General features: G+C 42.5%; 3 protein-coding genes across 13 annotated transcripts in view; all 3 read left to right on the top strand.

Moving 5' to 3' along the window:
• Positions 1 to 4,637: 4,637 nt before the first annotated feature.
• Positions 4,638 to 25,730, top strand: mier2 (mesoderm induction early response 1, family member 2). Of its 5 annotated transcripts, none has more exons than XM_052074851.1 (13): positions 14,663 to 14,865; positions 16,568 to 16,723; positions 16,827 to 16,940; positions 17,033 to 17,144; positions 19,164 to 19,231; positions 19,314 to 19,383; positions 19,453 to 19,604; positions 20,897 to 20,978; positions 21,126 to 21,217; positions 21,554 to 21,684; positions 21,827 to 21,972; positions 22,812 to 22,911; positions 23,751 to 25,730. In XM_052074851.1, the coding sequence occupies exons 2-12, from the start codon at positions 16,703 to 16,705 to the stop codon at positions 22,865 to 22,867; spliced, it is 1,044 nt and encodes a 347-aa protein (XP_051930811.1). In that variant the 5' UTR covers positions 14,663 to 14,865; positions 16,568 to 16,702; the 3' UTR covers positions 22,868 to 22,911; positions 23,751 to 25,730. The 5 variants fall into 5 exon arrangements, with proteins under 5 accessions (XP_051930808.1, XP_051930811.1, XP_051930809.1 ...); XM_052074849.1 differs by having other exon boundaries at positions 21,123 to 21,217; XM_052074848.1 differs by lacking the exon at positions 14,663 to 14,865 and adding an exon at positions 4,638 to 4,721 and having other exon boundaries at positions 19,314 to 19,604; positions 21,123 to 21,217.
• A 1,363-nt stretch (positions 25,731 to 27,093) lies between these two features.
• Positions 27,094 to 46,850, top strand: LOC127606461 (phospholipid phosphatase 2-like). The gene is made up of 6 exons (XM_052074876.1): positions 27,094 to 27,561; positions 40,376 to 40,527; positions 40,604 to 40,866; positions 41,368 to 41,425; positions 42,930 to 43,106; positions 45,865 to 46,850. Exons 1-6 carry the CDS (start codon positions 27,504 to 27,506, stop codon positions 46,009 to 46,011), a joined length of 855 nt encoding a protein of 284 aa, XP_051930836.1. The 5' UTR covers positions 27,094 to 27,503; the 3' UTR covers positions 46,012 to 46,850.
• A 12,023-nt stretch (positions 46,851 to 58,873) lies between these two features.
• The window catches only part of tle2a (TLE family member 2, transcriptional corepressor a), a 38,736-nt gene continuing 32,290 nt past the window's right edge, over positions 58,874 to 65,319 (top strand). For 4 of the 7 annotated variants that reach the window (XM_052074766.1, XM_052074764.1, XM_052074763.1 and 1 more), the window contains exon 1: positions 58,874 to 59,473. In XM_052074766.1, the coding sequence (XP_051930726.1) occupies positions 59,450 to 59,473 (24 nt within the window). In that variant the 5' untranslated portion in view covers positions 58,874 to 59,449. The remainder of the gene's footprint in view (positions 59,474 to 65,319) is intronic. The other 3 variants (XM_052074768.1, XM_052074767.1, XM_052074762.1) reach the window with 2 other exon arrangements.

The raw sequence follows: 65,319 nt of genomic DNA, 5'->3' as shown, positions 1-65,319 counted from the left end.
AAGAAAGCAAACATGCAGTATATCAAAAGCGGACGTGGGAAGTAACCCAGTACTTTGTTGCTTCAGATTTTTCACATATCCGTACTTGAGCATTTATCTTCTTGATGACTTATTTTTTTTTACTCCCTACTTCCGGTTGAATTCATTCGTTGACTTTACCTCTCCGCATCAACATTTATGGCTTGAAGTTGATGTCATTTGGTATCACTTCTTCCAGTTGGCCAATTTGCAGAGGACTTTGGAGTTGACATAGCGCTATGTGGAGCTGTGAAATGCACTGCCATCTAACATCGACTGGGTCTCAGACTACAAAAATAAGATGGTTGACAAGCAGCAGGGCGGTTAGCCTCGCTAGCTTTGGCTAATCCAATCGTCGCACGTCCCAAAATATTAATATCAGTGGGACTGACAGCGAGTTGTCGCTCAAATGTTATGTCCAATAATGCACAGACAACAACTCTGCGCTAATCTTTTTTTTAGTTTCATCATTGAAGTTGTACGACACAACACCCACATCTCGTGATTTGTGTTGCTTTACATAACTGACGTCAGCGTATACACTCGCTATATGCTACATGTGTATGGAAATATTTTACTAAAAATGAGAGCATGTAAAATATGCAAGTCTATCCTCAAATACAACACAGTAAAACCATAAGTGAAATGGAGAGAGACAGACAGTGGAACTTAGATATGCTTATTTTTAGAGCCTGCCGACAATGGCCATTTTGCTATGCTACAGAACACAAGATGATTTTAGCCCATTTGTTTTGGTTAAGAAAATCATGCGCAGGATTCCCAGTAAGTAAAGTGCAATTCTCAAAATGACGAATTGTATTTTTAATGCCTGCCGTCGAAATGTCTTTCCGTGGATAGTACATCAGCGAGTCATCAGTTTTCATAAGTTGACTACACAGTCATTCATCGTTTAACTGCTGTTGGCTACGGGAATGATTCATGGGGCGCACATTGTCTTGTCAGCCTAAAAACCGATCTGTTAAAAATAAATAAATCTAAAAACATTCAAGTAAGTTGTATTTGCCCAATTGTTATCATTTACTAATAAACCATTTTTTTTGTTCATAAGATTATTAAACAATTTTTTACTTTTGTATTTAAATCTTAACTTTACAGGGTTTGACTCAGTACTTTTACCAGTCATTTTTTTCTGCTTTCACCAAAATGTAAGTACTTTTGCCACCTCTGGATCCCATCCCTGCTTTGCAGAGTGATCAGACATCGTCTCTAAACTCGCTAAAGCTTTTGAAAAGATCTTGTGCTGACGTACGCAGGATCCGAGGCCAACGTGTAACCCCAGCAACTGAGTCTGTGGTAAAGAGTAATGTGTGCTTATGAATGAAAATGACTGCTGAATGTGCACTCGTGAGCCAACAGCGTCGAACTAACCACCCCGTATGATGCGATGGTGCACATAAAGAAGTGGCTCGATAGAGATCTGCTGCACTGTGGTGAGCATTGAACCAGTAACAACGGTAAGACAGGGAGACTATCCTAAAAGCCGTTGGGCTCCAAACACACGCGGGCCCAAATAAAAGCTAAAAACACATACTTCACATCACATTAGACGGCAACACTTTGACAACTGGGCAAAACACATTTACTCCACCAGAGTGAGTGGATGCATTTGAAATTAATGTGAGCAATGTGCACCTGCGAACACGTTCTTCTGTTCCCAAACTTAAAATTCTGTGATTAATAAGCAGGTTCTACATTTTTACTCTCGAGATATCCATTGCAAAAGAAAGTGTATCTCAAATCATCTTTCCCTATTGAAATAAATGAATATGCAATTAATCCGTTCCAGCCCGTGAAAAACGTTCATCTTTTTATGAATAAAATAGTGCTAAATGGGATAAAAACACTCAATACTAACAACCAAAAAACTTGAATTTACCTCATGTGTTGTCCGTCCTTGTTATAAAAGCATCTTTTGGCACTTGGAAAGCCATCAGCTGATATTGTGTCCACTGCAAGGAAACCATTGTGAATTGGTGGTGACCATGAAGTTTAAAATCTTTACTCACTTACAGCCAGTCATAAATGCTCTATAAATACAGTAAGTAAGTCATTAATAACATGTTGTGAAAGCGCTATATAAATCAGCATGTATTGTATTGTATTAATTAGCATTAAAATACATACTACATAAGGAAAAGTCGATTTCAGCGCAGCTGAGGGTTTGGGGCACCAATGCTGGCATAACTTGATTTTTGTTTGAACGCAAACCTTGCTGTGTGTTATCCCAATTTCGCAGACCGATCTCCACCATGATGGGCAGGCCACTGCCGGAGAAGGAATATTTTGGGGATGCGTCTGGCCACGTGAAAATATGTCGGCAGAAAGTCAATTTAAACCTTACCCATGCTTACACTGTGTCGACATAGACTAACGCAAAGTATTTAATTCACAGATGTAGTATGTGAACAGCGCAAAGTATTTAATTCACAGATGTAGTATGTGAACAGTGGGCAACTAGCTATGTGGCGGGCACACAAATGATCGTGGTTGGTCTCCGGCCTCCAAGTGCCCACTTGACAGTACTAATGTGCACTGCCATGTTGAGACTCTAATGAAGAACCAGCCCACCGCATTTAAAGAGAATGAAAGGAGCCGCTTTGATCGGCCATGATTGGCATCAGCTGGGAACTCTCCCACAGCGGCGCCGCCCTCCTTGTCACATATCTGCCGGCCTGTGAGCATCTGTGAAATTACAAAATAAATCGGCTTTAATTGCGCCAAAGCTAAGGTCGGTAGGAAAAGTTGGTTCATTATTAGCCAGTTTCTTTATGAAGGCACTTTTGAAATGACATCATTTATTCATTCATTCATTCATTCATCTTCCGAGCCACTTGATTTCTGACATCATTTATTATCAATGAATTTTACACTGGTCTAGTGTGTCTGAACAGAGTCAATGAAACACTTTAAAATCTTTTGAGGGCCATCTGTGTGACAGATGCTGCGATGAACTCCTCACATCCTTTGACACAAAGGAGTGAGTGAGGTGTGCACCACCGTTTATGAGACCACCACATGATCGTGCGGTCCACAGTCAATTATTAAGATCACTGTGGCCCTTCTTCACCTCCCAACTAGCCGCATGCGTCTTCCTGGCAGCGGGCAGAGGCGAAGGCCCTTGGATGCCACACGTTGCCCGTGACGGTCGTGAGTGTTTACCGAGAAGGAAGTGAACAAGGGCGAGGGGAAAGGTCATAGCGCACGGGGTGAGAATGTGGCAGGAAAATAAACGGAGCCAACAACGCCGCGTCAGATTCCAGGTCTCGCCAAGGTTTACGTGCCTTCTGTATAAACACTGAGCTATTGTCGTCACCTTGATGTCGCTCTTTTCCAACAAGAATATTTTAAGCAGACCCAGAAGTGGATATATGTGCATCTTGAAGGGCTATCCGTTTGTGATTGAGTGGGCATAATAATCTGAAAATGCTCTGTGCGCACCTCACTCCCCGGAAGTACTCACTATACTTCAGTAGGACAGATACTTGTGTAAAAAAAGACTGTGGTGAAAGTACAAAAACTGATTTAATGCTTCACTAAAGTCAAAGTGCGGCCCGGTAGTCCAGTGGTTAGCACGTCGGCTTCACAGTGCAGAGGTACCGGGTTCGATTCCAGCTCCGGCCTCCCTGTGTGGAGTTTGCATGTTCTCCCCGGGCCTGCGTGGGTTTTCTCCGGGTGCTCCGGTTTCCTCCCACATTCCAAAAATATGCACGGCAGGCTGATTGAACACTCTAAATTATCCCTAGGTGTGAGTGTGAGCGTGGATGGTTGTTCGTCTATGTGTGCCCTGCGATTGGCTGGCAACCGATTCAGGGTGTCCCCCGCGTACTGCCCGGAGACGGCTGGAATGGGCTCCAGCACCCCCCGCGACCCTAGTGAGGATCAAGCGGTACGGAAGATGAATGAATAAAGTCAAAGTGTAAAAGTACAGAATGATATGTACTTGAGTATAAAAGTAAAAACGAATTTCTCCTGTCAGTTATATTGTAAACAATACCAGAGGAAGCAGCAGTATTCACACTATGTACTTAAACAGTAAAAAAAAAAAAAAAGTTTGGTCAACATTACTCATTCAACCAATCAAGAACTGCGGTTGACTTCACCTCTCTATTTATTATTTTTCTGTCTCTTCCTCATCCACAAAGGTTGAAAAAAAATGTAGAAAGTCTATTGTGGCTTGTCCAAAAATTAATTGCAGCCACAAAGTACCGTACAAGTATTTCGTGACTTCCCCGCCAGTGAGCAGACAGACCTAACACCTTCACTGCTACAACCTTGCCCTCGCCTTGGCCCACGAGCGCTTTTCCCTGGTGTCTAAGGCAAAACCGTCTAACAGGAAACTGAGCACATGTCTAAAATGCATTACTTTTAACAGCCGCTGCCAGCGCCGAGACACATGGTTCTAAAACAGAGTTACTGCCTCCATATAACCCGAGCAAAAACTGGCAAATGAGTTGGGCATTGTGCAGTTTTTGTGTGTGTTTTGGCTTGGGTATCCTTCAATGTCAGCCCAAAACCATTGAGAATAAAAATGCTGTAGATTAGAAATTTCCATAAAGGCTTACGGGGCTTTAGTGACTTTGTTTTCTCTGCAGAGCTCGCCCAAATGGAATTGTTTGAAATGGAAGAAGTCCAAAAGATTAAGACATGCCCTCTCGGTGGACTGAAGACAATCTACCGCAAAGGTACATTCTATGTTCATGTTCTGTGCTTAGCTTTTGGCTTTGAAACTATAGGGTGGGGGGCGGGGGGGGCAAATGCCAGATATTAGCCCTGGTAGCTGCTAAGCCATGGGTGGAGAAACTCGATGTTTGGGTGGTATTACAGTGTATAATAAAGGTTTATACACCCCTGTGGAAAACCCACAAAACCTCCCAAACACATCTGGGAAGAAAATGTGTTGTGGTCCGACTCAACCAAGGTTGACATTTTTGGGTCATTATTCCACAAGGTATGTTTGGTGCACGGACCACCAAAAGAACAGAGTGAATGAAGCATGCTTTGGGGCTGTTTTTCTCCACCTGGCCATGAGGCCGTTTTTCACCATCTGGACCTGAGGCCTTAGTCAAGGTGGAGAAAATGATGAGAAGTTCAAAATGGCAGTCAATGTTGGCACAAATCTTCTGCTCAAAAGCTAGAAAAAAAAGAATGAAGAGCCTACTAGAACACCTGAACTTTATCTGGGGTTGAGCAAAAGAAATTGAAATGGTGTTAAGTGTTTGTTGACTCTCATTTAAAATGAGTTTCAATGTGATTGGTTAGTTATTAATCCAGCCATATCATCACACTTATAAGAGCAATTATGCTCCCTCATTATTCCAGTTGTATATTTGTTTGCTTCCCCTTTGGAAAAGATGAGCAGAAATTCATTTGACTTGTACAGGTTCTAGGTTTCATTAATGCTGGAAAAAGTTTAGAAGTTATTTATCTTGATGTTGTGTCCGATATCACAGAAATCTGCATTTCAACAGGGGTGTGTAGACTTTTTTTTATATGTACATATACAGTAGGACATTTATTTTTTAAATTAATAGCCAAAAGGCACACCAAAATTCCCAAATACTATTTTTTCCCCCTTCCCTCAACCACCAATCTAGATTTGGTGCATGCAGTGTATATACAAAGACGGTACAGAAAGGCATATATTTTTGAAAGGTAAATCAACACGGCAAAAACAACCACAATCAGAACCAAAATTGTTATAAATGTACTGCAAAAGACTTGTTTTATTTTTCTTTTTGAGGGAGGGTAAACTACCTACACCAGGGGTGTCAAACTCATTTTTGTCGCGGGCCACATTATAATTACCGTTTCCCTCGGAGGGCCGTGATGACTGAAACTGTAAAAAGAAGTCAGATACAGATTTGAGCAGGCATCGTGGAAGTTGTCATCTTTGATTTGCTTTTGCGAGCCACTTACAATGATATGGCGGACCACATCTGGCCCCCGGGCCTTGAGTTTAACACCTGTAGCCAACACTGAATATAAAAAGTTTCCACAGGGTTGTGTTGACTTTTTATATCCACTGTAGGCACCTCACAAAAACAAAAAGATATGTATGCATTAATTGAAACCGACTATTCAGCGGATGGGCAGGCAAACATGTTTATACGCTTCAAGCAATTCAATAGTCACTTTTCCATAATAATGCTATTGCTAAACAAAACAGAAGCACAAGCAGTTTCTCCAAATTCAAGTATTGCAACAGTTTCCCCCAGTGGTGGTCTTCAAAATTGATGGAAATTTGAGCCTTTCCTATCAAATGCCCCAGTCATAGAAAAGCCTGCCAAGATGTTCACTAGGTGTTAAAATGACGAACGACAGTTTTGGAGGACGAGCGAGCGACCGTCGCAAGTAATGATGTAATGCCACCCGGCTGACCTCCGTTGGGGTCATGTGATAGCGAAGATGGCGGGGGGTAACCGGGGGTGCTCGTGACGGTGGATTCAAACAGACGTGAGCTTGTGCGTAGTATCTATGGCGCATGTGTGCGCGCGTGGCTGCTGAAAGGCCCGAGTGTCTGGGGCGTGACCAACTTAATGACACGACTTACTGGTCTGATTCATGCACAGGTTTCTTGCACCTTTTTGAAAAAAATAACAACACGGCAGGAAATCCGAGCAAACAGAGAATCTGTTGTGTCGCCAAAATCCGCAGCCAACGCTTTTGGCATTGATGTTTTGGTCCGCTTTGATTCAAAATAGAATTCGGCTATACAGAATCAACCCCCCCCGGCCCCCCCCCCCCAAAAAACGGTATACTTTTAAGCCAACACAGCTGCGTTTGAAGGGATCTAAGGCCAAAAATGGCAAACGTAGACTAGGAAAGAAGCGGTTGGCCAAGAGAACCACAGGGAAGAGGGCGATACAAGGGTTGGAGGGAGGAGAGTGCCTGAAAGTGGAGAGGGCACTGCTGCATATAACTTTCCACCAGTGTACTTTTATGCAAGTGTCTCACAGGACGTGCCCTCTGCTGTTTCCATAAAGTCTGCTTGTTCTTCGAGGGTCAAAGCCAAACTGACTATTAATAAATTAGGAGAATGTTGCAGAATGTCGCCGGGCATGAAGAAAAGTGACGTGAGACACTTGTGACCTGATTTTATTTTATTTATTTATTTTTTATAAACAAGAAAATCAATTTTATATATAGTATGTATGTACAACTTGATATAAGTGATACACATACTTTTATTGAAATGTTATTTATTTCACTGGGACAGTGCACATTAATCAACACAAGAATAAACAGAGGAAATGCGCTGGACTTAGCATAAATGCTAACTTTTAGCCGTAGTCCCAAGGCAGGTTTCAAAAATAGCCCAGTGAGACATAAAACTTTAAATAATAAACAAATAGGTAAGGCATCATGAAAGAAACAATGCAAACAGTTGCAGTACTCAATTAATAGACAAAATACATTTTGGAATGTGGGAGGAAACCAAAGAAAACCCACATAGGCACAGGGGAAAACATGCAAACTCCACACAGGAAGGCCGGTGCCAGAATCGAACCCTGCACCTCTGCACTGTGAGGCGGACGTGGTAAACAGTCAACTCCGTGCCGCCCGTCATATTATCCATCCATCTATTTTCCCATCCGCTTGATCCTCACAAGGGTCACGGGGCCTGCCGGAGCCTATCCCAGCTGTCTTCGGGCCCTAGGCGGAGGACACACTGAACCGGTTGCCAGCCAATCACAAGGCACACGCAGACAAACAACCATCCGCGCTCACACTCACACCTACGGACAATTTAGAGCGTTCAATCAGCCTGCCATGCATGTTTTTGGAATGTGGGAGGAAACCGGAGTACCCGGAGAAAACCCACGTAGGTCCGGGGAGAACATGCAAACTCCACACAGGGAGGCTGGAGCTGGACGAAACTAAACATCCAAAACACAAATTCATCGCTCACCCTTGACAAATAAATGGCTCTGATGATCTCAAAAAACTGCGCCAAAAATGTACTTGTACATGCACATCCAGTAAAGACTCTCCGCAGGTTCTACAAACAATACAGACTAAACATAGCTCCCCCTTGACATAAAAAGATACTTTCCATAACACCAGTACAACTTTCCTATCTGGGTAGGACTTTACCGCCATCTTGAAGCAGGATATCATACGCTACACTGTGTGTATGTGGCATATGGACTTGTTTTCTCCATCCTCCCGCGTTGATTTAGCAGCCAGATCCGAGTGGAAGCCCCCCCCCCCCCCCTTGCTTAAATCCCTGTTAATCTGTCACAGTGGCCGGAGCCTCGCTATCTCATCAGCTTTGTATTGGTGCACTGCCCCGCCGAGACACAAACATCCTGTTTGCAGAGGGAGTGGGCAACAGAGAGAGCGAGAGAGAGAGAGCAGTGGAAATGCTCACTTAATGGAGCAGACTGGGAAGAGTGGCTGGAATGTCCCAGCAAATAGGCAGTGAAAGTTTCAAAAGGGGGCAAGAGAAGTCACTCTCTGGAAGCGATATACCGTAGGTTAACATTATTCAACCGTGTAAGCGACCTCGGCACGCATGCAGAATAATACAAGCATATTGTAGCTGTCTGGAGATTGAAAGTCATCTTGAAATGGGCCACCACGGCAGTGTTTGTAATCCTGTTCCCCATCTGGGGGGTTTGGAACAAGTCATCAAATAGAGGAAATCACGAGTCATTCCTTCAGAAGATATTTTGCACATTTGCTGGAAAATATTTGATGATGGAGACCATAGAGAAATGTCTTGTGCTGACTCACGTTAACTCATTGACAAAGCAGCATCGCCACCTTGTGGAAGAGAAACGAGCATTACACCTAAAAAAAACATTCAAGTAACCGTATTAAAATACTTTTATTTACCTTTGTACAAGAATACATTTGTAATCCCCGATAATAAAGGTTGTAGTTGGTTTTTGGATGAAGATTATTTCTTTTTTAAGAAGAGTGTAATCTTCATTCATCTTCCGAGCCGCTTGATCCTCACTAGGGTCGCTGGAGCCTATCCCAGCTGTCTTCAGGCAGTAGGCGGGGGACACCCTGAATCGGTTGCCAGCCAATCGCAGGGCACACAGAAACGAACAACCATTCGCACTCACACTCACACCCGGGGACAATTTAGAGTTTTCCATTAACCTGCCATGCATGTTTTTGGAATGTGGGAGGAAACCGGAGCACCCGGAGAAAACCCACGCAGGCTCGGGGAGAACATGCAAACTCCACACAGGGAGGCCGGAGCTGGAATCGAACCCGGTACCTCTGCACTGTGAAGCCGACGTGCTAACCACTGGACTACCGGGCCGCCCTAGAGTGTAATCTGACAAGAATAATATTGTGTAAAATATTTTTACCTTATTAAATCTCAACATGATTCTCATATCATTGTGACTTTCTTCTAGGGGAAAACACCCCCTCATTCTTGGATTATGTATATTTGTTTCGAAAAAAAATAGTCTTGAAATATATTTGTTGAATCTTGTAAAATTATTCATTTGCTCAAATATACATAACTTTTTTGCCTTCAAAATACATATCTTTCATTACATTGTGATTTTATTTCTAGACTATTTCTACGACTTTATTCTTTCAGTATCCTTTTTTTTTATTTTCCAATGTGGCCTTCATACTGCATTTGTTCAGTTAGGAACAATTCAGGATCAGTCGCTTTCATCTGTTTAAACAATCTCATTCCAGACAATCACATTTGTATCATTTCTTAATTTCAAACCCATTGCGGTGTTGTGTATACTACGGTGTCATGATGTCACAAGTTGCTCTCTCGTCCTCGGTGTGACTCAGCTGACGGCGCTCATGTGAAGTGGTCAATGTTGACCGATCACAAAACACAAAATCAGGAAGTCAACAGAGAATGAGGAAATATGATACACTACGTACATACCTACAGTATATATATGTCAATATAAAACTTATTAACTTTTTACTTTCCCAGTTTGTGTCAGCATTTGAATTCCTCAACGGAATGTGATTGACATGAGTTGTCGCACATGAAAATTGTGACATAGGAGGTTCTGGCCCAACGCCGGCAATATACTGTATGTAATCACAATTTTGTCTCTTTGTGGTCGACTGCTGTAACTGATGAATGGTTGCAATGCCACTCAGTCGAGAAAAACATATCTCACAAGTATCGACGGAAGGATCGATCCAAACATGGATAATATCGAAACAAACGTTGATAGCGTAAACCCATTATACTTGCTCAAACTGCCTTCAATAATGTGATTAAAATATGTTTTTGATTAATCATCTTCTATATATATATTGCGCGTCGTCCCTCACGCGGTCTGTCCTTCCGTCTGTCCCTTTTCAAAACGTACCTACTTCACCGCGCCGCTGCGCGACGCCACTGCGCCGCTCAGGCAGTGGCTCACTACGATCGTGCGGGCATCTTAGCGTAAAAAATGTTGTCTACCCACAAGCATTGCAATGAAATTGTTAGTTATTTAGAAGAGCTAAACATCTCTTTATTTTCACGATAAGCAATGAAGATGAACAAAAAGTTGAACCAAGCAACAACACTTTTGTGGGCCGAAGGCCCACCTTACCAGCCTTCCGCAGGAACTAGCTGATGAGCCGCCCAGAGGGCGGCGAACCAGCTAGTTAAGTATATTCGCTCTTGTGCTTTCCCGCAATAATTAGCATACGGATAAATATCAATTGGCACTTATTTTTCTATCAATCTCTGAGAATGTTCACGTTTTCAAATAATCATTTCGTCAACATTCCTAGGAAATCACAATGTCCCATCACTGGGGAAAACAGGCGCAGGAGACACCTGGTGGCCATGGACACCACGGTGGCGATGCCTGATTTAGTTTCCCAACTGTATGCGCTGCATCACATTTTCCCATCGGTCAATATTTCTTTGAAAACTCAGTCTTTGGGCTTGTCTATTCAGTTTAGTGATGCACCATTACCATTTTTTTCAGTACGTACTCATCGTTCGCAATACCGACGCTTGATCATCTTGCAATTGACACACAATGTTTATTTAAATCAAATTCCCCAATTCCCATAAGGCATACGTCAGGTTGGTAAAATAGTAATGGTGTCATAGTATCGGCGCATGTTTACCCAAGTGTAAGTGCAGTACAAATATACTGTATCAGTACCCTGACAAAGAAGTATCGGTACAGTTCATTTTTGGTGACAAACTTAATTGGAGTTAAGTATGAACCATCACTCTTTCATCCGATATTCTCAAAAAGGATGAAAGTAAGTAAATAAACGAGCTATTTGCATGATAAACCCATGGGAAAGCGTGATGGTATGTGCTTTTATTTACTCCAGATAAAATGTGTGAAATGAGAAGTCAATCCTTTTCTCATGTGTGGCAATGTGATTTGTTTTGCAAGTGGTGCAGTCTCCACCTACTGGCTATTTGAAATAATGTAGTTGTTTTATTTTTCCACCAACTGGAAGCAACATCCACTTTTTCCAACCCTTTAAATTGATCGGGAGAAATTTAACAATCTTGATGCCTTAATCTAAGATGGGCCTGTGTTTTTTTTTACGTGGTGACCTCGTTTGAGGCTTTGGGCATAACGGAGAGGGAACAGTGAAGACGAGCGTGATGGTATGTGCTTTTTAATTGTAGTTACATGCTGCTTTACAATGCTCGTAGACGGCAATTTAAAGTTTAAATTAGTGCACTGTGATACTGCTTGATTTGATGTCGCACAGATACCTTAAACTTGCTTCTTTTAATGCTTGACCAGGTTATGATTTTGTGTGCACTTTTCCATGATGCGCAGCAAAGTCTTGGCAAGCCTTAAAAAAAAGATTGCAATTAAAAAAAAAAGATTGCAGCTACTTTCGAAACTGGATTTTTTTTTTCCTAATACAATTGATGAACCGGTGCCGCTCGGCGGCCTAGTTGTTATAATGTCTGCCTAACAGTTCAGATGTTTGAGGTCCGTATCCCTCCTCGCATACTGCATGAATCGGCAGTAGAAAATATCAATGTAATAAATACATTTTAAAAACTTTTATTCTCCTAATGGAGTTGAATCAATACTTCTGTTGTTACCAGAGTATTTCTTCTACTTTACTACTCGGTATTTACTCTATAAGTACAGAGCGTGAGAACTTTTAGCATCTCTGTCAAACATACATGTGTGAAGAGAGCAGCTTCTATCTTTATCTGCTTTGGCCATACTGTGCCCTGCCCCCTCCCTTCGACATATATAACCACACTATACCTATATGTTCAGGCGGACTCATTTAAAGTCATTGGGTCATTCAAATGGGAGGACAATTTAGGCACCAACATTTCTGAAAAATTAACAGTGGTTCAGCCTCCATTGAAGAAATGGAAGATGCTGGCAGTAAGGCAGTTTAAGGAACACATGCAAAATGAATATGACTATAATGACTTATTTTATCAACAAAAAACAATATTTGCTCAATAAAGCAATTTCAAAGATTTTATTTGATTTAACCTCATCACTAAAGCTGTTACGATATGTTTTTAGGAAATCACGATCCGTCCTTCCAAGTCCAACACATTTTGCCTCCGATCAGTGACGGACGTTTGAGCACACAAACTAGCAAAAAAATTTACTCTAATATTAATTATTGTTTTAGGTTAATTTTAAAAAGTGTAAAACCTAGAAAGAAGATAAATTCTTAAGAAAACCTCCTCCTGCTACTTGTACGTTTTTCAGTGACCGAAGTGAGCAAAACTGTGGTTCTGGCTAATGCTAATGCAGCTCGGAGGAAAAAACACGACTATTGTTACAATAAACCCTGACATTGTGGACACTCCAACTCGGTCAGCGCTTTGGGAGGACTTTGGCTAACTCATTGAGAACAGCGATGGAAATTGTGTGGTCAACAAGACTCAAACTAGTCGCTATTAGCGTTTGACCTTGAAAGACACTATGCCAAAATTATTTTGCTAATGCATGTACTGAGGTTGACTGATACGGCCTTTTCAGAAACAATGCCAATTATGAGTACCGGTAGTCACAAAAGCCGATAACCGATATTCATTTTCAGTAAAAGGGGAACTATTGTAAAATAGAAATATCAACTCCAACTCAAGGTTGTTGAAATGTTTTGTCAGTATATGTTGTTTTTTTAAAACAACTTTTAAGATTTGCAAAATGTTTCCGTTTTTTTCTGTTTGTATTTTTTTTTAAATCTTAGACAACAGACATCCGAACTTCTTATCTTCACGAGGGTCACAGGCGTGCTGGACCCTATCCCAGCTGTCTTCGAGCAGTAAGGCAGGTACAGCCTAAACCGGTTGCTTGCCAATCACAACAGATATCTTTGTTTTAAAATTATAACAAAAGGTTCCGGGAGTCTTAAAGAGTTTAATGATAACTTAAACAAGTAAATAGCTCCCTATAGTGTTCTGCAGTCAATAAAGTTTTATTTTCCAAAATTTCAAGTTCACTGAAATGTAAAACTTTCACTTATCATTGTTTAAATTTTAGACAAAAACAAAATGTGCAGGGTTTCCAGGGACAGCGGCACGTGTAAATAAATAGTTCCTTGAAGTTAAAACGGTATTAAATTGATCTCTTATCACCGGTCCGATTTTTTTTGAAAGGCTGATGCCCGTATTTGTCAAAATGCCATATATCTGTGCCAATGGCCGATATGGCCTGGTCGATAATCACTGGTCAACATATCTCTCAAAAATGTTTAAATCAGAGATGCAAGTTCATTTTTCTAGATTTTTTGGCACTGATTTTGAATCTGCCATCGTTTTGTCTTTCCCCTGGCACATCTGGTTTTCATAATAACATACCGGTAATAACGATAACATAATGCATAAGAAAGTAATATTAAAGCTATCTCTGATTAAAATTTACTGTTGACCAGTGTAATTGGTTTATCCCTAAAATGAACGACTGTCAGGTTTATACTGAGAAGTCAACTGGGCGGCCAGTTTGTCACTTGTCAACTGAAAATGACATCACTGTGGCTTAGGCCTCAGTTCACACCCAATCACGGCTCACCAGCTTTCTGATTGTGGTCAAGCAACATTTGCAAGATGAGGCGTCGGTCATTGCCCATCAAGCCCTGACCAACTGGGCTGTCATTTTCAGTTAGCAGCAAGTGGCAAAATGGCCGACCTCTGAGATAGATAAAAACGTGGATTTTACCACTAAATTCATTTTCCAAAAATGCAAGATTAATCACAATACCATGTTTAGACTAGTGGGGCTGCATAGGACATATTGTAAAGAACATTTTTGACTTCACGTCCCCTTTAACAAATGACAAAAAGTGATTTGGGGTGGACAACTACATAGTCCCCCCCACTGAAGTAAACACAGGCAAGGTCTGCTCTGGGAAATGTGTTTAATATATTAAAACAATTCAAATCTTTGTTGTGTCGATAAAGCCGTACTTTAGGCACGTGTTAGCAGAGCAGTATGTGATGTAACTCCAATGTAACAAAATTTAATTAAAAAAAATAACAATTTAAGAAAAGTTTCATTATGTTGTTTGTGCAAATGTTTGGCCTTCAATTATCATTGTTTTTATAATATTGCTAATATTTTGGTAACGTTTTATACGTTCCAGTACTACAATGTATAGTGGCAAATAACTACTGTATACTACTGTATGGGCGGAAAAGATTGCAGATGTAAACTGTTGGTGTGGGAGGGAGGAAATCGTAATTTTAACAATAACTGAAACGACGTCTAAGGCTCGTCGGACATGTAAAATATTACAAAGTCGACGATAAAAAGTTACGTGACCACAAGTAGACAACAACTTGAGTAACACACGTCGCGTTGCACAGTGCTACACAGCAGACCTACAACATCCGGGCTAGTCGGCTCACGCAGGAACGGAATGGCGGCGGAGGTAAGTGGACGAAAACGAGGCTCTGGGTCGCCCAGACGACGGGCTAAACCGGGACCAAAGACGGCCGCGAGTCACGCTCCACGGTACGGCGTATGTGTCGGCTGTGTGACCGGCGAACTAACGCGGAAGGGCTGGAAGCGGGGAAACGTAGCAACGCGGGGGTTAAACATCAGGGAAGTAGAGATAGAGGGGGGAGGAATGGAGAAGCTCCCCGGCGTTTGGAGCCTTTCGCTCGGCGTTAAAGAGCCATTCCTCCCCCTCCTCCTCCCTTAGAGCCGTCGAAAGGAACCGAACCGACAACAAAGGAAGGAAAGCTAAAAACACGGCGATGGTCCGAGTGGTTTGGGGAAGTTTTTACACGCGGAAAAAGTTGTCCGCGTTAGTCTTTGTCGTCCCCTTTTTTTAGTGGGACATTTCGACTTTTTATTTCCTTCTCGCGCGATCCGCCGAGAAGGAAGAGGCGTTCAGCACCAAGTGGCAGGAAAGCGCCCCTGGTCACACAATCGCAAGTTCGCAACACTGGCAGCACAACTTTGTCAGGACAACGGGCCACGTTTAACAAATAACAAGAAGCAGTGAATGGAACTTCTTAACCCTTGTGTGCTTCTGTGTAAAAAAATACTTTGTTTCCCTTCCCCTGTTGCTCCAGTTTCCTCTAACTTTCACGCCTGTGCCACAAACATGCTAAAAGGGATGCCGGCCCCAAACGAAACTATGGTACATGTCTAATATTGCAAAATGAAAAAAGATAAGACATGGAATGTTATCAGGTTGTTTCAATGGCACATATACTGTGTGTCTTAATGTTCTGTGCAGTGGCAGTATGTAAAAGACTAAATGTTCCTAGATACCAAATATCAATAGTTACAACCTGAAGTATACATACCCCAGAGTAGACTATGATGCCCAAACACTGAGGCTACTATAATTTCAAAATAATCGTATATCACCCTAAAAAGTTGGTTTCTACCTTATTCCATTTTTTTGTATTTTGCAGTAGATCATACTGTAGTTGGTTTCACACGTTTTGATCCACCGCACCCCCCAAAAAATAAGAACACAGAAAACAAGCTCTTCTGAAAAGATATGTTTTATGCACAGCAGTGTTTTTTATGCTTTAGTGATGCCTCAAACATCTGAATGGTCGGTCCTGTTCTTCTGTAAAGTAGCAACAAGAATGAAAATGTCCTTTTGATGACAAAATGTATTCACAAGTAGTCACCAATGTAACAATTTTGCAAACTTTTACACACTATCTGTATGCTACATAGTAGTAGTGTGAGGGGGAGGGTAACCTTACATCGGTCGCTTCTACTTCTAAATTCAACTATTTGTCATCTTGTCTCCCTTTTGCGATCCCCTTTGTAGTAGATTCAACATGCAAGACACTTTGATGAATCACAAGCTGCTTGTAACGTGGCATTTCAAAATCGTACACATTGTTGTGACATACAGTGGGCTAATCCAAAAGGGGTCTGGCGTTGCTATAGTTCGTGGGTTTTTTTTTCATCGTTAACATCTTAATGATCACACAAGAGCTGTTGAAACACAATCAATAGGATAATCATTATAGTAATTGATTTTAAAATTAATCAATATCTGCAGCCCTAGTCTATTGTGAGATCCCATGACTGACAACCACACATGTAATGCTAGCCAAATACTTTTTTTTTTTCTAGCATTGTGTTGTGTCTATCCGTAGGCGGACCATGGGCCTATGGACCTGGCCACCGAGATTTCATCCCATTTGAGATCGTGAGATACGGCCATGAAGACGCTGGGCAGGAGAAGTCGTCTTTTTTGGAGTTGAAGGAGAGACTCTCCTCTTCCCCAGAAGATGGCAACCCAGTCCCAGACTGTACGCTCAAGTCTTGTTACGTAGCTCCCATTCAGCTTAACAAATCATATTCAGTATGCCCCCCCCTTCCCCCACTATTCTGGTTTATTGTCGGACTTTGTAGGCCAGCGAGCTACCCTTGGAGGAGCTGCTGGCTCTGTATGGCTACACAGTGACTGACCCGGCCAAGCAGAGCTGTCATGCCTCTGCCGCTCTGCCAGACATGACTCTGGCCAAGGTGACAGCCCTCCTCAGGCCAACACAACTAAAACACACACGCGTGCACATCACTGTTGATATCGCAGCTCTAATGTTTCTTGTGTTCTCCAGAGTCAGATCACCGAGGACATATTTGCTGCAGCGGGGAGAGTGGAGTCATCAGCGAATGATCTCACGCCCTCGGTCACTTCCAGCACTTCAGATTTGCTCCAACAGCTGCCTCGTAAGTTAAACAGCAAAGTGCCCTTCGCCTAATGTTGTGGCCGAAGAATGTAAAACAGGATTACACGCACAGCCGTGTTTCCTTGACTCAAATGAAGTTAAGAATGGGACCGTTCTGATGCCACGCCATCCACTGGCTCAAACAAGCAGGTTTTTTTTTTATGTGAAGTGTGTGTATGTATTTCATTGTTCTAAAATGTTTTTGTTAGTTTAAATCATACAGCAACGTTAAACATCACGTTACTGCTTACCTGTTTACCGTGACTTTTGGATTGCGAGCCTACGGTCACTTTGGTGTCCATTGCAGTTGACAGCGAGGGGGCTGCGCTGCATAAAATGTCCCTTCCTGACAAAACTGAAAACAGGTGGATTCATTTGTATCAGTCTTACTTCACAAACGCAGCATTCACCAGAATGCTAAGTTAAGACTGTTTCGGGCCAATACCACAGAATATTGCCCCCACCCCCCCCCCAAAAAAAAGTAATTATAAAGTCTTAATCATATGTTTGCCCAGCTGGTGGTTTGCTGACTACTCGTTGAAAAAGTACTAAAATAGATATGCAACAAAGCTTGCATGAAAATCACAGACGATCAGGTTCATTGAATCGTGGCAGCACAAATCGTGTTCACGATTAAAGTTCAATATATTATGCAGCCTTTGTTTTATGAATCAGGCGTTGTGCAAGTAATAATGCATCTGGCATGCAGCCCAAAGAATGCTGTCTGTTTTTTTTTTTTTTGGATGGGTTGACGGAAACTTTTTTGTCATTCCATTTGAAATCATTCCAGTTAAAGATCTCCGATCAACTGTAAAATGCGGCTTGATCTATTCTGATCTGTATACAACATTCATCAGAACAGCTGATTTACAGCCATGTAACAGGCGCAGATTGTTGTCAACATCAATTTATCAAGACGGAGTTCATTTGTCGATTGAACATAGTTGTTGTCAATGTTTTAGGCTGGATTGTTCAGTGGGTAGCACCCCCCTGACTTTGGTTGCCTGGCACTGGGGATCAAATCCCGATCAGGGTGAACGGTAGCTTCCATTTGGATCAATTGGCAGGACCCTTTATGCGAGTCGCCATTTCTCAGCTACTGTCGTCAGGAAGGGCATCCGGTGTAAAATCTCTGCCAAAACCCATCATGCAAGTAACTCGCTGTGGTGACCCCTGACTAAAAGGTACTAAACCAAAAGTCAAGCTACAAGTCGCCATTATTTTAACACTTTTCTGAAAGCATCGGCTTGATAAGGATGAGTAACAAGTGGTTTAAATCTCTGCGAGGAAGGCCGCCATTTTCCAATGTGTCAACAACTGCATCACTACGCATTAACGTCAAGATAGCACGCGCAGACCGGCCTGATGATGGCCTGGCTATGTGATCGAACTGTTTGCATTTGTCGGATTGGTAAAAGGAATATACCACCCCGTGAGTCGGAATAAAATTCAATTTGGATTCTGCGTTTTTATTATGATTGAAGATTTTTCAAACCGTTCATTTGGTTTTAGCCTAATCGGAATACAAGGCTCTATTTAAATGTGGCTACTGAGTCATGAGAGTTTTTTCAGCCACTGCGGATCAAAATCATTGTTGCTACATTGACCATGCACAGAAGGATTCGCTATTGGAAAAAAATTGAACAGGTTTATTAAGGTCATACAAAGGTAGTGAATGTTTTTTTAATTTAATTTTTTTCATATCAGGGTTGCTAAAAGGTCGCAGAAAGTTGCAAACTGTTTTTCTTGCCGCAAAATAATTTTGAAGAGCTTTCTTTTGTTTTTGCCACAAGTCAAATTTGTTTGGGACCTTTTGGAACCTTTAACGAACCCTGACGAAAAACCAACATTCCCTACGCGTGCAAGCACTCGTAAGCCTGAGAAACAGACTTTAACATACAACAACAAACCTTTCTGAGCAGATTGTGAGAGAAAAATCACTGTTAACACACCCCGCGCCAAAATAATCGCTCAAGATAATGTTGCGGCTTCTTCTTTTTTTTTTTTTTTTTAATCTCAGCTGGAAAGAAAGACACATCCGTCTGCTCATCCGACGATATCTCCCTTCCCGCCAATGAAGAACACAAGGTCAGTCACCGGAAGATGACGTTCATGCAATTTTTTGCATAATTCGAGCGGCCTGATAGATTTCCATGTCGTGCTTCACCAGGAGATCATGGTTGGTTCCACGTACCAGGCAAAAATCCCACCCCTCAGTCCTTATAGCTACCAGGAACTAGGTAGGAACCACTTACATATGCCGTGCTCGCAAATCTTTCTTTCTACATCTCCGGCGTCCCTGTGTCCAGCGTACAACGGTGAAGACCAGTTGTTGTGGAGACCAGGTACTCTGCCGCTGCTGGAAGTGGAGCATTTCTTGTTGAATGTACAGGGCCCAAGTGGCCAAGAAGGGGCGGTCTGCAAGCAAACATGTGCCGACAACGTACGAGACAACGAGCAGGTACTTTTTAGTCCATCCCATGTCCGCTTCCGGCTGTTCATTCATAAACACGCATCATGTAAACATTTGTTTGGATGTTCACATTAGGGCTGGGTGATGAAAATGAGGCAGGGCTCCAGACTAGCTTTTTTTTTCTAGAAGACTATAAAATGTTACGAGCACAAGAAGAAACCGGAGGCGTAATCTCTATAAATCGACTTGCATAATTTTCACGTTTCTGTTCATTTTCACTGATTGACTGCTAATGCACAGCCATTCATCCCAAAAGCAGAATTTTCCTTTCTTCTTCTGTTGGAATTAACGTCTGCTGGCAAACCAGCTCATTTATGTGCATTGTGGCCAACAACTGGGCTCAAGTGTGGAGCAGAAGTTTGTCAGCCAACAGCAAACATTTTATAATAATACAATATTGGTAAATTTACTGGTGGCTTATTTGCGTGGAGATGCACATTGTTAATTTACTGCCTCAAATTCACGCCACCACTGTGGGGCAGTCTAGAGCCCTGCAAAAACAAATTTTAATTGATAGTTTTTTTTTTCATTCTTCACTGTAAGAAAAACATGTTTTTATTTATTATATTTGTTTATTTATGTATTTATTTACATTGCCCTTTCTTCAGGAAAAGGTTAACCCGCTTGTTGCTTTTGGAAAATTGTGTAAATATAATGATGACTGTAGTTTAAATTGGTAATAATTGCTTTTGAAAAATAGCTCCTCTCTATTAGCAGCCATGTTGTCACTATAAGCCGTGCACATCAGCGGTTACACATTTTGTACTACAGGAGCTGTTAAAAAAAAAAAAAAAAGATGTAAGAAACCCTCCAGACAAGTCAACATGAATTAATCGATTAGATCGATTAATCGCCCTAGCGTAATTCACACACGCACAAAATTTCAACATCTGTCTCAACATCTATCTGTCCAGAATCGCCAGTATGTTGATTCGCATGATACACAAACCATCCTTTGAATGAGAAAAACCACAAAGAGATTCCAGAGACTTGGCTTTCCCAAACACTCATTTAAATTTGTTGATTATCTATGGTAAAAGTTTTAATTCCTTTATTTATTTATTTTTCCTAAAATAAGGAAAGCTTACTGAAAGAATGACGCACAGCTCTAGGGCCTTTCCAGCAGCTCCTATCTATTTTTTTCTTCTACTTCTTCCTCTGCTGCTGTGAAGTGGGAATTTCTCCATTGTGAGACTATTAAAGGTTTTCTTCTCTTCTCTTCTTATCTTACCTATGGTAAGCATCTTGGTCAGCCTTTGTTGTTTTTTCTATGCGACCAGGCGCTGTATGAGCTTCTGAAATGCAACTTCAATGCGGAGGAGGCACTGCGTCGACTACACTTTAATGTGAAAGTGTTCACTGGTAAGACTCGCTGTTTGTCTCTATTCCGTATAGCTAGAAATACGTTAATACTAATGCAAAGAAAAAATAAATACTGGTTCACGTTATGATGCCGAATGTTTTTGCTCAATCCAATTTTGCTGGTTGCCCATCCCCTTTGTTTAGAAGAGCTGTGTGGCTGGAATGAAGAGGAGTGTCGGAATTTTGAGCTCGGCTACAAAGTTTATGGGAAAAACTTCCACCTCATTCAGGCTAATAAGGTATGTGCTTCTCAAAGACGAGGAATGTTCATTCTTGGCTCCCCAGGCCGTACGTAGCGTTCACACAAGTACGTCTGCAGAGCTCTCGTGCCGACATTTACTTGTCCTTTCACCTTTTGCACGTAATGTAAAAGTGTCTGTGCATTTGCTTGGAGCCTATGTCACGTCAAACAGAGCAGAATAACTCATTGGCATTTCACTCTAGTTTATTTTGGCATGCCGCCTCGAGTACCAAATGACTGTCCAAAAAAATAAAAATAAAACAACAACAACCCAAGAACACCTACCGGTACTCATTCTGACTATGCATAACAAAACTGGCTTCCTCCTTTGCAGGTAAGGACCCGCTCTGTGGGGGAGTGTGTGGAGTACTACTACATGTGGAAGAAGTCCGAGAGGCACGAGTACTTCACTCAACAAGCCACCAGGATCACTCGCAAGAAGTACACCTTGCAGTCAGGGAACACGTGAGTTGGGACTAAATAACTACTTGTCAGCCTCATACAACGTACCGGTACCTTCACCTTTATCTGAACTCTGGAATTGAATCTTGGATGAGACTCACAATGATGTACTTACCTTTTTGCTTTTTTGTTTTTTGTGCAACAGGGAAGAGGGAGACCAAGACGGGTATGCTGGCGAGAGGGAGGGAAACAATAATTCCCCTGCTTTGCTGTCTCGCAGTAGTCCCGCCGGCTCCGGAAAGCTGGCGTCTCCTTTACCTCGGCAGTCGAGCCTGCAACTGGACAAACAAGGTAAAACTCTGAAATTTCTAAAGTGGATTGATGAAAGTATTAATTAGTATGGAAGTAAGGCCAGATGGTCAGCAGTCAGCAAATGAAAAATTCCTCTTCTCTAGTTCAGGATGATCATCTTTCAATCTGTTCGCCTCGAATTCTGCCGTGATTTTGTCGCCGTTATGGATGATTGTCAAAATCGGCAACTTTGCCAATTCGTAGTCTCGGCTGACCTTCGTCTAGGATACGACCTTTCGAACGTTGAGAGACAGTTTCAGGCATCACAGACAGCGAGATTTGCTTCCGTTTACCAGACATGTTCTGAGACCATGTGCGCCGCGATGTATGAGTCAATCTGTAAGAGTTGCTAAGCAACGGAGGGGAATCCCGCGCTGTACATTTTGTTCATAGGCAAGGTCGCGGCGACAGTTAGCTTCCCACGATTCGTTGTGACGATGGCCTTTTCACTACTTCGATGTCATAAATAAGTTGACATCATAAAGGTGTTCGTTGGAAGCAAAATCGGAATTACGTGAAAACGTTGAAAAGAGGGTTTGACCGGAACATTAAAACACACTTCAGTATGGGGTTTCGGGAACAAAGAAAATGTCTGAAATGTTTTGTCTCCACTCACTTTGTACAGTATGTAAACCGTTTACATACTATGTCAGATACATTGCATCTAATGGCTGTGCATCACACTGGTTTTGATTTTTATTTTATTTTTTTGTCTTTACATCAAGCATTTGCTGTGTTCCTTTCTGAATCATTTATGCATTTCTTTTCCCCATTGTTGTTTGTGTGTGCGTGCACGTGTGTGCGTGCATGGCTCACCCCTTTTTGACACGACGCTGCAGAGGAGGAAGGCCGCCCTCGGCGCAGACGGACCCCGCGCTTTCTCTTAAAGCCGTGACCTCAGTGCGGCCTGGCCTACAGAAAGCAGGCTGCAGCCTGCAGGTAAAAAACAAGGAAGGCGTGTCGAGCTCGTCGCTAAAGTTGGAACACGTTCATTTTCTTCTTCCTCTTTATTCTCTCTCGGTGTGGGATGAGCTGCTCTAAGATTGCATCTCAATACATTTTAATATTTTGGAAAGTGACAAATATATTGGAACATGTTATTTCCAAAGCTGGAACTGGCATATTATAGAGAATCACTACAGCGAGTTAAATTTGTTTGGATTTTTTTTTTCCCTCACCATTCTCATAAATAGGTCTAATAGCTTGCAGCTAAGAAAAACACAATTTCGCCCTATCAAGATATTAAAAGTTGAAGTCATACAACATGGCACAGTGCTGCATGTTGACCTTATTTTCAGTCTCGTTTTCCCTTGGAGGTGAACATTCTCTGATGGACTAGAATTGTGTCTGTGTGCCCTTTCGCACTGTTGGAGATGTATCGGCCATTGCCCAAGTGGGACAATCGCATGTCTGCAGTGTGCGGTCACACAGTTCGAGCAGCTTTCTGCATTTAGATCATGAGGTAGCTGGCACCAGCGTCAGGGCAATTGCTTTTCACGCAAAAGGGGTGTGAGCCGTGAGTCTTGAGTATTACGTTTCATACTCGTGTCACGCCTTCACCCTTGTACGTTTTTAATCAAGAAAAGGAGCACTGGAGTCGTCTTCTCCATGCTCCTTGTGAGTGTCTTCATTTTACATTTGGTGTGTTTGAATGCTCCGTTCACTAAAATAGGCTGAAAGTCGATCGGCGGCTGCCGCTCTCCCTTTTTTTTTCTCCCCCCCCCCCCCCCCCCCCCATCACTCATATTTTGGTATCTTTCCTCCTCTGACGTGTCAAGTTGGAGAACTGCAGACATGCGGTGACAGCTCTCCTCAGAACCTGTTTACTCTGCCTGCCTCGTCGGATCAGGGGGAGCGCTTCTCGGGCTGCGGCGCAGGTCCGGTCCAGCTTCAAGACTATCAGCACCCATCGGGCGTCTTCCAGTTCCACATGCACGACAGTCCTTTTCTCCCCGAGGTCCGTGGCGCAGCAGGTGATATGACTGACTCCCCCGTCGCCTGCAGGTGGGACTTGACCTGCTGCATGCCTCCTCTTCCCCACATCATGGCCTCCTCTTCTGCTTCTCCGCATTTAACGCCCTCCGCTCTCTTCAGTGAAAGCAGTTGGGAACATCCTATTTGAATAGCGATGCATTCTTAGACTGATGAAAGCAAGCAGAACAAACGAAGACAAAAAAAAGACATTTCCAGAATACTCTCACGGCTCCTTTGAAGCCGGAAGAGTGACACACGCCCAGCACTGCTTGTTGCTGCTCTATGTCCATTCACACAAAGATCACTTTATTTCAACACGAACGTCCTCTCGCCGCTCCGTCATCCACTCTCCATTTGTCTTTTCTGTTCTTACATAGATAACAGATACATCTGTAGATTCTTTTGAGATTATCATCAGGTCGTGGTCCAGAACAAGGTGTTTTTTTTCCCCCACACCACTGAGTCATACATTAATTCTGGGTGCTTGGTCATTCCCGCTGAGTATGTTGAGAAAGTGTCGGGAAAAGTCACAAAGGAGTGGGTGTGATTGGAACATTTTGTTTTCTTCTAAACAAAAACATTCATTTATTGTTGTATCATCAATTTACAGGCACACTTTATTGTGGATTGGAAAATTATGAATTTGATTACCGTAGTATTTAACTTAATAAACGGTTCTTGCCCAGAGAATATACCGCGGTATAAACTACACAGATCCAGATTATGCTCTCCCAGACAATAATCAGGGTTAAACCATACAAGGCCAGGTTATTGGTATGATGGATGTTATGAATTTGACTGGCCCAGTTTATGACCCGAGTTAAAAGAGATGATCTCAATATATAACTCAGGGTAGAAATGTTGCTGGCCCAGACTATACCCAGGATAGCATTTTCCCAGGGTGAACAAGACTGTCTCAGAACATACCCATGGATAAACTCAGACTATCTCATTCATTCTCTGACACAATATCAAGTGTTAAATTGCACTACCCTACTTTGTAGTTACGTTAAATTTGGCTAGCCAAATTTATGGCTTGGACTGAACTAGATTGGCTCAATTTATTACCCAGGATATAAATATAACTAGCCCAGACTACCGCCGGGGTTGAACTGATCTGTCCCAGAACCTACACTAGGGATTCATCTAGTTCAGAATATATCCCAAGGTGTAAATTGGACCGGTCGAGATTGTATCCATGGTTAAAATTGACTGTGCAAGTAAAAGCCCTGAGTTGAACTGGATTGTCACAGAATATAACCCAAGGTATGAACAAAAGTATCCCAGACTATACGCAGGGTTTAAACAGATTATAGTGATGTTACGAATTTGGCTGGCATCATCAATGATAGATTGAGGACATTCATTGTGGCTACCACACATCTGGGATTTTTGTTCCCTCCACTTTTGGTCATTTGATGATTTGGTATTATGCTTTGCAAGAACAACTGACACTGATTTTAGTGATTTGTTCCTGTTTTATCTGACCCCCACGTTCATGTTTTATTTTACTTTGTTGGTTGTTAGCATGACCAAATGTCATCTTCTGTCTGTTTTTCTTCTATTTATTTGTTTTTCTACATGTGCATGTGTGAGCTCATTCCTGTGACAGCAGCGAAACGAGCCAGATAGATGGTTGCATTTACACAAAGGAGCTAACAGCCCAATGTGAGCAAAACTGTTTCTTTTAATTTCACCTGTTGTTTTGCAATGTATGTGTTGTACTGCTCGGGGTGTTTGTTAATAATTATTATATTTTGTAAAAAAAATAAAGACAATAATGATTTAATGTGGAATATCGTCAAATTTATTTTGTCAAATAGCGAGAAGCTGGACAAAATGGAAGACAGCGCTCTTTACAGTGCATTTGTTTCATTTGAAAGGATTTGCCAATTGTAATTTCAGATTTTTGGCAAGAAGACAGTTAAGCTTAAAAATATATATGTGTCATTCAGAGGAAATGCATTTATTCAGAGGAATTTTGCAAGTGGTGCGAGCCAGTGCGCATGCGAGTCAAGCAACTGGTAAGGGAGATGGTTCACAAATAAATTTGAAATGCTCCTGTGAGCGAATTAGTTTCAGCATTTTTATCTCAAAATGACATTTGTGGAGCTTGTTGTTACTCAAAAATCCCAGAAGGGGGCAGAAAACAAACGAGAAACGCGTCCTCCGCTGCAATCCCTGAACTGAATGTAATATTTTCCTTGCCCGACATTATGTGTTTATCTACTTGATGTATTTTTCTTAATTCTTGACAGAAATGCAATTGATGTGAGTGATTAGAAGCTCGGGCTTCCTGAACTAAGCAAATTGCAAGCACACGTAGTTTTGCTGTGCAAAACAGGTTCCAGTAGCAACAAGTACGTATTTTGAACACTCCCTGTTTAGTGTAGGTCTTTGTAATTTCACTGGTTTAATGTGCTGTTATAGTGTCAGAAAAGTCCTGATGGGTTAAAAAAAGGCTGGTGTATTGTCACCCATGTGAACTACTACACTAAACTTGGATCTAATACTGTGCACGTGATCAAAATGGACAAAACAGTTTTTTGTAATTAATCGGACAACTTTTTTTGAATAATGATATACACTTTCGAGTAATTTTTTCAGAGGTTGAATGTGTATTGAAATGTAAATAAAAGTCAATGCAAAAATTGCATTACCTCTTGCCCTCAGAGCAACTGCGTGCATTTGTCATATATCAATATAAAACAACTTAAAAGGACAATTACAGATCATAAAAACGCAATATACGTACTGTTACACGTTGATATAATTTGCTACTCCACCCTTTTTTACAAAAACAAAAAAAATGTTAATACAGTATTAAATATACAGCAAAGTATGAGTTGAATAAAATTAAAAATTCAATTCAATTAATTTCCCACTTCAATCGAAAACGTCTCCTTTTCTTGGGTTAACTTGTCCTGACGTCATCTTTTTTTTCGTGTGAAACGTATTCATAAAACAACAACCACCATTCAAAATGTGTCATTTATCAGCAGGTCCATTCTGTGGCTAGTTCTTACTTATTTGTAAATTAAATCTATTTTTACTTTAATATTAGCAGCGTCCTCCTTCCGTCTTTTCTTCCTCAAGGAACACAGGAAATAAGAAAATGGGAGGGAAAAGCGAGCATGATTAATGGAGAAGTAAAAAGGGGAGGTGCCCAATGTCGCCGTGTGGTTCTTCGGTGCGGTGCAGTGCCTTCCCACACTGGCTTGGACTCGATAGACGCGTGGATGTTCTGTGTGGACTCTTTCTTGAAATATTCCAGAACGCCAACAGGAGTCCTTCTGTATTTTCCACTTAATATATATTTTTACGACTTTTTTTCACACTTTTTGACACAAAAACGCGTTAGTGTTTGTGTACGTGCGTGCACGCGCACAGGTATACGCGTACGCGAGACTACCCCGGAAGAACCCGTAGTGCAGGTTACGTTTTTTGTTGTTATGTAGCAAAGCCGAGCATATAATGGATGTGTTTACGGGTACCTTTTGAGCTTGTTTCATCATCTCAATGCGCCGAAAGTGAATTTGAAACGACGGCGAAGCAACATGAAGAGTGTGAAGAAGAAGCTCTACGTGCTTATGGACGTGCTGTGCGTGCTTGTTGGTGAGTCTCCCTCAAACTCTCTTGATTGTAGGACGACGTTTTACGATGTGTGTGTTGTGACAGTTACTGTGGAATGTGTTTAATTATAATGTACACACACACGCACACGATGGTCCGGATTTGACTCGGCCATGGTAATGCGTGTTGACCATTCTTGTGTAAGTAATTTACTTTCCCACCCCCTAAACGATTCCTCCATTCTGCTCCTCACTAGAGTGGACAGAGCAGGAAGCTGGAATGTTTGTTTATGGAAATGTGATATTGCATTTTTCTTTGCCGAAAATCCCTCCAGGAATGTTCCACTTCCATCTTGAGCACTGCACAACTCTTTAAAATATCCATTATTGTATTATATCTATAATTATGGCTGCGGTTGACGTGTTTCTGCTTTCAAACAAATCCCTGGGTACCCGTGAGCCGTAATTTGTAACTAAATAATTTATCGAAATAAATTATGTCGCATTATTAAAAACTAACAACCCGCTTAACACGTACCAAGCCACTTATTCCGACCTATACCCTAACTTTGGACAAATGAAACATTCTGATATGATTGGGAATTAAAATATAATTTCACATACGTGCCTTCGTGCACCTCTTCTTGCTCTCTCACACTCTTTTTTTTTCCAGAGTTGTACAGCTGAGGCAATCTGACATGCAAAATATTTGTCCCTGGAAAGCACATAGCTCAGGTCAAAAGTTTCTAATGTGGATCAATCACTTTGCAAAATATAAGGGTGCCATATCTTTGCCAATGTTCAGTGCGATTTACTCAGTAATTGCCTTCCACTGGACTATTCCGCCTACTGCCCGGAGACACCTGGGATAGGCTCCAGCACCCCCCGCGACCCTAGTGAGGATCAAGCGGTACGGAAGATGAATGAATGAATGAATGAATGAATGAATGGACTATTCCCAAACCGAATATAGTGTGAAATTGGTTCTGCTTATGTTGTCTGTTTCTTAATTTAACTTTTTTTTAATGGGGCTGTGGGACGGACATTATTGAGGGCTCAGAAGAGTTGCAAGGTTTTCAACATATGTGCTTTTGTACACCAGCTTCTTCTGTTCATGGACAATGGTTAAATAGTCCTTTGCAATAAACGGGCTATGAATATTTAAGTTGAAATTTTCCCCTAAAATAATTCCAACGATAGTTATGTTCAATTGCCATTAGGTTTATGAAGGTATCCTTGGATCAAATTTCCTCCCTGTATGAGGTCCTTGTACCCAACCCAAAAGTTTTAGAACTACTGTGTTAGACCAGCTGTCAGAAAAGCCGAAGTGCTGCACTCTAGATGCCCAAGACAAATTTCCCATAAGAGACTAATACAGTCAGTATATTTTATCGATAATAACACTTGACATTATAGTCACCGGAATTTTTCTGTTTTGCGCACTAACTTTGACGATCGTCTACTTCTGAATGATATGTGTCCATGCTTTATATTATTTATGTTGCGTCTTTTTTCTTACCATATTTTTTTTTGTCTGTGTTTACACTTGGAATTTCACAAGAACCTGCCAAGGGCCTGCAAATGGAATCCAGCCGATTGCTATAATATTTTACATATATATATATATATATATATATATATTTACATGCAAATGCTTTTATTGTGCACTGTCCATTTTAAAAATAAAAATGAAAGAGATAAATCATGAAGCAGTGCACATATAGTGTATTTCTGAATAGAGATACAGTATTTGGGGCGATGAGCTCTTATGTAAACAAATGTCCAATAGATGTATTTTTTTCCACAGTTCCGACTTAGAAGGAAGAAAAATAGTAGTAATGTTTTAGTAAATAGCAATGGGGCACTGTGTAATTATATAGTGTCACTGTCGGATGAAAATCTCCAGTGCCCAAATTTGGTCAATTTCCTATTTTTTCCACAAATCGTTCCTAGTGATCATTTCCCATGTGGTTCTGTCATTTTTACGAAATCATGACCAATGTAAAATGTTGAAATTTGATTCACTGGTGATCAGTATTGAGCACAGGTGTCAAACTCAAGGCCCGGGAGCCTGATCTGGCCCACCTTGTCATTTTATGTGGCCCGCCAAAGCAGATCATGTGTGGCAACTTCCACGGTCCTTTCTGAAATCTGTACCGAAATTTCAAATTGTCGCATGTCATAAATAACGCTGAGATCGTGCAATAAGTTTTTTTTTTATCCTCCACTTACACTCACAATAAGTGAACAAACAAACAAACAAATAGTTGACTGATTTCAAAACTAGCAATCCATCAATTTGTTGTGTACAAGTCATAATACGATGTTTTGATTAAACATTTATTCGGCCCTCTGAGGGGAACTCCAAATCTGCCCGTGACAATAATGACTTTGACACCCCTGGTATGGAGTGTCGAGTAGATGTGCCACCTGATTATGAACCAGCACTACAGAAGATGGGCGGAGGGATGTACCAATTGAAGCGTCCAGTGGTTTTATTTCGGTTCTCACAATAGCTGTGTGTTACATAAATATCCGGCATCTGGTGTCCAGTTGGCCTGTTGCTGCATCCGGTCATCCAGTTGCTTCTGACCCTGCATGCCCCACCCCCTAACTCCATCATATAAGCTGAAGTGAGGTTGAATGGGTTGCGCAATAAGGACTTGCCAGAGCATGTAATTATGCTGACCGTCGGCTCATATGGGCACAAAATACTTTTCCGGTTTGGTTAGTAGATTTGTTTGCATACGTTCTTTCACTGTCAAATATTTCCATTGCACTTTGTTTGTCCTTTTCTGGGAATGTATTTTTTGGAGATCTAAATGTTCAGTTTCGCTGCATTTTGCTTTGTGAATGGGAATTATAGAGTGGAAAAAAGCAGCACTTTCAATCTGGGAGTGATTTCCTTTGTGTCATTCATAGCAGGACCTGCCCTTGTCAAACAGCCTCACCGCTGAATGAATATGCTGTCTCGTAGCTTTTTTCTTTCGTTGTTGGAGTTGCTGTTTTTTTTAATACAATGTTGGCATCTGTTTATTATTTTTTAATTGCATTTTTTTCCTCTCATTCTGAAACACCCTAAGATGCTGCCGAAGCTCTGGATAATTAGGAAACTAGTACAGTAATTGGTTCCAAGGGAACACAAAGTGTCGACGAGGTGCAATTTGCCTGAAAGACAAGCTATGTGTGTCAGGGAGGAGCTCAATTTAGCCTGGGTTGTTGGAAGTTACAGAGAGTCTTCACCATAAATAATCTGTTAGCCATTTATTTTTCAGGATAGTGTTGTCAAATGGGATTGAAATGATTTTGAAATTACTTTTGGATTTAAGTCTCTGATGTATTATTATTTAATCCATTAAAATAGGCAATTCCAAACGACGCGGCGTCCGGTTGACCGGTGCATCACGCCGCTCCGTCCGTCCGGGGCACTTGGTGGTCAGTTGAAGGAGGGAGCTGTGTTGCGGCGTTTTATGGCTATTTGATAAAAACATGAAGTCCACGTATCGTTCCAACATGAGCAATCTTCACCAGAAGGTGTGCGCACAATAAATAAATGAGGTACAGTTGTTCCTCTACTTATGAACATCTCTTCATATGAAAATTTCATGTTACGAAACGCCTCAATGGGAAAATATTGCCTCTTGTTACGAAAGAAACGTCAAGATACGAATGGTAAAAATACAGGACGGGCTTCTAATCACAGCTCCGAGTTTCCTAAACGCAACATACTTATAGCTGCTCTGCCATTGGCTATTGCCTAGCACTTTCCTGGCATCCCATTGGCTAAAAGGGACCTCTACCGTATGTGTCTGTGTGTGTAGATGGATAAAAAGATAGATGTGTGTCTATGCAGTGTACTCGTCCATCGCACCTCAGACCATGAGACGTTCCGATAGTTTTACGTAAATGTGAATCCCCAGAAAAAGTGTTCACCAGTCGGGCGATCGCTCACTATGCTGATGTTTGCCTTGGACATTTTCGAAGGATCATTAAAAGCCGACAAAAGTCCTCTGATTAGTTCTTTACAAAACGTCAGGCAAATAACACCTCTGAGAGTTGAACATGAATTAAAGAGGGCAAAAAAAGATAAATTAAAGGTTAAATGGCCACCATTTTTATTCTTTATTTTTTGTTTGTTGTTGTTTTTTTTTACATCATACACAACTCTCATTTATTGTGCAAAAATCAAATTTTAGCATGTCGATGTTACATCGTTTGATGCGTTTTTGAAAATTTTGCAGGGGTCTGGAACGGATTAAGGCATTTACATGGAAAACGCGTCTCGACTTCAAAATTTTCGAGTGAAGAAATTTCTTCCAGAACCAATTCCGTAAATAGAGGAACCACTGCAGTTAGTTTGCGCTCAGTCTACTTATAAGTGTCTCACATGTTCAAAAAGTGTGGGTCACCCCTGCTGTAGAGTGTCCACACATCGAGGTCACCTGGTTGCAAGTGGCAATATCGAAGTTTAACTCACCCAGGGTAATGTTGTCATTTATTCAGCACAGTCGTAGGCGTATCTTTGTTCCTAAAAGAGACACAACATGTACACACCCACATACCAAATGATTACACATGGAGTCGCACATCTTTTGTTGTGAACGCTGATCATGTCTCCTCCGTAAACAGTATCGGTGTGTTAATTACTTCGACAGACTGTGTATTTTTCTCTCCCCAAAGCCTTTTAGCAATAAAATGCAAACATGTCCTCGTGTTATTATCAAGTTATTGATGATTTTCCTGGGAGGCCTGTGTGTTGGGAAAATGGCTCTTCCAGTGTTCTCAGGGAGTCTTCTCGGTGGTAACAGTTTTTCCTCAGGAGAGCAGCGTCATGGAAATGGAAAACACCCGCTTATTCCTTTGGGGCCCAGACGTCGTTTCAGTTTATTTTTTTTCCCCTTGCTCTTATATTTCCAATAGCGCACTCTCGTTTGGGTAGGAAGTATGAAGCCCTTGAAAGGGATTGGCATGCGATAATCAGACAGAGATGACCTCGTGGAGGACGGCTAGCCAAAGCCGAGCCGCTGACGCACGCCTCCAAAATCAAGAAATAAGGCAGCAGAGCAGCAATATTTTGACTCTGTGAAAAATGCCCGAGGCCATTCTGCTCTTGGGCTGACAAAACGCTTCCATCCTCTCTAGCTAAGTTACTTTTAAGTCGTTCATTTGCATTAATACATGCTATTACTTGCAAGCATGTTACATATTTATTTTCAGTCAGCCCAAATTCATTCATTCATTCATTCATCTTCCGAGCCGCTTGATCCTCACTAGGGTCGCGGGGGGGTGCTGGAGCCTATCCCAGCTGTCTTCGGGCAGGGGGACACCCTGAATCGGTTGCCAGCCAATCACAGGGCACACAGAGACGAACAACCATCCACGCTCACACTCACACCTAGGGACAATTTAGAGTGTTCAATCAGCCTGCCATGCATATTTTTGGAATGTGGGAGGAAACCGGAGCACCCGCAGAAAACCCACGCAGGCCCGGGGAGAACATGCAAACTCCACACAGGGAGGCCAGAGCTGGAATCGAACCCGGTACCTCTGCACTGTGAAGCCAACGTGCTAACCACTGGAGTACCGGGCCGCCCCTCAGCCCAAATTATTATAACAAAATCCGATCTAACATGACGCCGCTGTCGTGGCAGCGGGGCTAATTTGCAGGACACCATAACCACCCTCCCCACATAGTTTCTCTGCCCGTAGCATTACTACCACGGCTTGGTGAAGATCCCCAGCCACATTCAAGCGACTACACTGTCAGTGGTTCACCAATTCACTTGTTTGTGCTCTTGCTAATTGGAAGGTAGAATTTGTTGTTGAGGAAATGACGCATGTTGAATTATCGATCGCAGTATGCGGTAGATTTACACTTTCAACAATTAATACAAGCATGCGAGACAGATAGTCACACATTTGCACTTAGTCTCAAGTTTATTGTGTATTACATTATGATTCCAAAAATGTTTTTTTTTTTTTTTTGGCTCACTGCTGAGGAATAATAAGACCATGGTTATGACAGCGTTGAGAGCTCCGATAAACACACACTTCTTGACTTGTCACATGCTCACGGATCCACAAGGCAGCACAGTGTGTGCGTCTTACGGATCTTTGAAGTCACATTCATTCATTCCGGATGACTTGAACTCCCTCTGTGGACTTTTATGGTTTGGGTTGAAAGCCGTGTGGCCCCGCTTCTTTCATTCCATCCCTCCACCCCAAACGCTTTTTTTTTTCTTCTCAAGTAAACCCAGACGACTGATTGACTGGCAGCCCGTGGACGACCTCGTCACCGCCCGCCACCTCCTTCTCACCCCCGCTGCTTAAGCATGCGTGAATGATGGCCCAGGCGAAGCAGCGGGGATTAAAAATAAAAAGAATGGGCAGCAGCAGGATTTGGTGTGACTGTTGGAAGTTGGGCGTTCCTCCACTCAATAGGAATTCCAGAGGCCAGCAGTTAAGGCTCAGCACATACCTTCCCCCTGAGTCAGGGCGGCTCGGCCCGAGACTGTCAGAGAAGTGGCGGGGGTCAGGTTGTTTTGTTGCGCCACGTCACCTCTCGAGTGTTTGCTCATGCTTTACCTTACGACATGCATGCGTGCATGCGTGCTGGAATCAAGGCCAAACCGTGGAGGGGGCTTGACGCACGGCACATGCTACCCTTTTGCAACAAAAAGCAGATGATGTGAGATAGCTGTACATACATACAGGGTCAGGCAAAACGAGCTGACACATTTGCAGGTTCAATAAAAGGCAAATAAAGGAAAGAAACAAAAAAGTGCTTTATTTTCAAAAAGTACATATTATGCCATTCTGTTTCATTAGGGGGCGGCCCGGTAGTCCAGTGGTTAGCACGTCGGCTTCACAGTGCAGAGGTACCGGGTTCGATTCCAGCTCCGGCCTCCCTGTGTGGAGTTTGCATGTTCTCCCCGGGCCTGCGTGGGTTTTCTCCGGGTGCTCCGGCTTCCTCCCACATTCCAAAAACATGCATGGCAGGCTGATTGAACACTCTAAATTGTCCCTAGGTGTGAGTGTGAGTGCGAATGGTTGTTCGTCTCTGTGTGCCCTGCGATTGGCTGGCAACCGATTCAGGGTGTCCCCCGCCTACTGCCAGCTGGGATAGGCTCCAGCACCCCCTGCGACCCTAGTGAGGATCAAGCGGTTAGGAAGATGAATGAATGAATGAATGTTTCATTAGGTTTGAAAATTTCAATCAGTCAAACGGGATTATTGTCCACACGCTCTTGAAGGCATTCACGAAAGTAGTCTAGAACAATATTCCTTTTTGGTCTGAGAAAAGTATGTAGCATCTCACAATAGCTTCAAAGAAGTACGGACCCAATATCCACCCCCCCCCCCAAAAAAAAGAAAAAAAGGCATTTTATGTACTTTTTGAAAATAAAAACACTTTTTTATTTCTTTATTTTATTTGCCTTTTATTTATCTTACAAATGTGTCAGATCATTTTTCTGACTGTGCGTGTGTGTGTGTGTATATATATATATATATATATATATATAGCACGAGAGCTGTATTTTGAGGACGATAAATACATATCACTGTAACGCGATCTCAGGAGGCTGTGACAAGTAGCACGAAAGCGGGGAAAGAAAATGACTCGTCCCTCTCATTGACATCCTCCACTCTGTTTTTATCCCATTCATCCCCTCCCCGGCCATCCGCCTGCCTGTTATTGTCTTGTGTGCAGCAGCAGCATCCTCCCACACACTTCTGGCTCATGTAAATATAGAGACGGCTCCATTTAGAACGCACATGTGCAATTACGCCGGACCTTGGGGACCGCAGTGACACGGCGCTGCCTGGATGTTTATTCCCACTTCCATCTGGACTTCCCGTCAAATTGCCTCACACCTACTCGCCCAACCTGCTGCACCTGCACGATCATACCGAGGATTGTCGATTGTCCCTCAATTTTCACCCACCCCCTCAAAAAAAGGCAGCTGTTGTGTTAATTGGTTCCATCGCTCCGCATATTTTCACGCCGTGTTGAGAGAGGTGTTACTTCAAGGTCACATGCATGGGAACGCTCTTTGCGCCAAGTCTTATATTCCCGGCACCCGGCAGGGAGAAGGTCACATGCAGCGACCATGCGGGACATGCCAAGCCCATAACAAAGTTATTTTTCTGGTTGGTGGTTAGGCAAAAACTTGCTGACGTTGTCATGAAGAATGTGCTTGTCGTGCCAATCACGCAAAATAACAAAACTCATGCACAGAATAAAGCATCAAAAAATCCCCACAGTGTCCTTTCTGCGATTTTAAAGAACTTGGATTGAATTAGCCCGGAAGTGGTTTGACGCACACAGCACTCAATTTCAGTCCGGCACAACAAGTCTCCATGAAGACCACAAAACATTTCTAGATTTGCTGCTCATCATATTTGTTTAAATACAGCACCATATCTATATCTTCTTCTATATATATATTGCGCGTCGTCCCGCACTCGGTCTGTCCCTTTTCAAAACGTACCTACTTCACCGCGCCGCTGCGCGCCGCCACTGCGCCGCTCAGGCAGTGGCTCACGACGATCGCGCGGGCATCTTAGCGAAAAAATGTTGTCTACCCACAAGCATTGCAATGAAATTGTTAGTTATTTAGTAGAGCTAAACATCTCTTTATTTTCGCGATGAGCAATGAAGATGAACAAAAAGTTGAACTAAGCAACAACACTTTTGTGGGCCGAAGGCCGACCTTACCAGCCTTCCGCTGGAACTAGCTAATGAGCCGCCCGGAGGGCGGCGAACCAGCTAGTTTGCTATAAAAACAAACAAACAAAAGCCGCACCTGTGATCTCTATCTGGGTATTTTTGTGCTCTTTCTGTCCCACTTGAATGCCCAGCTCCTTTTAAGGTGCCATGTTGGTGTCAACAATTGTCAGGAATAGCCTACAAGAACAGCTGAACTTTATTTGGGGTTGAGCAATTTTAATTGAGTCATTTTATTCTTGTATGACCATTTTTATATGGACTTTATTTGTGTATTGTAAGCCTTTTTCCTCAAGTACTTAGCATTGCTACTCTCGTGTAATATTCTGACTTGATTCATATAACACCCCCCCCCCCCCTCCCCAACCACAAGCATCAAAATCCAGTACAAAATGAGTCCGCCTTTATCCAGGAAGGAAAGCCTTATCCCAACATCCTGCACCTTCCAACAGACCTCCCGTTTGATGGAGCTTAGCCTGGCCGCATTCCAGGCGACCCGCCCGTAAAATCCAGCCGTCCCATCCCGAGAGACGATTCTCCCTTTTCTGTCCGAAATCAAGTCAATCCACGCTGTCATCAAGATGTCTGAGTTAAGCTTCCAATGAGACCAAGGGCTCGCTCTTTAAGTGGTGTCGCTCAGTCTTGCGGGTTTGTCTCGTGGTCTCTCGCAGGCCCAGTTTGTCTACAGACGGGTCTATTTTTTGACCCGCCGGCTCTCGGTGTCTGCTCATGCTTTTCAGCAGTTTGGTTGAGTACACTCGCGTCCGCTGTAGTGACCGATGTGCAGCGTTGGCATCAAGACTCATGTATATATATATATATATATATATACACACACACAGTAATCCCTCATCTATCGCGGTTAATGAGGACCAAAACCACCCGCGAATAACGAAAATCCGCGAAGTAGCGTCCAATTAACATAAACAGGTTAAAATTATTTTTTTTTTAGGTCCGCGAGAAGCTGCAAAACAACAGCGAGTCACATAGAGCAACATATACAGTACTGTACTCCATGTATATGTTAAAAAATAATAGTATATATTTTTTAATATGTTTGAAAAAATCCGCGATGCAGCGAGGGATCACTGTTTGTGTGTGTGTGTGTGTATGTATGTATATATATATATATATATATATATATATATATATAAAACATTTCAAAGATTTTCAGGCCCAATGCATAGCAAGGAGAATGTTTGAATAGTGTCCACTGTAGTGACTGATGTGCAACTTTGACACAAGACGAACGCATATAGAAGAAAATGGGTTTGGAATAGCTGTCCACTCCGTAATGAAGTTCATAGTTGCAGCAATGCATTTAATAGAAACGCATTAAACAACTTTTTTAGGTGTCATCATAACTCATGCATGAAATAAAAGTGACGTTTACAACGCTCTAAAAAAAGCAAATAAACAGCTTAGGCCAACTTTTTCGTATGTACCTTTGAATAAATGATGTGTTAAAAAAGTTGAGTTTAAAGCCAAACACTCCACATTAGTGTTGGCTGATGTCATATTTTGACACAGACAGTCCTAGAGTCAGCAGTCTGGAAATATCTGAAGTCATATTTGGAAGTAGGTGGACATGAAATATCGTTGGAAGCAAAAAGCGTGCTGCTCTCGTATCATTTTTATGAAATCCCACCACTCTGCCTTCTTGCTAGGCAGCTGGAGACAGAGGATGCTTGGGGGAGGGAGCAGGGGGTTGCTATCCAAAAGCTACAGTGCTAAATCCCTGGCTTTTCCCCGCTGTGTACTGTATATTGTGCCACAAACAGGAAGCTGGCAGTGCTATAGCAAACATTGACGGAAAAAGGAGACGACTGATGGGGGAAGTTGATGTGCGCTTGGCAATCTATAATAATTATGTGGCTGCTGATGAGGGGTGGGGGGGAAGCTTACATGATGTTAATCATCCAAAAAGGCATCAAAATAAATGCCAAAATTGGGAATGTGTGGTGCCTTGAGATCAGCATGACCCGGGCTGGAAGGTTTACGATCAAACCAAACCTAAAATGAGAATTATTATTGCTTCTCATTACAAACTGCACAACTTTGCCTGTGGAATATCCGCTCTTAATGCTAACGCACAATGCAAAGCGCCATAAGCTAGCGACTAGCATCGACTGTTGTAGGTTTATAGCCCTTTAAGCTACGTTTAGTTGATCACAGCGTCGCCACATGTGGACAGACAATTTAAGAGATTCTTTATCCTCTGTGAAAAACACCCAATATGTTTTGACGCGCACACTTATGAATACGGTATATCTGTTGTTGAAAGGTTTATCGTCACCACGACTTCAAATCTAGTTTCGTTGGTCCGTCTGCAGTGATTTGTATTGCGTGCTAACATTAAGCGAGCAGATTTTAATGTTCTTTGGTAAAACACACACTATGTAATTCTCTTTGTTTGATAATTACTTTTGCTCTACACTTGGGAGTGACAATAATCAGCTTGTGGAACTTGGCCTCTGTTTTGAAGTACTGTTCACTATATGCCAAGCCAAAATACACTCCCAGCTTAGCTAACTCTCATCATTTATATTTATGCACACAAAAAAACTCAAGACCCCCCCCCCCCTCCCCCAAAAATATAAATCAATCAATTTAGCGATGTTATGGATGTTTGCCACCAGACAAGTGAGAAATGTGATGACTGTATGACTTGGACGACTTTGTTCTCGTGAATGTTCAGCTTTTCTTTTAAAAGAATACAACTTTACTCTTGTAATGGTAGGGCTTTATTTTCATAATATTTTCACGTTTTCCCCACTTAATATTAAATGTATGTATTTTGTTATACTAGTTTTGTTAAAAGATGACAAAGTGGGTTTCTTGAAGAGCAGAATTATTTAATAGCACTCCACTGTAATGCATGCACTACTCTCGAGTGCCTCTAGGGGCACCACATCTGTTTCTGGATTATTTTTTTCAATACTGTACATCTTTATTTACGGCATGTTTCGCTTTCACAACACAAAAGCTCTTTAAATCAATCTTTTCGTTGCGAACTTGCATCTTAGAGGTTAATAACTGTTAGTCAATCACAGACACACACACAAAATTTACTCCAACCAGAATTTTCACAGAAAATAAAATAAATGCCACATCTATGCCTTATTATTTACTAAAGTAATTGACTTTTATAGTGGAGCGTTGATTTACCATGGACCCGACTCCCTTCACTCGTCAGATTCAACTTTATTTTATTTTTTTCCAAAGTCTCTAATTATGCTGCTCTCAGAATATATTTTCTCATCTGTGTGAATTTACTGCATACTAGCGCTCGCTACTTGCCCTTGAAAGCATTTTGTGCCCATTGTCTGCGACTGTCTGACTTGTCCAGCAAGAGTGATGCATCAAGGTAAAGTGATGGGGGTTGTCTGCCTTGTTGGGATGAAGTGCATCGCTTCAAGGTTGCCCGGTGACATGATCCTATAAAGGACTTATTGTCTTGCTCCCCTTAGCACACACAAAGCTTGTGTTTTGCTCTTTCGGTCTTGATAATGTCCGAGGGACACTCATGCTGCTTGTTGCGGCTGTGTTCCTAATCAAATGTCAGCACCCATCACCTTGGAAACGAGACAACACACAGACACGGCACGGCGTTCAGGGCGTCGAGGAGAGCTGTTTCTGCAAAACACTTGGATTGTCGGGGCCATACTGACAAGAAAAGGAAATTGTCCGATCAATAAAGTAGTCTTTTCAGTTCATTTTTTAAAAATCGAACACGAAGTAGAAATATCACAAGCATAATCTTGTGTTATTGTGACTCCACATCATTTGATCATATTCAAGAAAAAAATACTTGTTTTTTAAATACTGTTTTTGTGATCTATTTTTCTCAAAAGAATAAAACCATTCTTGTGATATTGCTCCTTTTTTACTTCTTAGTGTAATATTTACATATACATGTTTCTCACAATATTATGTTTAATTGTAAATATGCCTTGAACTTTATATTTGGCTTTTAGTGTGATGATGTGATTGCAAATCTTCCTGCGGTTATCTTATCAATACGTTTTGGGCACACATCACTCATCTCTTTTCTGCCGAGGTCATGTTCAGAACTCTCCAGTTTGACTCTAACAGTTGCTTTTTGTTTTATTTTTATTTTTTCTTAAAGCGGCACTACCCTTTCTCATCATGACCATCGTCTTCAAACCTTACCAGAGGGGCGTGTACTGCGACGACGAAAGCATCAAGTACCCGCTCAAAGCGGACACCATCACCCACAGCATGCTGGCCGCCGTCACCATCTCCTGCACAGTCGTCATTGTACGTTTTTCAGCTCCAAATGCTTTAGTTCTTCCCGTCGGCTGCCGACAACCCGCTCTCACTTTCGTTTCCTCAGATCTCATCCGGAGAAGCATATCTGGTGTACAGCAAAAGGATTTACTCCAATTCCGACTTCAACCAGTACGTGGCCGCCCTCTACAAGGTTGTGGGCACCTTCCTGTTTGGAGCCTCGGTTAGCCAGTCGCTAACTGACCTGGCCAAGTTCACCATCGGCCGGCCCAGGCCTAACTTCATGGCCGTGTGCGCCCCTAAAGTGTGCACGGGCTACATGCAGATAATCAACTGCACGGGCAATCCACAGGACGTCACAGAGTCCAGGTAGGACGCCCTCACGTAGGTAGAGATAATTATTCTTCGGCTATATTCATCAACATTTTGATCCCGTGCTGCCAGGTTCGTCCTTTTGACGTTTTGATAACCGGACTGACCGTAAAGAAACGGAAATGCGATCATAAAACCAGTTTCACTGATTACGTAACTTGAAATTTGGTACGCATGGCTTTAATGAGCAGACCCACAAAAAAAGTCTCAAGAAGCCATACCAAGAAGCCGTTTAGGATCATTTTGAGATCTTGAGATTAAAAAAAAAAAAAAAAAAAAAAAAAAAAATCAACCCCTGATGCCAGTTTTGTTCAACAGCGTGAATTTTGATCGGCACATCTCTCAAGAGTAGCCCCACAAAAAAGTGTCAAGAACGCATGCCCAAAAAGATGTGGAATGTCTGCCATTTTGGGTCAAATGGTGGCTTCAAACCAAAATAACTGCGAGACCAAATTGATTTAAAAAAAAGATTCATATGATTCTTTTGTCTATTTTCAGGTTGTCCTTCTACTCGGGTCACTCGTCTTTCGGCATGTACTGCATGCTCTTCCTTGCGGTAAGCAACATGAATGACACACTTGAATAATCTCCTTTAAAAGCACTTTCAAGTGCTTACAACGTTGAGGGTTTTTTTTTTCTATCACATCTCTTTTTTTATTTAAATTTAATAAATGAATTGAATTTAGTTTAAAAAAAATAAAAGTGAACCAAATGAAAACTCAAGAACTATTATCACGTCCACTGTATCCCCCCAACTCCAGCGGTACCTAAATCCAGTGGTACCTTGACCTACTTATCTGTTATTACAATGCAGTGATGGTTTTTGCATTAACAAAATGCAAGCAACTTTTTTTTTCTGAGGAGGGAAATTGGGGTTGATAATTGACATTTCAACAGAGAATAGTGAACGAATTATGCTCACAAGTCATAGTACAACTCTTACAGTATGTCATTAACCATCGCTGTAAGATGCTGGAAACGCTTCAAAGATCAATCTTAAAACGAACATGAGCCCTGACAAACTTGTGACCACTCGTGTATTTGATGGCAATCTCCATGTGATGCGATATGGTTCACATGATCACACCTAATAGTCCCCAGATGGCGCGTGCGGCAGACCTAAGCACCTTGCGCGCATCGAGGCCCAAAAGCCTTATAAGGGCTTTATTTTTTTTAAACATGGCAACAAGTTGAGTGGAAAAATGTGCAAGTTGTCAGCAATGACCGGTTTGCTTCCTTCCCGGCAGCGACGTGATGTTCCCCTTGATTAGCCTTGGCATTATCCCTCACACATTAGCACGCGCACACACAAACTGTATGCGCGTACATGCGGACACCCACACACACACACACACACACACACACAAGCCTACACGCATTCAAACACAGGCAGACATGAACAAAACACACTGATAGACACACAAAAAAATCCAGACACACACACACCGACATGCACAGACAGACAGACGGCAGACATGCAGAGCAGCGCAATAGGAGGCCAAGCAAAGCAACAGAGACCTTGTCCTTGCATTCGCAGTGCTTCAATCCACACTAATAATAGTGTCCAGTGTTCTTTATCAATAGTGAGGCTGGACTTTTTGCCTGTGGACGTATGGAGGTGCCATGCCAAGTTTTGCACATTTACCGGCAGTCTTAATGTCTGGAGAGCTGCCAGCTTCAGATTTTTTTTCTCTCCCCCATTATTGCAACAAAAATGAATGGAAAAAAAAAAGTTATGGCTCAGACACAATTATTACTCTGTTTATTCAAAATGTTGAAGTGTGGCTCCATGCACCGGTAGTGCAGTCCTATTTATTGTTTATGCAATAAAAACGACTACAGTAGGTTAGCCAACATGCATGATTGAAATTAATTCAATGGCAAATGCAGTTTAAATAATTTAACATTTAAAATAAAAGCACAAAATAGCTATATCTCAAATATAAAATATGAATGTGTACATTTAAATAAAAAAACATTATTTTTAAAAAGTGTACAACAACCATGAAATACATTAATGAAAATATAAAATATTACAACTGAAAATACAACTCCCGCAGCTGTACGTGCAGGCCCGGCTGGTGGCCAAGTGGGCGCGACTCCTGCGGCCCACCGTGCAGTTCTTCCTGGTGGCCTTCGCCGTCTATGTAGGCTACACGCGCGTCTCCGATTACAAGCACCACTGGAGCGACGTGCTGGTGGGGCTGCTGCAGGGGGCGCTCGTCGCCATGCTCAACGTAAGTATGCAACATAATGTCGATAATGACAGATGTTTATGAGTATGTCATGGGTGTACTGCTTGCTTGTATGTAAAGTGGACCCATGCATACTCGTATGGTATCTGCAAACTCACCTATTCGCAGATTTTGAGGAGATATTATGAAAAAACGTTTTTCATTTTTCTTTCCGTTGCAAAGGGCTCTCTTGCATAAAAATAATAAGTGAAAACTGCTAATCAAGAAACCAGCATGAAGTGCAAAAATTCTTTCCCCCACCCCACCAAAAAATCAACTCACTCCATCCATCCATTTTCCGAACCGCTTGATCCTCACTAGGGTCGCGGGGGGTGCTGGACCCTATCCCAGCTGTCTTCAGACAGTAGACGGGGGACACCCTGAATCGGTTGCCAGCCAATCGCAGGGCTCAACTCACTCAAAAATGTTATTTTGTTGAAGTACTATGTCCTGCATATCATTCCAAAGTTGCAAAAAAAATATTAGGCCTACTCAAATTGTATTACAGCACAGCATATAAGACCCAATGTAAACACAGCTATTAGACATCTCTGCCATTAGTGGTAATTGGAAATATTACAACTTCAAAATACAACCCACCACGTTTTGGCATCCGGCCGGGATTCTCATATTCACAGATTTTTTTTCCCCCATTGTTTTCCAGGATTTTTCCCGTTTCCCTCCCTTGAAATGTTTTTAGAGTTTGTCAAAAAAATAAATAAGAAGAATAATTAATCAAGGGGCCGCTCAGAGTGCAGCCCGCGAGGTGCCATATCGGTTTTAGTAAATCAGGAGGGGGTGAGGGGGGGCGCACATTGGAGCGATATCGTGAATTGCAGTGATGTGCTGGTGTACTGAGTCCGCCGTTATTTTCTTTCCCTGCCCTTTTCGAAACGTTTAGTTGAAAGTGCCACATTTGCTTTTAATATCAGTTTAGTTTAAAGATGTGATGGAAGTATCAGCCATCGTTCCAGAAAAAGCAAAACTTTGGGAGGGGTTGTCCACATCAAACTGTGTTTAACACATTTCTCACCACAGGAATATGTTGGCTTCATTTCTGCTTACTGTTATATTTCATCTAGACGGGAAGTGAACAGGGATAGAAATGTGACTTGATACACGCGCACCCTGTACCGTATCCTCAAACAATTCTTCTCACTTCAACTAGCTTGAACTTTTTATTGTTTGGAATGAGACTCAGCACCATCTTGTGGAAATTACTAGAGTGTTTGTGTCTGATGGTGAAGGTCATAATTGACAAGAAAAATAAAATTAAATAAAAATTTTAAAAATACATCGAAGATAATGAAAAATTAATTCAACAAGAAAATGAACAGTGTGGATAAAAGGTGTGAATTTTATGAAAAGGAATCTGTAATTTTCTGAAAGCAAGTCGGAGTATTACAAGAAAAAAAGATTGAAATTTTACATTATAAATAGGAGTATACTAAATCAGCTAAAAACACAAACAAAAAGTTCCAAGTTAGGAAGAAAATGTAATTTTCCAAGAAATACTGCAATTCTGTAAATGTCTTTTTTTTAAATGGTGAAAAGTGTAAATATTTTGAGAATGAAGTTTGTGTAAGTAGGTTTTCTGAAAATAAATTTGCACTATTACAGGAAGGAAAAGGCTGCATAAAAAAGTCATGAAGAAATTTTAAGTTTCATGTGGAAAAGTTACCATTCTACAAAAAACTTTTATTTTCGGGAAAAAAAACATGAATTTATTAGCAATGTAATTTTGCAATCTCTGAATTTTGGAAGACAAGTTGAAATATCTTAAAAATGTACATTTTTTTAAAAATGACTAAAAATACTATATCGTGTATATCTGTATATCGTGTATATCTGTAGGGCGGCCCGGTAGTCGAGTGGTTAGCACGTCGGCTTCACAGTGCAGAGGTACCGGGTTCGATTCCCTGTGTGGAGTTTGCATGTTCTCCCCGGGCCTGCGTGGGTTTTCTCCGGGTGCTCCGGTTTCCTCCCACATTCCAAAAACATGCGTGGCAGGCTGATTGAACACTCTAAATTGTCCCTAGGTGTGAGTGTGAGTGCGAATGGTTGTTCGTCTCTGTGTGCCCTGCGATTAGCTGGCAACCGATTCAGGGTGTCCCCGCCTACTGCCCGGAGACGGCTGGGATGGGCTCCAGCACCCCCCGCGACCCTAGTGAGGATCAAGCGGCTCGGAAGATGAATGAATGAATGAATGTATATCTGTATTTTATTTTTCCTATTTTTATTACTACAGTGTAATATGTTTTTTTCTTGTGTCTTAATTGTGGAAAAAAAACCCACTTTTTCACTTGGCACTTAACCAGAATGTATGTGCGTGTGCACACATCAGTTAAATGGTTTGAAAATGAGAGTCCACCTTTGACCTTCATGGTGCTGCATGCAATTAGATTCTCTCCTGGGCCTTGCGCTTTACGACCGCTGCTTTCTGTATGCGTGTGTGTGTTCCCCTCAGGTGTGCATGTGCTTTAACGTCCGCGCAGGGAGCGCAGCGCGCCAGACACACTTGATCACACTTTGATCACACTTTACTAGCTTGCCCTTCTCACTCATACTTTTTCCCGTAAGATATTTTAAGAAATAAAAGGATGAAGAAATAAATTTGCAAGAAATGAGAAAAGAAAGAATTACAAGGGGAAATGTTCTGAAACTAGTGAGAAATAATGTCATGGCGGATGTAAGATGTCGGATGACATGATTATTGTTGTTTGCGGTGAGTCCAAATGTTTCCCTCCGCTCTGCGTCACAGGTGCGCTTTGTGTCGGACTTTTTCAAGAAGCGTCCGCCGCGCTGCGCCAAGCCCGAGTGCGCCGACAGCGAGGAGCCCGAAAGGAAACCCAGCCTTCAATTTCTCGACTCGGAGCACACCAACCATTACAACTGTCATCCGGTGTGACCCCGCTCGCCTCCAATCACACGGTACCAACCCCCTTCCCTCCCTCCCTCCCTCCCCCATGACACCCCCACTTCATCCGGCGGGCGTGTCGTCTTCCCGTTTTGAGTCAACCACTCACCTCCCTTCTGCTCCTCACTACCACTAGACTGAGCGAGAGAGTTCGTCCTCTCCGAAACGCCTCCTCGTCCTCTTGGAGGCAGCGTCCGTAACGCACGCGCCGCCGGTTTCGCGTTGAAGGCATAGACTCGGAAATGACGTGGCGGCGCAATGCCGGCTGAGAAATCTCTGACGACAAGCTCGTGTTCATTCATTCGTTCTCATTTTGGCTTTTTGTACCGATGTCGCTTTTGTCGTGCGTCGGTGTGGATTCTCTTCGAGGAGCACCACTACTGCCGCATGAGCTTTGCCCATCAGATCCTTCTTGAGGTATGCCCGCGCAATCCAGTAAATGACAAATTTTGCCTGAAACACAGTCGTGCAGTTGGAGTATTCGGGGGAACAAAAAGCACGGCGGGGCCACTCAATTTTGAGATTTGAAAACAGATAGCTGAAGCTGAAAGAGAAAGTGTTAACATATGCTCCCTCTTACGTGTTCCAGTTTAGGGGTGAGTGGTATCATTTTGAACACGTTTTGTATTTTACAAGAAAAGATGCAAAATCGCAAGAAAAAATGTTGAATATTTTGATGGTTGTTGTTGTTGTAATGTTGCTTTTTGAGGGTGGGGGGGAATGTTATATAAGAATTCGAAGTGTAACAAAAATTGATGTGAATCTCACCATCAAACTGGATCGTTTCTCTTTAAAATGTGCCACCCTTGAATCAAATAGCACCCCAACAATATGTTAAAAATCGTCTTTTATTGGTGAGATGCACACCCCCAAATGTGCACCTGACATTCTTTTATCTTACTTTAATCATTCTTTTAAAATACGTTTAAATTTGATGGAGAAAAAAAAATCTTGTAATGCGATACAAGACGAAAAAATCTGACAAGAAGGCATTTGTACTTCAATGGTGTAAAAAATATACTGTATATTTTGATATGAATGTAATTTTGCTTGAGAAAAGACCACTTGTAATTTTGCATTGAAACGATACCGGTAGAACAAGACAAAAGTAAGAAAATGACTTGAATTCAATACAAGTCAGAAATTTGCAAGAAAAATTTGAGTGCAAGGAAAAGTAGCTATTTTGCAACCATGTCATTCTAATTTCAAAACGCTGAATTTCCCTAAGTATGCATGTAAAAAAAAAATTGTCACTTGCATTAAAAGTACTGGACTAATCGATCTATTCCACACAATTCCTGATGCTCGATTGATCTGTGTTGCGCTCTCATCTTATTTATCCCCTTTTTTTGCATTATTACAGTTGTAAAGGCAGGCTTGTCCATTCGGCTCTATCAGTAGACTGTGTGCGTGTGTGTGTGTGTGTGTGTGTGCAGTTGACGATCTTTTTCGACTCGGTGACTTGTGGGTGTCACGTGAGTGAGGAAGGACTGCAGTGTAGATTTGTAAAGCTCTGTGCATATACCACTACCATATGTTGCCCAATAGAAAAAAAAATCATTTTATCATCAAATGTAAGGATGAGACACGTTTTTTTTAAAGGAAAACTGCGTTAATTTATTGAAAATCTTCTTTCTATTTTTATTGTGCAATCACCCTGCTTGCCACTTTGAGCCGTACACGCTCTATCATAAGAATGCGAGAAAGACGGAGAGGAAGAGAATAAATAGATAGTGATATATCTATAAATAATTGTAATTTTCACGTAATTGTGTTTGTGTAGAGCAAGGGTGGGTAAACTTGTGCTCAAGGGGCCACATTTGATTTGGAACACAGACAGGTGGGCCGATGTAAAGATGTGGTTACAAAAAAAAATCATGTGTACCATACCATATTTTGACTGCTGTTCGAGAATGTTTCGGGTCACTTGGGAAATATACTTTATTTTTGAAAGAAATGCACTAATGTATAATAAGTGTTGCCTTGAGTTAAATTAACATTTCTAAATAATAATAATAAAAATCATCTGTTCGCATTTGTGCAATTTGTGCATCATGATAATCCAATGGGCATTGTGCTGCTCCTACTGGAGGGCACATTCCATCAGAACTAAGATGCAGTAATTTGGCATTTTTGGTAGTCGACAAGATGGCGGCAAATCACTTTTTTGTGTTCAACCATGCTTCCGGGCATGACAACATGAAGTTTCTCCCCCTCGTTGTTGTTGAACAAAGTTGCTTGGCACTAAGGTGCCACCAGATGGCACCAAAGCTATTCTTTTGTATGTAGCATGGCTTTAGCACAGGGGTCCCCAAACTAGGTCCAGCGGGCACATTTGACCCGGCCCTCTAACCCTCCTGTTGTCCTCGGGTCAAAATGACCCGTTACTGTGTTAAAAACGCCCCAAAAAAACCCTACATGATAATTTTTTAACTTGAAATTGTATGACTTTTCCTAGATTGTCCCCAACTGCAGAAAAATTGAAATGTTGTTTTTAATTCACATTTTCATTGAAGCTGTACCAAAAAAAGTACAAAGGTGGTCTTCGGGGCAAAATAACCCATGACGCAAATAGGGATGAAATCAAGTATTTACACACCATAGAATGTTTCAGTGTTTTAGTTGTATCTCAGATCAATTAGTAGAACACGTGAACAAGACGGTAGCAGACATAAACGAGACAAGATAGGTGGCGTTCTCGTAGACGGCAGAACTTTTTTTTTGTGGATTTCAAGGGGCTATAAAGAGAGAGAGTTGTTTAGTTATTATTTATTTTCTGTAAAGAACCTGGAAAGGGTTATTTGGTTATGTGTGGCTTTCTGGGAACTAATAATTTTTTTAAGCTCCCCTACGATCGTTGATGTTACAAACTGACACCGGCCCCCCATCAGAGAAAGGAAAAGTTATGTGGCCCTCAAAGGAAAAAGTTTGGGGACCCCTGCTTTAGCCTGTGCACAAAAACTGACTAAAAATCGCTGAAAAAGGAAAAATTGTGAATGCCGAAATTGGGGTTCACTGGAAACATTTTTCTGTTCCAAAGTTTGAGTAATTAAAACTGTTATTATATTATGATTAAATAACTTTTTAGGTGGATCTCTTAATCCAGGGGTCTCCAACGTGGTGCCCGCGAGCACCAGGTAGCCCGTGAGGACCACACCAGTAGCCCGCCAGTGCTAGGATTGTGATTTGCTCGTAGAAATTATGATTTAAAAATGCAAACATGGGCCGTATTATAGATTCTATAGCTACCTATTTAGCTATCTAACTAGCTAGCTACAGTATATATCTAGCTAGCTAATGTTCTAATATTATTAAATGTAATTTGTACAAATGTTATTTCAGACGCGTATCAATTTGGTAGCCCTTCACACAATCAGGACACATGAAGTAGCTCTCACTCTCAAAAAGTTTGGTGACCCCTGTCTTAATCTTAGCAAGTGTAAAAGATATGAATTACAGACAGAACATTTGACTGTTTTACAATACTTTGTCCTATTGTATTTGTTTAATATTACACCTGAAATAAAAATCAGCAAAAAATTTGGCCGGTATTTTTTTCCCTCTAGTTATGTTGTAATGTGCTAATCAGTGAAGAAAAATAACCTCTGATTTTAAAAGAGCTAACTGGCCAATAGTAAAAAATTGAACAAATAAGTTTTTCTTTCAAAGTATAAGACCCTAAATTTTTGTTGAACATACAAAAGATATATTTTCATTTGTTTTATCCGCAATTTAATTCTAATTGAGAAATTAACCATTTTTAAAAATACAACATATACAAATTGTTCCTGCGATTGGTTGGCATCCAATTCGGGGTGTCCCCCTCCTACTGTCCGAAGACAGCTGGGATAGGCTCCAGCACCCCCGCGACCCTAGTGAGGATAAAGCGGTTCGGAAAATGAACAAATTGTTCAATATGTTTTTTATTTTATAAATATTTAAAATTATATACAATAAAACAACTCACCATTTCTTAATCTAATAAAATATTTTTATACCCCAATTTTAGTGAAAAAGATTTAAATTAATGTACAAAATATCCTAGGACTCTTGACAGAGATCACCCCTATGTGGCCCCCAAGCCGTATTTTGCCCACCCATTTTGTCGCAATCTCATTTTCCAAATGTAAGCCAGATGCCTCTGCGGGACGAAATGGCCACCTTAGTGAACACTCACATGCACAGCTCTGTTCTTATGAAGCCAAGGAATGAAGGGTAGTTACGCCATATGATGAAGGGCCGGACGAAGACCTGAAACGTGGCCGCTAATCATGTCAATAGACCAAGAAGCACAAAGAGCTGCTCTAGATGAAGTGTCGTGCAAGACCCAGACTCCTCACCAATGTTCTCAGCCTCGCATGTTTTATCCGTGTGTGCCTTCAAATAGGTGCTATTGTGTGTGTGTCACCATGTAATTAGAAGCTCTATGTTGTGATTGTGTGTACATTTTGGAATAAACATGTAATCTGCATTCACTTGTGTTATTTTTCTATTTCTTAACAAAAATGATCCGAATTTGGGCATGACGCGCTGCTGTGACAACGTAGCCTGCACGACTGCAATATCTAGCAACCGGGTTGAAAACTACACCGAAATTGAATATTCTGTACCTCACCGTTGTTCCCGCGGAGTGCTTTGAAATCCGCGACAAAGTCCGCCAATCATTCTTTCTGCCACACTATTAAAAAGATGAATCCACCGGCTTTCATTGAATCTCAAGAGGCAGCCATTTTGAGGTTTCTACCGCCCTCTGCTGTCAGCGAGCCCAATGGCACGTTGACTTCAATTTTTCGTCGACAGTAGAGGGCGATAGAGTCTTAAAATGGCTGCCCAGTTCCCCTTCAACCAGAAAGCTGCACTTACACCAGTGAGGGCACATTTCAAAGAAGGAAAAAAACATCCCCTCCACGTGACCAAAATCTGCTTCCTTTCCTCATAAATGGCTGCAAATGATGAAAAGCAAAGTTGAATGAAGCTTCGTCTCTGAATCTGCCCTCCAAATCCTTCCTGAAGTACGACACTTGATAACACCAGAGAAAGAAGACAGTGAAAAGGAGCAGCCTTGGTCCAGCGTTTCCCTGCCCTTGGCCTTGCGTGTCGCGGTGTGATTTATGTATTTACACTAGCGCGCCATTTCCCTCGCTTCACATCTTTCCATCTTGCAGTTGTGAGTCCTTTATGGATGGCAGAGGGAGAGGAAGAAAAACACTCATGGAGCGGTGAGGTAAACGACACCGGGATATGTCGCTCACAGGGTTCAAGGTCGGGGTGAGGCCGTACATCCAGTCCCCCTCCAAATGTATTAGAATGGCAAGGTCAGTTCCGTTGTTTTTATTTTCTGCTGAAGTCATTTGGGTTTCAGGAGATGAATTTGAGACAATAGATCGGAATTCCCGCTTTTATTTTACGGAATTTCACGTGTTAAACGACTCCGAATAGAGCATATTTACTTTGAAGCCACCCACTTTTCAAGTGAACAAAAGTATTGGGAAGGACATTATTAAATTACCTTAAACTGAATAACATTTCATATTTTATGGCATAACCCTCACTTGCAATAACTGCATCAAGCCTGCAACCCATTCACTTCATCAGACTGTTGCATTGTACATTTGAAATGCTTTTCCAGGCCTTTACTGCGGCATCTTTTAGTTCCTGTTTGTTTTTGGAGGTTCCTCCCTTCAGTCTCCTCTTCAGGAGGTGAAATGGAAGCTCTATTGGGAAAGTCCTTTGTTATGTTGGGACTGTGCTTTGGGTATTTGTCTTGTTGCAATCTTCTCCCAGTGAGTTTGGATGTGTTTTTTTTCTGAAAATTACCACACAAAATGGTTTTGTAGACTCCAGGATTTATTCTGCTGCTCCTATCACGAATTAAAATCTGGTGTGCTTTATTTTTGTGTTTGAGAGCTGATAGAACAGACTGTGAAGGCCTCCGGGCAGATGTTTTTTTCTTTGACCCTGCCTGGCAACAAATGATGGCTGAAATGTGATTGGTGAAATCCTTTAATATGAAAACACGTCTGGAAGCAGTGTAACCATCGGACAAGCGCCGAAAGGAAGCGGACAGACCATTTTGAATCATTTTATAAGTATTACAGAACAAATCTTAATTAATGTGTGATTCAGATCATGTGATTCACCGTAGTATCGCTACTCGAAGCACACTTGAAGATTCTCTGCTGCGGCGTTCTGAGCTGCCGAGTCGACCTGAGAAGTATTGAAGCCGTGTCGGAAAAGGACGACGACTCAGGTTGAGCACCGCGTTACTACGCCCTGAGCAACAAACAACTGGGTGCGGATGCTTGTCAGCCAACTTCAGTGTTCCAAAGAGTCCTTTAGATGTTGGGGGGTTAGTCCTTTAGATGTTGGGGGAGGGGGGGGGGGGTTCCAAGTATTTTTTCTATCCAAGTTTTTTTTTTTCCATACGTAGTCGCTCCTCAGACACTGATTGGACTTTCTGGCCACTTCAAAGTGTCCACTGTGCAGCTTTTTGGGCTTTTTGCCCTCACAACCATTCATGTGAATAACTGCACTGTTTGAAATTCTTGCACTGTCAGATGTATTTTAATGATCAGGGAGGGGCTGCTTGTGTACTACTGCTTGCGTACTACATTCACCCACACTTTGTCAACACGTGTCTCCCACACACACCCAGTGATCAAATGTCTGCGAAAGAGGCAAAGGAGTTCGACTTCATGTGGCTCCCCAAACATCTAGCAAGTCTTCAAGGTGAAACGCAATCAACCTGGAACCACAAAACCACACCAAAAAAAAAAAGTAAAAGAAGAGAATAAAGGAACGGTGCTTTGAAATGGAAACTGGATTTTCTACCTTCCTTTTGGATTGGTGCTTTGCAGTAACTGCATTAAATTTTGACTTCATCCTATCTAAAATGCATAATAAAATAATTGTTTTGTGTTAAGTCAGTGCTTTAAGTTTATTCTGATTGTAATATACATACTGTACATCATATTTCCATGTATCTCCTGACCGTCATTTCCAAATAATGGATTTTTTTGCTTTTTGGGAGGGTTGTTTTTCCCAAATCATTCATCGCTCAAAAAAATACTTGACTCTCCAAGTCGTAGCCACAATCCTGACCCACAATTCTTCCTTCTTGTCCTCGCCACTGCAATGTTATTCACAGTTCCAACATTAACGTTGCACATTCTGTAAATATTAGAAAATACAAAAAAAATGTACTAAAATCATGATTCCATTAGAATTTATCTAAATCAGCTATTGGTTTAAAAAAAACCACAACGTCGTACAGTATAGTAATTATGGAGAACCTGAGCAAGCAAAACGGTGGTGCCTAATAGCAGATCTCTCTCACTTGCGCGCGTGCGCACACACACACGCACACACACACACACAAACATACCGGTTCAAAAAGTATGTATAAATGTGTTTGCATTAATTCTGTTCTGCATTAAAATTCACTGAAGGTGCAAGTCAAGCTTTAATTTGCTTTTACGGCCATCACGGCTGAGCAATTTTCGTCAACGCGTCCCCCCGAGGTTTCACATGTGTGCGTGGGGGAGGAAGGGGGTGGGTGGGTCATGCGGCTCACATCCTCTGAGCAACTCACAAATATACGCGTTCATCAATAATCTCATTATTAAATGAGAGAAGAAGTCAGGCCACTATTCAACTATGCTTTCTTGGACTGTGCTTTGGCGACGTCGTGTGGCGTTCGTGTGCAATTACAGGTTTATGCCGTAAAATAACATCCCTTGTGTTGTGAAATGTCGCAAAACAACTCCAGCAATGGTACAATTCGCCCATGAGCAACAAAACAGCGGTTTTGGCTTTAAGTGTAACGTCACAGCAGCAAAAGCAACTCCCCTACCCCCTGACTTCAGCAGGTAAACGAACCAAAAATCATCAAACATAGTGTGGACTACTGAAAGTCAGTGGAGTTATTTAATCTTTCCTAGTCTACATTCTTGCTTGTAACCTAACTTATTTCCTTCCTCTTCTTACATTCTGTCCTTCATCCTTCCTTTCACAACTCTTATTTCCTTCTTCCTTTCTGTTAATACTATCAGACTATCCATCTTTCCTTCTTTGTATCATTTTTTGTTCCTCCTTCCTTCTTTCCCTTTTTCCTTTCACACCTTCCTGTTTTCTTCCTTTCCCTCTTTCCTTCCTCACTTTCTTGTCATCCTTCCTTCCTAATAAGTCATTTTAAAAGTGTTGACCTACTTTTCGAACTTAACTAGTGGCCTCTGTATATTTCATACTTTTTCAATGAAATCTCTTAGCCCCCGTTTGTTCGTATGAGATGAGTGACAGCACCATCCAAGAGCTGTGAGAAGCATTAGCAAGTCAATGCTTTCATGTAACCCGAAGTCAGTTTCACTTAGCAATATGAAACTTGGTCGGGATGTCTGTCGTGGGTAGAAACACCCAAAAGGTTTTCAGCAGATACCGGAAGTCTGCCATTTTGATATGAAGCAGCCATTTTGGGTTAATTTTAGCATTTTCCAGGCGTTCTATACTGGACACATAGGTGATGCTAAATTGCTAATTTTAGCGTTGCATGCGGACACAACCTGGTGGCAACCATACAAAAAAAGTAAAGAAAAACTTGGAATAAATTAATGTTGTTGTAACTTTCCTCTTGGTTGCTTATATTATTGCGAGGATGCACCTTTGACGCTCAAGGCCAACTTTGCCATTGGAAGACTGCAGCGTGTCATTCACTCCATTGTTCCGCTTGATGAAAGAAATTCATCTCACCCTTTTGGGTCTCGTTCTGGGGAAGGCAAAGAAAAAAAGAAGAGAGAATTAAGCTATGAATAAGTGTTGTCATTGAAATGAAGTGTCTGGAGCGTAGAAAACAACGTTAGGGGGCCTTCGCGCTGGAATTCCTGAGGACCCTCATTCACATGGCCGTGGGCGTATATGCGTCTGTTTCGCTCGCTCGCTCGCGTGTGTGTGTGTGTGTGTGTGTGTGAGAGAGCGAGAGAGACAGAGAGTGTCACCGCGGGTATTTATTTGTGTTTGTCTGTGTGTGTGCATGTGTACGAGCTGCTGCTGATGTGGGTCATTACCCCCTTCTTTTCCCTAAGGGTCCATGCAATGGGAGAGGAGAGGAGGCGGATGCTGCATGATGTGTGTGTGTGGGTGTGTACGATCTTGCATAAGGGTGGGGTTGAGGTTGTGTCCCCGAGGATCTGAGACCAATAAATCACTGCGCCGTCTCTGCTCTGACACCCAGCTTGTCTGATGAGGGACAGCGCGGAAGGGGCAATGTGGGAGGTGGAGGGTTCGATGAGTGTGGGGGAGTGGGCAGAGGGAAGGGTGCAGCGGGGAGGATGGTGAGGGGGCACCACGCAACAGCGCGGTGGCCTTGTCTTCCTGCCATTCTTGACCCTATCTTAAAGGCACTGGGGAAATGGGGCGGCTGCGCCGGAGTCGCTACAAAGCGCATTGCTGAAACAGCAATTCAAAACGGGGCAGTGCAGCCAAGTTGAGACTGTGGAGTCTAGGGCTGTAGTAAAAAGAGCTAAGGATCAGCTAGAGTGTAAGCTAATGTTAGCATATGTGTTTATTTTGGGCATTTCCAAGAATGTTTTGCAACAACAAATCTGAAAATCTGAAAAGAAAAATAGCACCGACTTCATGATTAAGTACAGTTTGGTTATATTTCACTTTTCTGGACAATCCATGTGCATTAACACTTCATTTTTCAGCCCTAGAACGACATGTTTTTTTTTCATTCTAAAATAGTCATTTTTCTCACTCTGTGCTTCTTTTTTAAACTTTTGTATCTATTTTGGAGTGAAGAATCAACTTGAAATTCCTGGTTAAATTGGGAAACATCCCGACCGAGTGTCTCCGGCTAATTCAAGAGACTGTTGGGAGAAGATGTCATGTCGTGGCCGCGAGAACCACCTAACCAGTAATTAAGTCCAATAGATTTTTTTTGGGGGGCTTCACAGTTCTGAGGTTGGGCAGCCCGGTAGTCCAGTGGTTAGCACGTCGGCTTCACAGTGCAGAGGTACCGGGTTCGATTCCAGCTCCGGCCTCCCTGTGTGGAGTTTGCATGTTCTCCCCGGGCCTGCGTGGGTTTTCTCCGGGTGCTCCGGTTTCCTCCCACATTCCAAAAACATGCTTGGCAGGCTGATTGAACACTCTAAATTGTCCCTAGGTGTGAGTGTGAGTGCGAATGGATGTTCGTCTCTGTGTGCCCTGCGATTGACTGGCAACCGATTCAGGGTGTCCCCCGCCTACTGCCCGAAGACAGGAGGGATAGGCTCCAGCACCCCCGCGACCCTAGTGAGGATCAAGCGGCTCGGAAGATGAATGAATGAATGAGTTCTGAGGTTCTGGATTTGAATCTGGGCTCCGGCCTTTCTGCTCAGTGTTTGTTCGTACGTTTTTATACAGTGTAACTTTGATTTCACCGACCAATTAGTTGATTTTACTTTATTCCATGAAGTCATAACTGCAGATGGTATGAGATAAACAATGAGTTCTCAGCCATGTTGTTTGCTTGCTATGGTGTGAAAATAATGGACCGGACAATGAATCCAATGTTCTTTTTTTTAAAGACACTGAAAATTTGTATTTGCTCCTGGCTGCCACTGATGTTGATTCCGTTTTCTGAACGGATTTAATGGGCTGCTCTCTCTGGATTGTTGACGAGAGTGTTGGGATCAAATGGAGGGAAAATAAGAATTAAACTGCACCACATCTGCCCCAAAAGACGCCAGCCCACCGGGCATCTGCCCTGTGCACCCGATGGCCAGTCCAGCCCTGGTTCTATGGATGTGACTTGTAAATTATTGTCGGGCGAAAACGCTATAGAAAATGGACAGGTCGTTTCCATTTTTTTTTTTGCTTCATGTTTGTGCCACCTCCAGCAGTGTGCTGCACAGAAGCTTAAAAAAAAAAGGAACGCAGAGCGAGACGTGAGCAATGAAGCGCTATTTCTTTCCTGTCACACCTCATGTGCGCGTCTGCAACGGCAGCATTCAGGGTTCAAATGACAAAGCCAGTCATCGAGTCAATCCCGCCGTGACACCTTCATGTTTATTGTTCATATCACACTGGATGAAGTCATCTGCCGAGGTCGGTGGGAGTCCAACTGGCCTTGTTCAAAGCCTCCCCGTGTGCTCCCCGCATTCCTACGCTTCAAGTTGTGATTATGAAGATATGCAGGCCTCTCCTCCTCCGCCTCTTCCTCCTCCTCCTCCTTTCCATTGTTTTGGCCAGCATGCGGCTGAACATGCGTTTACTCACACTCGGCATACGTGCGCCGCAAAGACCCTCGCGCCTTGACGCTCTTCCAACTAAAACCAAAACTCTCCTTTCATTGTTGGCTTGACTCTGATGTCCCGTCCCTTGTGTGGATGAGAGAAACTATTTAACCGCTGAAGCCCGGCCAACACGCACACGCACACACACCTTCACCTGACCTGCCAATAGCAATATACAGTGTGTGTCCTTCACTTATCTTTTTCTATTATCTATATTGTTTTAACCCCCCCATCCCCACTGCTGCCATATTCCGACCCTTCCTGTGCACCCTGCTGCTTGCACACAACATGAAGCTACTTCACATGTGTCACATTTCTCCTCTATGACTGTATTCTAATAAATGTGATGCCGCAATTGGAGATGTCGTGCATTCAAATTCAGCAGGGCCGTAAAAAAAAGGTAATAAAATGTGTCCTCTTCTCCATCTTTTCCTTCCACAGTCACCTCTCTTGCTCTTCCATTCCCTCACACACGCTGACCAAATACACACACACATATTTTCATCACTCATGCACTACCCCCCCCCCCACTGACTCGTCTTTCTCAGCATCCCCCCTGCTGTCCTTCATCCTTTATTCTCTCCCTCTTCCCTCCCCCTTCGCCCCCCCCCCCCCCACCCCCGTCTTTCTCTTTTTCTCACACACATAGTTGTAGCCGCACACAAACACATGCACACACATCTATATTTTCCAACTCCACCTCTGGCAGGTTGTGATTTCCACTGTCAGAAATTGCTTTTTCAATATCTCTCTCTAATTATGAGCCGCGCTAAAGGGGTCTTGCCACCAGAATACCAATTTTCTACAATTTATTTCCTTCTTGGCTGGAATAATTCTCGTGTTCCAGCCTGCAACAATGAAGACATCACTGGTGTGTGTGTGTGCGCGCGCGTGTGTGCGCGTGTGTGTTTGCTACATTATCACTAGTGGGCCCTTCCAATCCTTCCCCTGAGGTGGTGATTAGCAAAATACAAGGAAAGGGGGGTGGGCGGTGATGATGTTTGATGATGATGATGATGCACATCTTTCAGGTTTATCGCCACGCCAACAAGGACAAAATGCAAGATGTTCAACAAAGCACTGTGGAGCTTGTGGCGAGAAAAGCGGAAAACCGCCGAAACTCAATCGACAAGCAGCCACACCACCAAGCACCGCCCCTCGCCGCCAACAGGGGGTTAACTCAAGCGCTCCCCCACAGCTCCTTGTCCTCTTTGATTGACGTGCGGGAGCTCTGCGGTCCAATCAGCGAAGCAGCAGTCTGTTGCCCACGTGGGCACGCCCGACCCCGATTGGCTTGTTCCACCAGCTCCCGAGGACGAGCCCCACGTGGAGATTTTCATTCAATCACTACTGAGAACGATTGCACGGAGCCTCGCCCCCTCCTCTTTTTAAATAAACGTGTTTTTTAATTACACGGACTAATCTAAATCGCGTTTATGTAAACCCAATTAAATAAAAAGCTCTACCATTTTTTAGGGTTGAAATGGTGGCATTGAACAGCACGTGTAGCTTTATTTAAAACAAACTCGATGCCCCCCCCCCACACACACACACATCTCTCTCTCTCTCTCTCTCCTTCCTTGAAGAACTCGTATGTTGTGTCCCATTGAGGATGAGCGAGGGGGGACAGAGAGGGTGAGGGAGTGTTGTGTGAAAGGAGTGCAGGCCAACGAAGGAGACAAAAGAGGCTGCGGCTGCATTCAATGTGCTGCTGTTGTGTTGTGTGTCCGTCTGCGAGCCGCTCCTCCTCCTCTTCGCCAAGAAAGAAAGAAAAGGCGAGGAAGAGAGAGCGAGAGGGAGAGAGAGAGGCGCCACCTGATATCGCACTAGCTGCCGGACCTATCCTCAAGTTTGGGAGACTTTAGTGGAGGGGTGACAAGGTGGAAGGCTTCCAAGCGGGACCGGTTCCTTGCTCTTCCTGCCCCGGCCCTCACGCGTCGAGAGCGGGGCGGCGGTGTTTCGGGAGAGCCGCGGTAGGCAGAACAAAGGAAAAGCGAGGAATGAGAGAGCCTTGAGAACAGCTTCCGAGCCAAATGTCCCACTGAGAAAATATATCATAATAACAAATACCCTCCTCGTATTCCTCGACGCAGCTTTTTCGACTCGCCGCGGGACAAGAAGGACAATAATCGCAAGAAGACGCACGTTTGACGGCCAGAATGTTCCCTCAAAACCGAGCACCGGTGAGTAGGAAGTGTCCATGAAACGCTTATCGTACCATTTCCGGGTACTCGTTTTTTGTTGAGGTGCCCGATAATGGTCGGGCTCGATTGTTATCCATCGACCGGTGGATGAGTGGGTCGAACTTTCCAGACTTGGGTGCCTTCTCCACCACAAACATGAACCGTAATTCGGATTCCACGCTCATGGTGTGTGAAGTGAAGTGCAGTGGAGGGATGGATGATGGGGATGAAGAGAGCATGCGGTTGTCCTTTTGCTCTGATAGCTGAGAGCAAGGGAAGTGACTCAACTTTGCTTATTGACACATTTGCAAGTGCCATTCTTCTGTGTTCCCCACTTTAAATTACATCACCGTATATTCGGTCTGTTGGCCCTGGCCGGAAACCCAAAATATGAAAACAATTGCTTTACAAGCTGTCAAAAAGCATAGTAAAGTCATCCCTCTACAATTCGCGCTTCGTTTTTTTGCAGTCCGCCTGTAATGTGAATTTGTAAATTGGACATACCAGCATTTTGCGGCGATGGTTTTACGGCATGAACTCGTTTTATTGCAGACTTGCGTAGTAATAAGCACAAGCCAGAAGCAAAGAGACGGAGAATGTCCAAAGTTAGGGATTATTTCTCCCTTAAAAAAAGAATCTTAATGTCACTGTGTCTCCTGTGAATCAGAGCTAGCTTGCAGAAGAACACGTCGACAAGCTGACACAATTACAAAAAAAGGCAATTCAATATAATTTATCCTCACTAGTTATATCATAACTAGTCACAAAATCATACAGCGACTTTCAATTACTTTATTGAACAAACGCTAACAAAATAAACATTCATACACTTTGGCCTCAACCCTTCAGACTGGCTAACCTAAGCTAACAACATCCCCGTTCACTTACTCCCTTGTCTTTCAACTTCCTTTAAAGCAAGTCACAGACTCTCCCTGTGTACATTGTAGAATGTATCGATAGTGACTCCAAATGGACAAAAAAAAAAGTGAACCTCAGATGCATATTTTGTGTTTGTATAATGTATAAAGCCTTTAAATAGATGGAAAATAATGTTGTTGCTTATTTGTCGATCATTGTCTCTCCCTGGGAGTTTCATTCACATAATGCGCTCGCTAAATGAATATGTATCTTTTTGTTTTTCTAACTGTAAGACACCACCATGTTAAAAACACATCAACACTGCCCCAGAAAACTATTGATGCAACCTTTTTACAAGATGTTCAAAAGGATTGCGGTATGCTATTTTTACCATCACTCGACTGAGTGACTGAGTCATATTTAGCTCTTGCCATCTTATTGTCACCCTCCTGCTGTGTGTAAGTACCTATAGCGCTTACTGGGACTCAACTGTTGAACGTAGTACTGTATTTTATCTTGGGCGTAGGGTTGATTGTAACTGCCTAGCAACAACAGGCAAGATGATCAGGGATTAAAATCCAAACGGTGGCCGTTTAAGCCGCTTTTGTCTATTCGATGCGGTCACAGTAGTAACGCCAAACATGTTTTTGAAGATCAGCGTTTATACTGGACGGTTATACTTCCCTTAGTCTTTGGCCTACAAAAGTCAAGTTGTCAACAAAGTTGCCCCGTCATGTAGCCTTTTTTAGGTTTTCTCGCTCAGGTGTGACCACAGTAATTGTCGTCAACCACATGAACCGGTGTGTCAGTATGTTCCCGGTATTGTTTGGATGTGTTGGTGGTTAGCACGTCAGCTACAAGGCTCTGACGTTCCGGGTTTGCTCGTTGGTGTGGGCTTTGTCCTTGCTGTCGCATTCCCACGACATGCACTAAAGTTTCATTGAAGATATTTCATTCTTTATAGAATGGTTGTTTCTTTGTATATACAGTATGCCCTGCAATTCGCTGGTGACCATTCCAGTTTTTGCCCTGCCCCCTCACCCAAAGTCATCTTGAGTAGACTCCAGCTCACATGTGACCACTTACCGAGGACAAGCATTTTGGTTGTGTTTGGATTTCTTTCTTTTTTTTTTTTGACCATGATAAAATCAATCAATCGTCATCTGATCTGGAGAGTAAGCAAAGTCGCGATGCGAAAGCATTCTGTATGTTTGTTTAGAAGATAAAGAGTTGAAGTCCACTATAACTCGCAAAATAATTTACAAGAAGTCACGTTTTGTCATAAAAAAAAATGCATACCGACACGTGGAGGCTAAAACAAACACTGTAAACCAATTTCTTCCTCTTTATTCCTAATTTGACGTTGGGTCAGTTCAAAACTCAGGTAATGATTGTTATGCAAGCAATTTTAATGTATAGGTTCAAATGTTTAAAAAAATAACTTCATATAAAATAATCTTACTCGTAAGGGGTTTGAGAAGCCCTCATCGACAATATTGTACCCCATAAGTACCACTTTTCCATCCATTGCCAATCCATAAATCGCGTGTCATGTTGGTACCACCATCTCATGACAATGTTTTTTTTTTTTTTTCCTCCCGTGAGAGATGCACCCAGGTTTTAATTTGCGTCAATCAAGTTAGGTGGAGGGCTTTTGAGCTGACTGAAATACATAAACACTGGTCCTCTAACTGCGTGAAGTATCAATTAAGGACTCGCTCATTTGCCTAACCCTCATCTCCATGCCTCAGCCACGCCGCCCCCAACCCCCCACACCCTTCCGCCCCCACGCTGTTTTGACATTCATGGCCCGCGCTACGGAAACAGATTAGACATGCAAATGTAAATTTACTCGCAATTCTTCCACAGGTGGGAAAACAAAACATACTTTTTTTTTTTAAGTGAATAGATTTGACGCAGCATCATGTCCTTATCAGCCTTCGAGACACCCCCCCCCCCCCCCGCACTTCCTTTGCTGTGATCTTGTGACCACCGGCAGCTGTGTGTGTAGTAAGAGGGCCCGCAGGAAAGGCAGGGCAGGAGGCAGACTGTGGCTCTGTGGTTTAGGCTGTAAACCCAATCCCTCTCATCCAGCCTCTCCTCGCTGTGTTCCTGCGAGAGGCTCCAAACCACATCTTAAACGAATGGGCAGGCATCCCAGGGTGAGAGGCGCAGTCTGCCGCAGCGGCACTTGTTGGAGGGGGCCGGGGGGGTGACCCCGTTTCTTTTTCGGTACACACACGCACACAAACGGGCAAAGCCAGGCAATAGCTCCGATTCTCACCTAAGAGCGAAGGGCCCGTCAACTTGGCACACGGTTTCATCCGTGAAAGGTAAAGCGGCCGGTAACCCGTCGGTGTGCCACTGAAATATGATTTCTGTCCTCAAGAAAGAACTTAACGTTCAATTTTCACCGTGTAGGCTCCTAAAGAATTGAGCATTTCTATGTTTATCGCATTTAGGGATATAATTTAGTTTTTTTTTTTTTGGTCTCCCACACCGTCCCCAAATGGTAAATGTACAATACTCGTAGCATAGTACTTTGTAGTACGACAGTTCGACGGTGTGATGACAAGTGTAGCGGTGTTGATGCTTGTTGTGATTTGAATACAGTTTTCGTTAGCACCCGGTAATCGTTAGCGGATTATTGGACATCACATTTTGACGAAGAAAATAAAGCTTCACTTGGCGCTGCTGCCCTCATTCTTCCCCAGCAGTCCCGTGGTCTTGCTACTCTGAATATTTTAAGACTCGCGGCGATCGGAATAGCTGAAGCTAGCGTGGCTAACCGCTATTCTCGACCACAACCAACTTATTTTCGTACTTGGGGAACCACGCAGATCTATAAAGACTGCGTCTCCTTGTTGGCCAGACATTTCAGTGCTCCACAAAGTGTCGGCAGCAGGCGGGCGACTTCAAAACCCGCTATGTGTGTGAGCCCATTGGGAAAAACAAGGTGCCCAAAACACGTGATGAGCAATAAATTGACTTCAGGCTTCAAATGTCGATATAAAGTCGTAAATTTGACGTTTACCACGTTTTTTTAGACTGATGCCCATATGGATATGAGTACTACAGAGTATTGATTCCTCTACTACCTTTGAGGTATGTATAAAATGTAATTTTACACAATGGCCCAAAAAATATGAATTCCGGACTTACGGACAAAGACGTTGCAGATGTGGACTCGCCATTTTTATTTTATTTCATTTTTTGTGTGACTGCTTCCATGATCCTACACCTTGTATCGGCACTCGCTCATCCCTATTCAAAAGTAAAATTTATCTCCAAAAAAGAGCTCATGTGTACCAAATGCCACGGATCGTGCGCGTCACATACTCCCTAAATTAATCATGTACTCTGTTCATGAGAGTACATGTCAAATGGATTTTAGAATTAATAGCACAATATCAAACGTTCCCCGCACATATTTGCATTGACAGGACGTGGAATTAAATGACCTTTTTCGTGGCCTTTGTTCCGCCATCACAAAGCATTGCTAATCTTGTATCTATCCAAATGATCATCCCCGCCGTTTTGTAATGATCCCAACTGCCCTTTTCCTTCAATTACTACAGGACAATGCCCTCGTTTGGTGGTGGTGGGTGTGGGCGGGAGGGGTTTGCTAATGGCCACTCCTGTGAGTACTCGTGTCGTCTGTTTCGTTAGCGCTTTTGCCCCGCTCGACAATGAAACGTACCGTTTCTGTACTTTTAAGACGGCACGAAAGCCTGCCTTGGATTTGGTGACCTAAATGAGTTCTCGCAAAATTATGGACACCAGAACCCCGCTTACGCCTGGTTCCGCTTCAACCGCCGTTGTCTCGATGGAGTCTCGTAGGGGACCTGCTCGTCTTTGTCCCAACTTCCTCTTATGAAACTGATGCAGTTAAAATGGATTTGCGAGCGACCTTTTGCCCAACACTTTCATTGTCTCAGCGGATTATGTTGAAAAAGATCATTTTGTCAATTTGCCCATACATGCGCCTCATGCTTTGGATGCAAACTGTGCCTCCAATGGGGGTTTGGAGTTAGCTCAGTAAACCCGGAGATTGGGGATGTCCAGTATTGTCACAATGTGCGTTGGAAAGAGACTTGGCTGAAGATCTGCGTTCTTGTTGACCGGAAAAGTCCGATTGGTTGAAATAGTCGCAAAAGTTCGAAGTTTGTGTGCCCAACAACACATTCGTCTGTTCCGGCTGGTATACGGTGGCACTGTATCGTGAATAATTGCGTTCTGTGGATTCCTTAGCCGCTGTTATTTCGCACATTTATTTTCTAGGAGTAATAAAAACCACTTTACAACAAATTACTTAATAAAGACACACCACAAATAGCCATAAACAGAAGACACGCTGTCATAGCTTCCCCATACCGTGGTTGCAAATCTGGTCATGTTACTCGTCATCAAAAGCGTTCGTTGCGTTGATGTTTTACGTTGACGTCGGTGTCGTTGAATGGACATTTTTGCCAACGGCTTCGGAATCGGTGAAAGAATTTCAGCATCCAGGGTTGTCGGCGGGTCGCTCAATAATACAAAGTGTGGCCATTTGGCTCGGTGTTGACCGAATGGGTCTTTAAATCGAAGTGAATAAGTAAGCGATAGCTTGATAAGGGGATTACGTTTTTGAAGGCTTCCGGAGTTCTGGCAGCCAACGTGAGCCCCGCCGCAAATAACTAAAACACGTAATTGACGAGCCCTATAAATGTTTCAAATTGCCCTAAATCGTAGGTGTCAAACACAAGGCCCGGGGGTGAGATCCAGCCCGCCACGTCCTTTAATGCGGCCAGCGTTCACGAAACATGTGTCGACTCCGATGATCCCTGCGAAAATTTGGATCCAGATTTCATGTGATAAATCATCTTGAAATTTTGCAAGAATTTCGGTGACGCTTTTAACAGTAATCGATTGATGGTTGAACAAATTATCCATAACTTTCAATTTCCAAACGACTAATCCGTCAATTTGTTGTGAATCATTAATAATAC

The sequence above is a fragment of the Hippocampus zosterae genome, chromosome 8 (genome assembly GCF_025434085.1).
Source record: "Hippocampus zosterae strain Florida chromosome 8, ASM2543408v3, whole genome shotgun sequence".
Classification (NCBI taxonomy): Eukaryota; Metazoa; Chordata; class Actinopteri; order Syngnathiformes; family Syngnathidae; genus Hippocampus; species Hippocampus zosterae.
The sequence above is the reverse complement of the archived record's forward strand: the minus strand, read 5'-3'. Positions and strand labels throughout refer to the sequence as shown.

Bases quoted from the DNA above. Each gene is read 5' to 3' on its own strand.
- mier2 (XM_052074848.1), top strand. From the start codon at position 16,703: ATGGCAACCCAGTCCCAGACT. The intron at 21,685-21,826 runs GTGAGTTGGGAC...TTTGTGCAACAG, and splicing joins ACCTTGCAGTCAGGGAACAC to GGAAGAGGGAGACCAAGACG. The intron at 21,973-22,811 runs GTAAAACTCTGA...ACGACGCTGCAG, and splicing joins CCTGCAACTGGACAAACAAG to AGGAGGAAGGCCGCCCTCGG.
- LOC127606461 (XM_052074876.1), top strand. From the start codon at position 27,504: ATGAAGAGTGTGAAGAAGAAGCTCTACGTGCTTATGGACGTGCTGTGC. The intron at 40,528-40,603 runs GTACGTTTTTCA...TCGTTTCCTCAG, and splicing joins TCTCCTGCACAGTCGTCATT to ATCTCATCCGGAGAAGCATA. The intron at 40,867-41,367 runs GTAGGACGCCCT...GTCTATTTTCAG, and splicing joins CAGGACGTCACAGAGTCCAG to GTTGTCCTTCTACTCGGGTC.